The sequence below is a fragment of the Arachis hypogaea genome, chromosome 20, assembly GCF_003086295.3.
Source record: "Arachis hypogaea cultivar Tifrunner chromosome 20, arahy.Tifrunner.gnm2.J5K5, whole genome shotgun sequence".
Classification (NCBI taxonomy): Eukaryota; Viridiplantae; Streptophyta; class Magnoliopsida; order Fabales; family Fabaceae; genus Arachis; species Arachis hypogaea.
Genome location: NC_092055.1, coordinates 48,561,384 through 48,633,472, shown reverse-complemented (window position 1 = coordinate 48,633,472; position 72,089 = coordinate 48,561,384). Strand labels below are relative to the sequence as shown.

At 39.6% G+C, this 72,089-nt stretch overlaps 2 protein-coding genes and 2 non-coding genes across 4 annotated transcripts; 2 read left to right on the top strand and 2 right to left on the bottom strand.

Moving 5' to 3' along the window:
- Positions 1-26,849: 26,849 nt before the first annotated feature.
- On the bottom strand, positions 26,850-26,956 carry LOC112787237 (small nucleolar RNA R71). Its single transcript, XR_003194660.1, has one exon. It is a non-coding gene; the product is annotated as a small nucleolar RNA R71 (small nucleolar RNA).
- Positions 26,957-43,952: 16,996 nt separating this feature from the next.
- LOC140183064 (uncharacterized) lies at positions 43,953-58,537 on the top strand. Its single transcript, XM_072231064.1, has 3 exons — positions 43,953-44,391; positions 44,540-44,734; positions 57,180-58,537. The coding sequence occupies exons 1-3, from the start codon at positions 43,953-43,955 to the stop codon at positions 58,535-58,537; spliced, it is 1,992 nt and encodes a 663-aa protein (XP_072087165.1).
- A 2,166-nt stretch (positions 58,538-60,703) lies between these two features.
- Positions 60,704-61,195, top strand: LOC140183063 (uncharacterized). Its single transcript, XM_072231063.1, has one exon. It carries the CDS (start codon positions 60,704-60,706, stop codon positions 61,193-61,195), a length of 492 nt encoding a protein of 163 aa, XP_072087164.1.
- Positions 61,196-65,828: 4,633 nt separating this feature from the next.
- LOC112788489 (small nucleolar RNA R71) lies at positions 65,829-65,932 on the bottom strand. Its single transcript, XR_003195850.1, has one exon. It is a non-coding gene; the product is annotated as a small nucleolar RNA R71 (small nucleolar RNA).
- Positions 65,933-72,089: the final 6,157 nt, after the last annotated feature.

The window sequence follows — 72,089 nt, the reverse complement described above, 5'->3', positions numbered from 1 at the left end:
GAATAAATAAATAGAAGGAGATGAAAGGTGAGAGGATTTTTGAAAATTAAAAATTAAAATTTAAAGTTAAATTTTGAAAATAGTTTTTGAAAAAGGTTAGTAATTTTCGAAAATTAGGAATGAAATAAAATTAAAATAAAAAATTAAAATAATTAGTTAATTTAAAAAGAAATTTTGAAAAAGAGGGAAGGGATTTTCGAAAATTAAAGGTAAAAATTTAGTTGGGCAGTTTTACTAAAGATAAGAAATAAACAATTAATTAGTTAGTTGAAAGAGATTTGAAATTCAATTTTGAAAAAAATAAGAAGATAAGAAGTTAGAAAAGATATTTGAAAAAGATAGGATCAAAAGATATTTTTGAAAAGATATGATTGAAATTAGTTTTGAAAAAGATTTGATTTTTAAAATCACAATTAATGACTTGATTCACAAGAAATCACAAGATATGATTCTAGAACTTAAAGTTTGAATCTTTCTTAACAAGTAAGTAACAAACTTGAAATTTTTGAATCAAAACATTAATTGTTGATGATATTTTCGAAAATTATGAGATAAAATTAAGAAAAAGATTTTTGAAAAATATTTTTAAAATTTTCGAAAATAAATAAGAAAAATGAAAAAGATTTGATTTTTGAAAAAGATTTTGAAAAAGATAAGATTTTTAAATTGAAAATTTGATTTGACTCATAAGAAACAATTGAATTTTAAAAATTTTTGAAAAAGTCAATCCAAATTTTCGAAATTTATGAGAGAAAAAAGGAAAGATATTTTTTTGATTTTTGAATTTTTAATGATGAAAGAGAAAAACAAAAAAAATGACTCACAACATGAAAATTATGAATCAAAACACATGATGCACGCAAGAACACTATGAATGTCAAGATGAACACCAAGAACACTTTGAAGATCATGATGAACATCAAGAACATATTTTTGAAAAATTTTTGATGCAAAGAAAACATGCAAGACACCAAACTTAGAAATCTTTAATGCTTAGACACTATGAATGCAAAGATGCATATGAAAAACAACAAAAGACACAAAATAAGAAAAAATCAAGATCAAACAAGAAGACTTACCAAGAACAACTTGAAGATCATGAAAAACACTATGAATGCATGAATTTTCGAAAAATGCATAGATTTTTAGAAAAAATGCAATTGATACCCAACTTAAAAATTGACTCAAGACTCAAACAAGAAACACAAAATATTTTTTTTTGATTTTTTATGATTTTATTAATTTTTTTTTTAGATTTTTGTATATTTTTTTCGAAAAACATATAGGAAAAAGGAAATAAGAAATTAAAAAATTTTTAATAAGAATTCCAGGAATCTTTCAATGTTAGCCTAAAGCTCCAATCCAAGGGTTAGATATGGCTTACTAGCCAGTCAAACTTTAGAAGATAGAAATCAGGCATATAACAGCTGATGCTTCATCCAACTTCAAGTGGAAGCCCCATTCCAAATGAATTAGATGTGGTTTTACAGCCAGCCAGGCTTCAATATGCTTCATGAAACTCTAGAATTCTTTCTTAAAAAATTCTGAAGAAAAATATATTTTTAAAAATAAATTTTTTTTCGAATATTAATTGGAAAAAAAGAAAAAGAAGAAAATATTTTTTTTTGAAAAAATTTTTTTGAAAACTTTTTGAAAATAAAATAAGAAGAAAATTACCTAATCTGAGCAACAAGATGAACCGTCAGTTGTCCAAACTCAAACAATCCCCGGCAACGGCGCCAAAAACTTGGTGCACAAAATTGTGATCCCTGGTAATGGCTCAAAAAACTTGGTGCTCTAATCTTAATTCATAATTTGTCACAACTTTGATACAACTAACTAGCAAGTGCACTGGGTCGTCCAAGTAATAAAACCTTACGTGAGTAAGGGTCGATCCCACGGAGATTGTTGGTATGAAGCAAGCTATGGTCATCTTGTAAATCTCAGTCAGGCGGATATCAAATGGTTATGGAGTTTTCGAATAATAATAATAAATAAACAAAAAATAAAGATAGAAATACTTATGTAATTCATTGGTGAGAATTTCAGATAAGCGTATAGAGATGCTTTCATTCCTCTGAACCTCTGCTTTCCTGCTGTCTTCATCCAACCAGTCCTACTCCTTTCCATGGCAAGCTTTCAGTAAGGCATCACCGTTGTCAATGACTACATCCCATCCTCTCTGTGAAAAGGGTCCAAATGCTCTGTCACGGCACGGCTAATCATCTGGAGGTTCTCGATCATACTGGAATAGGATTCACCCTCCTTTTGCGTCTGTCACTACGCCCAGCACTCGCGAGTTTGAAGTTCGTCACAGCCATCCCTTCCCAGATCCTACTCGGAATACTACAGACAAGGTTTAGACTTTTTGGATCTCAGGAATGGCCATCCATGGGTTCTAACTTATACCACGAAGATACTAATAACTCAGACTCGGTCCCCTGTATTAGATATCCAAGAGATATCCATTCAATCTAAGGTAGAACGGAAGTGGTGATGACTGTCACGATCATGGGGGAATGATGATGACTGTCACGATCATTACATTCATAGTGAAGTGCGAATGAATATCTTAGAAGCGGAATAAGTTGAATTGAATAGAAAAATAGTAGTACTTTGCATTAATCTTTAAGGAACAGCAGAGCTCCACACCTTAATCTATGGTGTGTAAAAACTCTACCGTTGAAAAATACATAAGTCAAAGGTTCAGGCATGGCCGAATGGCTAGCCCCCATGATCTAAGAACTAAACGTCCCAAGATGTCTAATACAATAGTAAAAAGTCCTATTTATACTAAACTAGTTACTAGGGTTTATAGAAGTAAGTAATTGATGCATAAATCTACTTTCGGGGCCCACTTGGTGTGTGCTTGGGCTGAGCTTGAAATTTACACGTGCAGAGGCTTCTTTTGGAGTTGAACGCCAAGTTGTAACGTGTTTTTGGCGTTCAACTCTGGTTCGTGACGTGTTTCTAGCGTTTAACTCCAGACTGCAGCGTAGAACTAGCGTTCAACGCCCTTTTGCGTCGTCTAAACTCAAACAAAGTATGGACTACTGGAAAGCCCTGGATGTCTACTTTCCAACATCGTTGAGAGCACGCCATTTGGAGTTCTGTAGCTCCAGAAAATCCACTTTGAGTGCAGGGAGGTCAGAATCCAACAGCATCAGCAGTCCTTCTTCAACCTCTGAATCTGATTTTTGCTTAAGTCCCTCAATTTCAGCCAGAAAATACTTGAAATCACAGAATAACATACAAACTCATAGTAAAGTCCAGAGATGTGAATTTAACATAAAAACTAATAAAAACATCCCTATAAGTAACTAGATCCTACTAAAAACACACTAAAAATAATGCCAAAAAGCGTATAAATTATCCGCTCATCACAACACCAAACTTAAATTGTTGCTTGTCCCCAAGCAACTGAAAATCAAATAGGATAAAAAGAAGAGAATATACTATAAATTCCAAACTATTAATGAAACATAGCTCCAATCAGATGAGCGGGACTTGTAGCTTTTTGCCTCTTGAATAGTTTTGGCATCTCACTTTATCCATTGAAGTTCAGAATGATTGGCATCTATAGGAACTCAGAGTTCAGATAGTGTTATTGATTCTCCTAGTTCAGTATGTTGATTCTTGAACACAGCTACTTTATGAGTCTTAGCCGTGGCCCTAAGCACTTTGTTTTCCAGTATTACCACCGGATACATAAATGCCACAGACACATAACAGGGTGAACCTTTTTAGATTGTGACTCAGCTTTGCTAAAGTCTCCAATTAGAGGTGTCCAGGGTTCTTAAGCACACTATTTTTTGCTTTGGACCTTGACTTTAACCGCTCAGTCTCAAGTTTTCAATTGACACCTTCAAGCCACAAGCACATGGTTAGGGACAGCTTGGTTTAGCCGCTTAGGCCAGGATTTTATTCCTTTAGGCCCTCCTATCCACTGATGCTCAATGCCTTGGGATCCTTTTTATTACCCTTGCCTTTTGGTTTTAAGGGCTATTGGCTTTTTGCTATTGCCTTTTGGTTTTAAGAGCTTTTGGCTTTTTTTGCTTGCTTTTTCTTTTTCTTTCTATTTTTTTCGCCATTTGTCTTCTTTCTTTTCTGCAAGATTTTTGTATTCACTGCTTTTTCTTGCTTCAAGAATCAGTTTTATGATTTTTCCGATTATCAAATAACATTTCTCCTTATCATCATTCTTTCAAGAGTCAACATATTTAACATTCATAAACAACAACTTCAAAAGACATATGCACTGTTCAAGCATACATTCAGAAAACAAAAAGTATTGCCACCACATCAAAATAATTAAACTAAGTTCAAGGATAAATTCGAAACTCATGTACTTCTTGTTCTTTTGAATTAAAAACATTTTACATTTAAGAGGGGTGATGGATTCATAGGACATTCATAACTTTAAGGCAAAGTTACTAAATACTAATGATCATGTAATAAGACACTAACATAGATAAGCACTTAACAAAAAGAAAACGAAAAACAGAAAATTTGAGAACAAGGAATGAGTCCACCTTAGTGATGGTGGCGTTTCCTTCTTCAGGAACCAATGATGTCCTTGAGCTCTTCTATGTCTCTTCCTTGTCTCTGTTGCTCCTCCCTCATTGCTCTTTGATCTTCTCTAATTTCATGAAGGATGATGGAGTGCTCTTGATGTTCCACCCTTAGTTGCTCCCAATAATTGTGTGGAGGAAAATGTATCCCCTGAGGTATCTTAGGGATCTCTTGATTTGCAGTCAAATGTTCTACTACTGAGCTATAGACCCTTGAGATGAATCTCACCATCTCCTATGACTCAGAGGTGGAAGCTTTTGTCTTCCCTTTCCTCTTTCTAGAGGTTTCTCTGGCCATAGGTGCCATCAATGGTTATGAAAAAACAAAAGCTATGCTTTTACCACACCAAACTTAGAATGTTGCTCGCCCTCGAGCAAAAGAAGAAAGAATAGAAGAAGAAGAAGAAGAAGAAGAAGATATGGAGGAGATGGGGGGATGTGTGTATTCGGCTATATGGGTTGGAGTGAGTGGGAAAGTGATTTTGAATTTTGAAGGTAGGTGGGGTTTATGGGGAATAGTGGATGGATGTGAGTGGTGAAGGGGTAATAGGGAAGGGTGTTTATTGGGAAGAGAGGATGAATGTTGAGAAGAGGGAAGAATATGAGTGGAGGTAGGTGGGGATCCTGTGGGATCCACAGATACGGAGATGATCCTGTGGGGTCCACAGATCCTGAGGTGTCAAGGATTTCCATCCCTGCACCATTGAGGCATGTAAAATGCCTTTGCATGCAATTCTGGCGTTTAAACGCCGAATTGATGCTTCTTGAGTCTCTGCATGTTCCTTGACTTTAATCTGTGTTTCTGGGCCAAAAACTGGGTCAAAACGTGGCCCGAAATTACCCCCATCATTTTCTGAGATTTCTGCAGATCGCGCATGTCACGCGTACGCGTTGGTCACACGAACGCGTCATTGGACGTTTTGGCGTGTCACGCGTTCGCGTCAAGCACGCGCTCGCGTCGCTTTGCAGAATTCCAATCTACGCGTACGCGTTAGGCACGCGCACGCGTCACTGCAATTTCGCCATTTCGCGCGGTCGCGTGAGCCATGCATCCGCGTCATTTCTCGCTGGTCATCTCCTTAGTTTCTTGTGTTCCTTCCATTTTTGCGAGCTTCTTCTCCATTCTCTCAGCCATTCCTGCCTTGTAACCCATGAAATCACTTAACACACATATCACGGCATCGAATGGTAATAAGAGAGGATTAATATTAGCAAATCTAAGGCTAAAGAAGCATGTTTTCAATCATAGCACAAAATCAGGAAGGAAAATGTAAAACCATACATTTTGTATGAACAAGTGTATGAAAGATGGATAAAATCCACTCAATTGAGCACAAGATAAACCATAAAATAATAGTTTATCAAAGATATTTTGGGGTTTTTGGGATAAGAGACATGAAATGTAAATAGCAATGAAAATAAACTAACAACTAAAAAGGTCTTGCAAAGGTTGGCGGTCAAGGATCTCTATCTTTATCACTAACCACAACATGAAAATTGGCAAGGATCAACCCCATTAAGTCATCCTCTAACTAATAAAGGAAAGTCAAATGAGCTATGTCAATCCAAGTCCATAAGTCCTAGTTCTACACTAAATCAATTAGTGAGATCTAGCGTTAATGTCTCCCAGTCGTCAATCACTTGGACATTAGTAACTCAAGAGTGCCTAAGTTGCCTTCCCAAGCCAAGAGCATAAAATTCTACTTTAAAGACCAACAAAGAATTTTTCCAAACACTTGGAAGGCATAAAAGGAAAGCATAGTAAAAAGTGCAAGAATAATAAAACTACCAACTACCAATTGCAAGAAAAGTAAATCAACAACTCAAATCATCAATAAAAGAACATCAAATATAAATTTCATAAAAGAAAATATCCAATTCCAACAAGAGTTCATGAACATAAAAGAGGTATAAAAGTAAAATTAACACTACAAATCTTGAGAATGAAAGAGTAGAAGCAAAAAAATCATAAAGAAAATAAGATGAAAAGATGAGATTAAACCTAACCTAATTCTAGAGAGAAGAGGGAGCTTCTCTCTCTAGAAACTAACCTACATGATGCTATACTACTAAACAATTGCTCCCCCCTTGTCCAAGCTTGAATTCTGCATGAAATAGCATTAGAAATGAGTTGGGTTGGGCCCAAAGTGCTTCAAAAATCGCTGGGGGCGATTTCACTTTAGTGGGCCACAAGCAGCATCGGCGCGCATGCGTACATGGCGCGTGTGCGCCCCTAAACATGAAGCAATATATAGAAAATTTTATGTCATTTTGTAACCGCAAATGTTAGCTTTCCAACGCAACTAGAAGCGCCTCATTTGGACCTCTGTAGCTCAAGTTATGGTCGATTGAGTGCAAAGAGGTCAGGCTTGACAGCTTTACTGTTCCTTCATTTCTTCATGAGTTCTCCCACTTTGCATGCTTTTCTCCTCATTTTTTCCATCCAATACTTGCCTTATGAACCTGAAATTACTCAATAAACATATCAAGGCATCGAATGGAATTAAAATGAATTAAATTTAGCTATTTTAAGGCCTAAAAAGCATATTTTCATATTTAAGCACAAATCAAGGGAGAATTGCAAAACCATGCTATTTCATTGAATAAATATGAAAAAAGGTGATAAAATCCCCCAAATTAAGCACAAGATAAACCACGAACTCGGAGTTTATCAAATCTGATTTAAGAAAACTTGTCGTGTCGGTATAGAATTTCTCAATTGAAATCTCGTTGCAAGTATAGTTCTACACCAACAAACAATCCTCCCAATCAAAAATTTAGGTTGTCACAAGTAACAAACCCCAAATGAAAATTAACCGAAGTATTTGAACTCTGGGTCGTCTCACAAGGAATTGCAATGAAGTGCTCAATTATTGGCTATGAAGATATTTTGGAGTTTTTGGGATAAGAGACATGAAATGTAAATAGCAATGAAAAAAAACTAACAACTAAAAGGGTATTGGCAAAGGTTGACGGTCAAGGATCTCTATCCTTATCACTAACCACAACATGAGAATTGGCAAGGATCAACCCCAATAAGTCATCCTTTAACTAATAAAGGAAAGTCAAATGAGCTATGTCAATCCAAGTCCATAAGTCCTAGTTCTACACTAAATCAATTAGTGAGATCTAACGTTAATGGCTCCCAGTCGTCAATCACTTGGACATCAGTAACTCAAGAGTGCCTAAGTTGCCTTCCCAAGCCAAGAGCATAAAATTCTACTTTAAAGACCAACCAAGCATTTTGTCAAACACTTGGAAGGCATAAAAGGAAAGCATAGTAAAAAGTGCAAGAATAATAAAACTACCAACTACCAATTGCAAGAAAAGTAAATCAACAACTCAAATTATCAATAAAAGAACATCAAATATAAATTTCATAAAAGAAAATATCTAATTCCAACAAGAGTTCATGAACATAAAAGAGGTATAAAAGTAAAATTAACACTACAAATCTTGAGAATGAAAGAGTAGAAGCAAAAAAATCATAAAGAAAATAAGATGAAAAGATGAGATTAAACCTAACCTAATTCTAGAGAGAAGAGGGAGCTTCTCTCTCTAGAAACTAACCTACATGATGCTATACTACTAAACAATTGCTCCCCCCTTGTCCAAGCTTGAATTCTGCATGAAATAGCATTAGAAATGAGTTGGGTTGGGCCCAAAGTGCTTCAAAAATCGCTGGGGGCGATTTCACTTTAGTGGGCCACAAGCAGCATCGGCGCGCATGCGTACATGGCGCGTGTGCGCCCATAAACATGAAGCAATATATAGAAAATTTTATGTCATTTTGTAACCGCAGATGTTAGCTTTCCAACGCAACTAGAAGCGCCTCATTTGGACCTCTGTAGCTCAAGTTATGGTCGATTGAGTGCAAAGAGGTCAGGCTTGACAGCTTTACTGTTCCTTCATTTCTTCATGAGTTCTCCCACTTTGCATGCTTTTCTCCTCATTTTTTCCATCCAATAATTGCCTTATAAACCTGAAATCACTCGTCAAGGCATCGAATAGAATTAAAGTTAATTAAATTTACCTATTTTAAGGCCTAAAAAGCATGTTTTCACATTTAAGCACAAATCAAGGGAGAATTGCAAAACCATGCTATTTCATTGAATAAATGTGGGAAAAGGTGATAAAATCTCCCAAATTAAGCACAAGATAAACCACAAAATCGGAGTTTATCATATTTCACTAATTAAAACATATGCATCCATAGTTCAATTAAAAAAAATTTGTGCATAACGAAGTATGAATAAAAAGAGTAAATAAAGGATGCACATGCCATTTTTGGAAAGAAAATGCATGAGTGAAGTGAGATAGAAGAAAAAGAAATGGGTAGAAAGGTTGCATTATCATGTGTACATTGGTGATGTAGGTTTGGGTGGACACTCAAGCTAATCAAAGAACTAATTCTTTAAGTCCATTTAACCATATTTCATCCTACCTAACCTTAGCCCCATTACATCCCTCTAAAGACTCATGATATTTGTTATTCATGCATTAAATACTAGTTGATTGTTAGATGAATCGCAAATCTTTGAAAAGCATGATAAAAGGAGAATTGAGTGGTTAAACCCTAAACACTAAGAGAATTGAGTGGATACACATCTGGTGAGGGGTTCGATCGCTCAATTCTATGTTTTTACACCTTATATTGCATCTTCTTGCAAGTTGTTTGATTGGATAGTTTTGACAACTTCAATTCAATTCTTTAGACATTGATCTTAATGCATGAACTCTTTGCATTGGCCCTAAAATTCTCTTGTGATGGATTGGAATTTCATGGTTTGTTTCTACCAACTCTCATCATAGTATATTTTGGTGATTAGTCTTAGGATGGTTGCATGCATTTAAGTAGTATATAGCATAAGTCATTTTCCCTTTCATATATCTCCTTTGTGTGTTAAGCATGAGGAAATTATAGTGTTTAAGTATGGGAGAATTGATGAATCCATATTTGATGATGATTTCTGGTTAGAATTGGATGGATTTTCATCATATAAACTTGCACTTATTCCATTGATTAGCATGCTTTTGAACTTTCCTTCCAAATTGTGCTTGATTATGAAAATGTGCTCTTTTGTGCCTATTTAATCTATTTTATTCTATTTGCCTTCCATTCGATGCCTTGATGTTGGTTGTGAGTGATTTCAGGTATATAAGGTAGAAATGGATTGGAGAAAATGGAAGAAGAGCATGCAAAGTGAAGGAAACATGAAGAATCAAAGGAGATGATCTCAGAGATGTGTGCGTGCGCACAGCTACCTGTGCATATGCACAGCCGCCCAATCAGAGCGCATGGAGTGTTTCGAGCGCGTCGCGCATCCAACCAAGCATCGCTTAGTGTGCGTGCGCACAGCCTCTTGTGCGTACGCACAGGCCTGGATTTATCGCGAGGCATGCGGACGCACGTATCTATGCGTCCGCACAGGTGTCCGCACATGACTTCATTAAAATAGCATGTGCCTCGTGATTTAGGGGCTTTGGAGGCCCATTTCTGAAGTTCTCTAGCTCATATTAAAGGAGGAAATGAAGACATAACATAGCATATCATGAGGATAGTTTTAGGAGTAGTAGTAGGAAGCTTTAGTTAGTTTTTCTCTAAGTTTTTCATCATCTCTATTAGGGTTTATATTAGGGTTTTACATTCAAGTGCCATTTCCATTTTTTATCTTGGATTTTGCTAGCTTACATTGTAAGTATTCTATTGTTATTACTCTTTATAGTTACATTGTCATTACTCTTTCTTCTAATTCAAGTTATAGTTCAATTTTTCTTCTCTCTTGCAATTTCAATTTCTTGTTGATGAATTTAATGTTTGATGTTTGTTTCATGCTTCCTTATATTATTCTTGTTGATTGAGATCAATAGTTGCTTTTAGTTTTAAGCCATTTCTCATTTTTTCCATGTTTGAGGTTTATGCGCACCAAGTGTTTGACAAAATGTCAAACATGGTTTTAGACTAAATTTTTGGTTCTTGGCTTGGGTAAAGTGAGAAATTGGGTTTCTAGAGTTGGAATGTCCGATATTTAGTTTCAATTCTTGGGTTGTTAATTGTTTTTGTTCCCACTAACGCTAATTTGTTGCTAAAGTAATTAGCAAGCAAGTTAGGATTTGTGGGTTAAGGACACTTATGCCCATTTAACTTACCTTCCGATGTGAGGGTTGATCAAGTGAGACTAATCATCATAATTGTCATAGTTATGGTTCCAACAAGGAAAGGACCCTTAGCTCACTCCAAGCCAAGACTCTTTTTGATGCTTTTAATCTTTCATACATTTCCATGTTAATCTCTTTTATTCTTTACTTGTTTATATTACATAGTCGGTTCTTTAATTTCTTAATTAGTTCAATCGTTACAATTTTGCATGTTCTTTTATTGCTTTATATGTTCATTTCTTCATTCACAAACCCTTGATCACTTCAACCGGATTCGCACACTCATTGTTCTAAAGTACTCATTGGGAGACGACTCGGGAGTCAAATACTCTCGGTTTTGATTTAGTTTTGAATTGTGACACATCTTGTGAACCTCTAATTTGATCGGTGGTCAACTTGTTGGGTTAGGACTATACTTACAATGCTAATTCCAATTTTGAGGAAAATTCCTAACCTATGCTTTTGGTCATTGTCAAGCGCTCTTTTATCGTCACTTGCTTGACGTCCTCTTCTCTTGTTTATCTCAGTTCATGAATGCTCTCCTCCTTGTTCCAAGGCCCTCCCAAATAATGCTTCACTCTATGACCATTCACTGTGAAAGTGTTCTTGGTGGCTTCATTCAAGAGTTCAATATTTCCATATGGAGAAACCTTGGTAACCAGGTAGGGGCCAGTCCATTTGGACTTGAGTTTTCCAGGGAAAAATTTGAGACTGGAGTTATATAATAATACATGCTACCTTGGCTCAAACTCTCTCCTTGAAATTTTCTTGTCATGCCATCTTTTTGCTCTCTCCTTGTGTATCTTAGCATTCTCATAAGCTTCCAATCTGAATTCATCCAGCTCATTGAGTTGCAAGAGTCTTTTCTCCCCTGCTACTTGAGAGTCAAGATTAAGAAGCTTAGTGGCCCAGAAAGCTCTATGCTCTAGTTCCACAGGGAGGTGACATGACTTGCCATATATTAGCTGAAATGGAGATCTCCCAACTGGGGTTTTGAAAGCAGTTCTTTATGCCCACAGGGCATCATCTATCTTTCTTGCCCAGTCTTTCCTTGTGACTCCAACAGTCTTCTCTAAGATTCTCTTTAGCTCCCTCTTGGCCAATTCGCCCTGACCATTGGTTTGAGAATAATATGGTGTGGCTATTTTGTGATTTACCCCATATTTGTGGAGTAACTTCTCCATTTGTTTGTTGCAAAAGTGGCTGCCACCATCACTAACAAGACCCTTAGGTACCCCATATCTGGTAAAGATGTATTTCTTGAGGAATTGGAGAACAATTGGTGCATCACATGTAGTTGTTGCTATGGCCTCCACCCATTTGGGGACAAATTCCACAACTACTAGTATGTATCGGAAGGAATATGATGGGGAAAAAGGTCCCATGAAGTCTATGCTCCAAAGATGAAACAATTCCACTTCCAAAATAAAGTTTTGAGGCATCTCGTTCTTTTTTGTTAGGCCTCCTGTCCTCTGGCATTCATTGCATTGCTGAACAAACTCTCTGGCATCCTTGAATATGGATGGCCAATAAAAGCCACTTTGAAGCACCTTAGCAAGCTGTTCTTTCTGGCCCAAAATGTCCATCATAGGCTAAGCTATGACAATGCCATAATATGTCTCTCATCTCACTTTCAGGAACACACCTTCTTATTACTCCATCATGACATCTCTTGAACAAAAAGGGTTCATCCCATAAGAATTTCTTGGCTTCACTGTGAAACTTCTTTATTTGTTACTTGGTGAACTCTTGGGGAATTCTTCTTCCAACCTTGTAATTTGCAATATCCGCAAACCAAGGTGTTGACTGGACTTGAAAGAAATGTTCATCTGGGAACTTTTCATTCACTGGTTGTGGTGCATTATTGTTGATCTCTTGTGGTAGCCTTGACAAGTGGTCTGCAACTTGGTTCTCACTTCCTTTCCTATCCCTTACTTCAATGTCAAATTCTTGTAGCAACAGCACCCACCTGATGAGTCTTGGCTTTGCATCCTATTTAGACATGAGATACTTGAGAGCAGCATGATCAGTATATACTACAACTTTTGAACCAATCAAGTATTGTCTAAATTTATCAAATGCATATACAACTGCCAAGAGTTCTTTTTCTGTGGTGGTATAATTTTTCTACGCCTCATTTACTAATTTGCTTGCATAATAGATAACATGATGCAGCTTGTCTTTCTTTTGTCCCAATATAGCACCAATTGTAACATCACTTGCATCACATATGAGTTCAAAAGGAAGTCCCCATTCTGGGGGTGTGATGATTGGTGCTGTAATGAGTTTCTTTTTCAAGGTTTCAAAGGCATGCTTGAAATTTTCATCAAAGTAAAATGGATTGTCAACCACTAGCAAGTTGCTTAGTGGTTTAGCTATTTTTGAAAAATCTTTGATAAATCTTCTATAAAATCCAGCATGCCCAAGAAAGTATCTCACTGCTTTCACATTAACAGGCATAGGCAGTTTTTCTATGATTTCTATCTTAGCTCTATCAACTTCTATTCCCTTGCTTGAAACTTTGTGCCCAAGAACAATTTCTTCTGGCACCATGAAATGACAGAGAATATGGAAACCATACACCTTTGAAAGGTTGCTGGGGCATTGCATAGTCCAAAGGGCATCCTCCTGTAGGCAAAGACTCCAAATGGACATGTGAAGGAAGTTTTCTCTTGGTCCTTAGGGTCTATCACTATTTGATTGTATCCAGAGTACCCATCTAAGAGGTAGTAGTAAGCATGGCCAGCCAATCTTTCTAGCATCTGATCAATAAAGAGGAGAGGAAAGTGGTCTTTCCTTGTCACCCCATTCAATCTTCTGTAATCAATGCACATCCTCCACCCCGTCACTGTCCTTGTAGGGATGAGTTTATTTTTCTCATTGAAGATGATTGTCATGCCCCCTTTTTTTGGTACCACTTGAACTGGACACACCCAAAGGCTGTCAGAAATTGGGTATATGATTCCAGCATTCCATAGCTTCATTACCTCCTTTTGAACTACTTCCTTCATGGTTGGGTTAAGCCTTCTTTGAGGTTGCACCACTGGTCTTGAGTCTTCTTCCAGTAGGATCTTATGCATGCAAATAGCAGGGCTTATTCCCTTGATGTCATCAATTGTCCATCCTAAGGCTGTCTTATGAGTTTTCAACACCTCAATCAGTTTACCTTCATCATGTATGTTTAAGGATGAAATTGATGATTATTGAGAGGTTATCCTCTCCACCAAGGAAAGCATAATTGAGATGGGGAAGAAGGGGTTTCAATTATTGCTTTGGCACCTTCTCTGTCTTGCCTTCAAGAGAGATTTCAGCCACTTGTTCCCTTGTGACACCTTGATTTGCTTCTATTTCTTCTTCTTGTTCTTTTTGACCGTTGGTTTCATACACTTCTTCCACCAAGTCTTCTGTCATTTTCACCCTCATGTGCTTTTCTTTCTCAGAGGGGTATTGCATTGCCTTAAAAACATTGATGATCATTTGCTCATTATGCACCTTGAGGATCATTTCACCTTTATCCACATCAATGATGGCCCTTGCTGTGGCTAGAAAAGGTCGCCCCAAGATAATCGAGTCGTGTCCCTCTTCTTCTATGTCCAAAATGACAAAATCAGTAGGGAAGATGAATTCCCCAACCTTCACTAATAAATTCTCTACAACTCTATTGGGTATCTTGAATGATCTATCGGCCATTTGAAGTGACATTTTGGTAGGCTTAACTTTCTCTATTGCAAGTTTTTTCATCATTGAAAGAGGCATCAAGTTGATGCTAGCCCCCAAGTCATAGAGGGGTCTTTCCAATGTTATGTTGCCTATGGTGCATGATAGGATGAAGCTCCCTGGGTCTTTGAGTTTTGGTGGAATGCCTCTTTGAATTACTGCACTACATTCTTGTGTCAAGATCACGGTCTCCTTTTCATTCTAGCTTCTCTTTTTGCTGATAAGTTCTTTGAGAAATTTTTCATACAAGGGCATTTGCTCCAATGCTTCAGCAATGGGGAGGTTAATTTCCAGCTTCTTGAAAATCTCTAGGAACTTGGAAAATTATTGATCTTTGAGCTCTTTCTTTATCCTTTGAGGGTATGGCAGAGGAGGGATGTAAGGCTTCACTCCTCCTTTCTTCTCCTCTGGTTGTGGCTTCATGATTTTCTTGCCTTTCTTAGAGGTTTGTGCCTCTTTATCATTCTTGTGGTCCCTTTCGTCCTTCTCTTTTGGCTCTGTTGCTTCCTCATTGATGTCCTTTGTGTCTTCTCCAACTACCTTGCCACTTCTCAACTGCACAGCCTTACATTCCTCCCTTGGGTTGGGGATTGTATCACTTGAAAAAACATTGGCTGGCCGTTCAGCTTGTTTGGCCAATTGCCCCACTTGTCTTTCAATATTTTTCATTATGGCCTCATGTCGTTCTTGTCCTTTGGCTAAACTTTTTGTAGTCTGAGCAAGTGATTGTGTGGTTTGGGAAAGGGCTTTCAAGATTTAAGATCCTAGTTTCCTAATGGAAAATGGGTGGTATGTTGGGGTATGATTGTTGTTGCTGGAAGTTATTTGGGATATTGAGGTGGGTATTTTGTGAATGGAATGGTGGTGTAGAGAAGTTATTCTGGTGGGCTTGTGAATTGTTGTGGGGCGGTTGATAAGTGTTTTGCGATTTCTTGTATTGGTTAGTGTTATTGGATGAGTGATTATGGTTGTTTGTGCTGCGGGAGTTGTAAGAGTTGTGATTCTTTTTCCATTGGTTTTGATTATTGATGCATGGAAACTTGTCTCTCAACAAATTTCCCTTCGGCAAGTATACTGAATTATCGTCAAGTAATAACTCACAAAAGAATGAGGTCGAATCCCACAGAGATTAACAGATTAAGCAATCAATGGTTCATTAATTATCCTAGTCAGATGAATCATTAAGGAGTGATGAGCAACAGGAAAAGTAGATTGCATGAATGTAAAGGAAAAACTATAAAGTGCAGAAAAATAAAATGGCAAGAAAAGTAAACGTAAGAACTAAAAATAAAATGAACATTGGGATCAAGAGATATTGTAATCCTCTGGATCAAGTTCATTCTCATCTCTTCCTCAATCAATGCATTCATTGATCTCCTTGGCAATCTTAAGTGATTGGACCCCAATTCCTTGGCAATCAATCTCTCTAAGCTTGAACAATTTCCTAATTCCTTGATTTAATTGCTCATAGGAAGAGATGAAGTTTGGTCACTGATTATACCACACACATTCATAGATCAAAGTATTGGTAAGATTAAATGTCACAATATCCATCCAACCCCCAACCTAATCCAATGTGAGAGAGCATTTCTAGCATAATTTCCTCATTCCTCTTCCAAAGTTCAGAGGAAATCCAAGTATGAGAAATTTCTCTTCCGAGACAATTACCCAATTGGATGAAGATCGAAAGCTCTCTAGTAAAATCAAGGGAAAAGAAATAAGAAGAAGAATAAGAACTACAATTGATCCATTGAATCACAATAGAGCTCTCTAACCCAATGAAAGAGTTAGTTGATCAATGCTCTACCAAAATAGAAAAGAAAAAAAGTGCAGAAAAGTAAAGATGAAGATTAAAACTAAAATTGAAACTTCAAAATTCATAAATGAAAAGTACAAAGAAAAGAAAGAGAAGGAAAAGTGTGTGAGGGGAGGGAGTTCGAAGACCCCTCTTTAATCCCCCATTCCCGAATGTCAGTCCCCCTTGAATGTAAAAACTAAGGCCCTTATATAGGCTCTCCTAAAGTACAAAATGAAATTAAAAGCAAATTACAATTAAATGAAAATTCCTATTCTAGATGTTTCTTGTGGCCTTGATTGGTTGACACTTGTGGGCTTGCTTCCTTGAGGTTGGGTGGTCCTTGAAAGAGAAGTGAATCAAGTTGAGGTCCAGGTGCTTAGCATTAGTGCTGAAGTTAGTGTGGCTAACGTCACACTTGCTACCCAGTTGGTATTTTTTTGGGGCTTAAAAGATTCCTCTTGTTTGTGCTCCAATTTTATGCCCACTATAGAGTATTATATATCGTTGGAAAGCTCTGAATGTCAGGTTTCTAACGCAACTAGAATTACATCAATTGGAGCTTTGTGGCTCAAGTTATTCTTGTTTGAAGAAGGCATGGTCAGGCTGCCAGGTGAGACTTTTGTCCACGTTAATGTCCACGTTAGTGTAACTAACGTGGCCATTAACGTGGGTCTTCCTTTGCTTCGCAAACGTTAGTGGCACTCACTTTTTCTACTAACGTTGGTGCTTCCCTTTCCTTCCACGTTAGTTCCCACGTTAATGTAACTAACGTGGGAGCTAACGTGGGTCTTCTTTTGCTTCGCTAGTGTTATTGGCACTCACTTTTGCCAATAACGCTGCTCCTTCTTCAAAGTTAATGCCATTAACTTTCTCACTAACGTTGGGGCTTCGCTTTTCTTCCACGTTAGCTCCCACGTTAATGTAACTAACATGGAAACTAACGTGGGTCTTCTTGCCCTTCACTAACGTTAGTGGCGTTAACATTCTTACTAACTTTCCAAGCTTTCCTTCCTTCCACTTTAATGGCCACATTAGTGGCATTAACGTAGCCACTAACGTGGCTCTTCTCTGCTTCTTGTTACCTGAAATCAATCAAACAAAGTACATCAAAGTCTTGCTCTTAATCATGAGATCATGCATCATCTATTTTATCATTCAATTCATGCATAATTCTCATGAAATCATTCAAAATTCACAATGTTTGTTTGAATCATGTTATGAATGCATTTTCAACCAAATACTTGCTTATTTCCTAAGAAAATGCATGAAACCAACCTAAAGCATACAAAAAATGGCTAGTAAAACTAGCCAATATGCCCTGGCATCACAACACCAAACTTAAATCTTGCTTGTCCCCAAGCAAGAAAAGAACTATGCATAAAGAATTCTCTTAATTGGAATGTATTGAAGAATTGCTTATGATGCCTTAGTAGGTGAAGTGAATAAGTGACAGTAGGGTTAACTCTAATTTGTATGTTTATGCAAGGATTCCAGTGCTCATTAGTCCTTACATTTTGGAAGTCTTAGATCTTAGGACTTTCATTCAAATGATATTATGAATCCTCTTTATAGATTGTCACCTTTGAAGCAGCACTTATTTTCTAGCATTTTTCTTTTCTTTTTGTATCTTGGCCTCGACTCTAGGTATCATGTCTCAAAGCGGCTTTTTAAGATAAGCTTTCAATCAATACTCCCAAACCAGTTGGTCTAAGGTATTAGGTGTTGACGCACCCCTTAGGATATACTTGCTCATGCCTCTCTCTTTGACACAAACCCACCACAAGCATGTAACTAGGACAATAACTCTTTGAGTTCTTGTTTCTTTCTTTTTCTTCCTAGTAATTGATGCTCAGAGCCTTGGGCTTGTTCTTTGTTTTTCTTATTCTTTTGTTTTCTTTTGTCGCTGCTTCTTGGATCAATAGATGTTTGAGAAATTCCATAATACTTCTCTAAATTTCATTTCCTGTCTATGAGCTCCATGCAAGTTTTCACAAACATGCAACCTCAATACACCATCATACAATCAGAACCTCCACTCCTCTTAATCTTTTGCTTGCCCCAAGATTTATAAAATTCTTCAACATTTTCCTTTCAAAAGAATGATTTCTTTGTTGCATTCTTAGAGATATTGGGTGCAAGTAAAATTCAAGATGATAATCATGATATCATAGCAACATGTTACAAATCGAATATCAAATTATGCTTATTCACAAGGAGTAATCACACATGCATACAAAGAAGTAATCACATATGCATACAAATTATGCTTATTCACAAGGAGTAATCACACATGCATACATAAACAAAGTAACTTGAACCAAAGGAAATTGGAAGTAAAAGTGCTTTAATTAAAAGGAAATTGGCAGTACTTACAATTAAAGAAGCAAAATCAAAGATCAAGACTTACTATAAAATGCTATAATGGAAATGGATATAAAACTCTAAGAGAGAATTCTACTATCTACACTATTCCTACTCCTAATACTATGAAAAACTCAAAACAAAACCTAATAATCACTCTCCTCTTGATATATGTTGAATTCTCCTTTATATAGCACTCCAAAACAGCATTCCAGCCTTCCCAAATGGGCTAAGAGGCCTCAGAAATCGTGAAGCACGTGTTTCATTAATGCAATCACATGCAGGGACCTATGCGGACGCACAGATGTGTGCATACGCACATTTGGCTGAAAGTTGACCTGTGCATATGCACAGGTACTCGTGCACACGCACACTTCTCTGTGTGTGCTTTTCATTGTTTTCTTCATTTTTTCTCCCTTGTACATGCTTCCTTCCACTTTTTAGCAATCCATTTTTGCCTAAATGACCTGAAATCACTCAACAAACATATCACGGCATCGAATGGCATAAAGGTGGAATTTAAATCACTAATCTAAGCATTAAAACACATGTTTTCACATTTAGGATCAAATTAGGGACAAAACACAAAAGTATCCTATTTTGGTGCTTAAGTGTAAGTTTATGTCATAGAATCCATCCAAATTGAGTCAAAATATATCATAAAATATAGACTCATCGTTTCCCCCACACTTAAATAATAGCATGTCCTCATGCTAAACCAACAAGGAAAATGATCAAAGGGGTAATCAACTTATTAAATGCAACTATCTATATGCATGCAAGTATGTATATACTATATATCTATCTATCTATAATGTCCTAATAGTTTGGTGAAAACAAACAATCTAATTCCAAGCAAGTATATACATATAGGGCTAAGCAGATAATTAATTCAATGCAAACACCATCTATTGAATTCATTTGAGTTTTAAAATGAAGCAACTTGCAAGAATGCATGATAAGAGAAGTGGAAACATATAATTGAGTAATTGAACCCTCACTAGGTGTGTATACACTCTAATAACTCAGTGTCTAGGGTCAATTCACTCAAATCTCCTTCCAATCATGCTTTCAAGGATTTGCTTTTCATCTAACAATCAACAAACAAGTGATGCATGAATGTAATTATCATGAGGACTTCATATGGTTGAAATGGGGTTAGCGTAAAGGTGGGATAGATATGGCCAAGTGGACTAATGCAATTGAATCCTTGATTAGTTCAAGTTCCCACATCAACCTATACCAACCAAATCAAAACAAAATGCAATCCTAACCTTCCATCATTTTCTATTCACTAACACTCATGTATGCTTCTCACAAAAACATCACATATGCATTTCTTTATTCGTTTTTTTTTTAAAATTAGAATTGCATATGGTTTAGTAGTTCATACATGAATACTCCCATTTTCCAAAATTTTCAATAAATACCCAAATTAAATATTTTCTTTTACTACCAATGTTTCCCAAAAGATTCTCCCACACTTGAATGTAACACACTCCTTCAACCTAAGCTAATCAAGGATACAATCCAAGGCAATTCATGTTTTTCCGCTTAGGGTTGTGATGTGCTAATATCAAGAATAATGGGGTAAATAAAGCTCAAAGGGGGTTAACAATGGTAGATGCGAAGGGTAGGCTATATGGGATCAGTGAGTTTAATTCAAAGATGGCCTCAATCATGCTCAATACAATTCAAAATATCAATCATTGGAAATAATGATCAAGCAAAACCAAGATTACAATCATAGAAGAGATATAGCATACAATGAACAAAAATAGCTGTTAAAATGTGTAACCACTCAATATAGCTCAAAAGCTCACAAGGTATTTGTTCTTTACTCTTCTATGTTCCATAAAATCATTCAAGAAAATTTGAGAACAATTTTCCAAATCAATCCTTTAGAAAGCCCAAAATTCTTGGAAATCCTCATTGTTTTTAACCAAAATTATTTCCTATATGTATGTAGTGATGGATGCAAATTTTTCAAAATTTCCTAGTTCTTTTCCTAATTTTCAACAAGCAAAAAGTAACATGAACAATTAGGATCAAAATGAACTAGGCATAGGCTATTCAAATCATCCAATCACAATCCATATCTATACTATGTACCATGCAATATAAAAAGCAATATGCATATATACCAAAATGAAAATGCAATACTAGACATAACTAGAAACAACTAATATATATATATATATATCGAAGTACTAATATGTAGCAAAAAGTGAAGTAAAGTGCCGAAAATATCTACAAAAGCATAATAAAACTAAAGTAAACTAAATGATAAGTGTTCAGGAGAGAATGTTTACACCCAAACAAAATAGTAGATTCTCTCCCACACTTAGATGATGCACGGTCCTCCGTGCTAAAAATCGGACCGGGTGATCAACTCTGGAAAGCTCCACCGTTTGGCGGTGGTGGGTGGTGATGACGGTGATACACAATAATGGAACTGGAAGGCCGTGGGGTGGGCTCAGCTCTATGCTCCTCAAATGCCTGGCAAGCTGGCTCTGCTGCTGTCTCAGCTCTCAGCTCAGCTACAGCTGCCGGTTCCTCAACTATCTGACTAATGACTCTGCTGCTATCTGAACTGTAGACTCCTCAACTGTGGTCTCTGCCGCTGTCTGCTCAGGGGGCTCGTCAGCTGTTGGCTCTTTAGGTTCTAGCTCCTTAGTCTCGGGCTCATGCTCTGGTGTATCCGGAGGAGGTGGCCCAGAATCTCGACCCTCGAATTTTGCCACAATCCACTGGAAGCGGCGAGCGTTGCGGCGCTCAAAATGGTGGAGAGTCTCCAAGATCTCCTGACCCAGCTCATAGGGTGTCTGAAGTCGGGGTGTACTCACAGGAGGTTCTGGAGGTACTGAGGGCTCTGCTGATGACGGCGGCTCAGTGATCTTCCTCTTCTTTTGTGGTGGTCTGTCATAGTCTCCGTATGGCAGGAATGGCTATTTATTGATGAGGACAGATGTCCGGTCTGTTGGACGTCTCTCTACTCCAAATAGAGCGGCTAATCTGGTGATCAACGACGGAAAGGGATGTTGTAATTCTGTTGTTGCATCACCTTCCACATCGAATCTCTAATAAGGGGAAGAACATAGATCCTCCTCCCCTCCAGAATAGCCCATAGCAAAACTGCCACACGGACGCGGATATGAGTGGCATGCGTGCTCGGTAGAATGTAGTCGGTGATGATCTGTTGCCAGATCTTCGCCTCATGGTTTAGATCAGTGCGCGCAATGCTCTGTGGGACTGCATTTTCTCTCCTGCTGTAGTCCCATTTGGCCTCAGGAGTGCCAATCTTTTTCAGAACCCCGTCCAATGAAAGCTTTCCCGATGTCAATTCCTTCACTATCTGAAGGTAAGTGTCACGAGGCAGAGGAACATGCGAAATGTCTAAGAGGGCCTCTAAAGCAGTATCAAAGGTGTCCAGTGTGACACCTCTCAGAAAAATAGTTGGGGCATCCCTCTTTAGGAGATTTGCGTAGAATTCCTTGACCTGGTGTTCATTGACTTTCATTAGATTGAATTCTACGAATTTCCAATGGTAAAAATTTAATCTATTCAAAATTTGGTCTGCGTATTTCTCTGGTAAGTTCAGCTTTCTCTCGTAGTGAAAGGCTTTTGATTCCACTTTCCTGTACTGTTCTTGGGCTTCTGCATTAATGAACGTGTCTGGGTGAGTTCTTGGAGGCGCGGGAAGAGAGTGAGCCAAAAGGATTGGCTTTCTCCTTTACTTTACGAGGCATCCTGAAAAAGACAAAAACAGAAGACAATTCAGGAGAAACAATTAAGAATCACAAAACAAAGAGGAAAGAGTCAAACAATTCAAGTAAGATCCAATAAGTAAACAAACATTCCATTAAGGGGAAATATATATAAAGCAGTGAAATGCTCACAAGGAAATGTATTTACCCAAAATCGAGTAACTTAAGTAACAAATGAAACAATGAACAATAATTAAAGCATACATATGACTTAGGTGTATAATGGAAGTGATTTGACTTGGGAAAAATTGATTATTGCCATTTTGCATTTGAAATTAATAGACTTTGCAAAAATCGGCATGAAAGGCAATAATAATTTGACAATTAAAGCACTTGCCTATTCACGAAAAAGTGATAAAATGATCATAGAACCATATCTTTGTCCCAAAAGCAACAATTGACCAAAATCAAATTGCATTGCTAAAAAAAATATGTAAAGGACAAGTTATCGTACATGGTCATAGATGTTAAAGACATGTGAATAAGCACTAGTAAATTCACTTAACAAACATTGTATGTACTGCTGCTAAAGGCACCAAACAGATTTCAAAATTGCAAGTTTAATGCTAGTTTGGTGTTAAAGCTGAAAGAAATGGCAGTCAGTACATAATGCAGCCAATTAGCATGCTATGCATTTGCAAATGCATCAAACAAAATGATTTTCAGCTTGGTATTATACACAGCTGTAATGTTCGAACTTTTGTTGATATAGAATTTCTCAATTGAATTTTCGTTGTAAGTATAGTTCTAGACCAACAAAGAGTCCTCACATACAAAAATTTAGGTTGTCACATGTACAAACCCCAAATAAGAATTAACCAGAGTATTTGGACTCCGGGTCGTCTCACGAGGAATTGCAATAAAGTGAATGATTATTGGCTATGAAGGAACAAGGGGGTATGATTGATAAAGGGGCAAGGAAGTAAATGGACAAGAATTTAAATGACAAGAAGAGTAAATCAAGCAAGTAACTAAAGAAAGCAAGTAATAAAGAGAGACATTCATGGCAAAAATTGAGATCATAGGCTTTCTTTCCTAGTCATACATTGATTAATTCATCTTATTTAGTCAACTCCAACAAAAGGAATAAGGTATCATGTCATCCTCACATAGGGTGAATGTCAAACAAGACTAATTAATCATGTCACAAATATAAACAAGAATTTATCTTATTACATCATCTCCAACATTGGAAGAAGATATAGGTTATCTTCCATGAGAGAAAGTCTAACAAGACTAGCTAATCTCAATACAAAAGTCCTAATCATCTCACTAAGTGAATTAGCAAGAGATTAGAGTTAATGGAAACAATACTAACTAACAACTGATGCCAGGGCATCTTGGCCAGTTTCACTGACCTTTTCTTTACTGTTTTTAGGTTAGTTTCATGCATTCCCTTAGGAAATAAGCTAGTTTTGGGTAGATATTCACTTACACCTTGATTCAAGCATACATTGTGCATTTGACATTATTTCATGAGGATTTTGCATGAGTTTAGTGACAAATTATATGCTGCATTGCCCATGACTTGGACTAGAACTTTGATGCGCTCTATTGCTTGATTTCAGGACCAAAGAAAGCAAGGAATGGGAGGTAACTTGCAAAGTTAATGAGAAAAGTGATTGCCAATAATGCTCTCGAAGCCATCATTGACCACGTTAAGAGTCACGTTAACTAAGTTAACGAGAACTCTAACGTGGAGAGAGGAAGTTGAGCCAACGTTAGTGACACTTAACATTGTCACTAACGTTGGCAAATGCTCATAAGTGGCCACGTTAGAGTCCACGTTAACTTAGTTAACGTGGCCTCTAACGTTAGAAGGGGGAGAAACGCCAACGTTAGTGACATTCAACGTTGTCACTAACGTTGGCCTAAGGAGAAACATACCACGTTAACTCCCACGTTAACTTGGTTAACGTGGGAGCTAACGTAAGAAGCAAGAGTGATCGACAACGTTAGTGACACCCAACATTGTCACTAACGTTGAAAGCAACCACACAACCCCTAAGGAGCCACGTTAACTTAGTTAACGTGGAAGCTAACGTTGATGAGTGAAAGAAACGCCAACGTTAGTGACATTCAACATTGTCACTAATGTTGGGGATGGCTAAGCATGGCCACGTTAGAAGCCACGTTAACCTAGTTAACGTGGACTCTAACGTGAGACATAGGGGCACCTTGGAACGTTAGTGACAATGTTGAGTGTCACTAACGTTCTCGAAGGATGGCAAGCCCATGTTAAAGAGCCACGTTAACTAAGTTAACGTGAGCTCTAACGTGGGAACAAAGGGGGCTTTTCAAAGTTATTGGGAATGTTAAGTCCCAATAACGTGTGCGAAGGACTTAGAGGCAACGTTAGTGGCAACGTTTGTGCCACTAACGTTGAAGTTTAACGTGGCTTTTACTTAGGAACGTTAGTGAGAAAGTTGATTGTCACTAACGTTCTCGAACTCATATTTTCACTAAACGTTAACACCCCTAACGTCCTGAGCTAAAGTCTCTGCCCACTTCACACTTTCTCTCTGCAAGTAAAGCCAAGCCCAAATGAAGAAGAGAACTGCTTCAAACTCAAGATCCAAAGGCCCAAGATTTGAAGAGCCAACTAGAAGCTGAGAAAAGTAGTATATATAGGAGTAGCTTTGAATTGTTTAGGGAGTTCTGGAAAGTTGGAAAAAGAGAACTACTCTCTGTATTTTACCTTCTCTTCATTTTCTAGTTTTATGATGTTTTCTCCATCTTTGTTTTCATTTTCTAGAGCTATGAACAACTAAACCCCTTTCATTGGGTTAGGGAGCTCTGTTGTAATTTGATGGATCAATACTAGTTTTCATTATTTTTCTTCTATCTTTTCTCTTGATTTTACTTGAAAGCTTTCGATCTTCATCCAATTGGGTAGTTATCTTGGAAAAGAAGCTATTCAAACTTGGATCTCTTCTGAACCTTGAAAGAGGAATGAAGAGATCAAGCTAGAAATGCTTTCTCATGCTGGACCAAATTGGGTTTGGATGGGTATGTGACTATAACCCTCTCAATACTTGATTTGGAAAATGCATGTGGTATAATCAGTGACCATACTTCATCTCTTCTCATGAGCAATTAACCAAGGAATTGGCTATTGATCAAGATTTGAGAGATTGAATTTGTAATTCAATCAATTATGATTGCCAAGGAGATCAATGAGTGCATTGATTGAGGAAGAGATGAAAATGAACTTGATTCGGAGGGTTGCAATATCTCTTAAGCCCAATGAACTCCCCATCTCTGATCTTACCCATTCCCTTTAATTTTTGCCATTTACTTTTATGAGCAAATCCCCCATTCCCATTTACAATTCTGCAATTTACTTTCAGTCATTTACTTCCAGTCCTTTAATTCTAGCATTTACTTTTCTGTTATTTACATTCCCACCATTTTATTTTCTGTAACTCTCAACCCAAATTCTGGATTCGCTCAACTAGAACATTCTTCTAATTAAAGTTGCTTGATCAATCAATCCCTGTGAGATTCGGCCTCACTCTATTGTGAGTTTTTACTTGACGACAAATTCGGTACACTTGCCGAAGGAAATTTGTTGAGAGACAGTTTCCACCCGCATCAAGTTTATGGCACCGTTGCTGGGGATTGATTGTGCATCAACAATGATTAAATTGGAAGATCACTAGATTGAGCATTTTTATTTTGTGAATTTCATTTTCTGTTTGAGTGATTTACTTTCTGTTTTAGTTAAACTTCTTCCCTTCCCCCTCTACTCTTTTGTTTTTCTTTGTTATTTTCAATTCTGTTTGCTAACCCACTAACTGTTTGATATATTGCATCACCCACAACTAACAGTAATTCTGACAAAATACTTTCTACACCTATCTTTTCTTGCTTGCACTTGATGGTTGTATGACAAGGAGAAGAAGCGGGGCTTCAACTTCCTTCGATTCTGAACCTGAGAGGACCTTCCTTAGATTAAGGAGGGAGGCAAGAGGAAAGAAAGTGGTTGGTGCTGAGGAAGAAGAGGAATTCTTTGAACCAAACATGGAAGACAACATGGAAAACCATCATGAAAAAGAGGATCACAACCATGGGGGAAGAGGTAGAGCAAATCATGCTGGGGAGGATAGAAGAGTTTTGGGCTCTTACATCAATCCAAACCTAGGCAATTGTGGAAGTAGCATCCAAAAGCCAACAATCCATGCCAACAACTTTGAACTTAAACCACAGCTCATCACCCTTGTTCAGAATAACTGTTCGTTTGGAGGAGGTGTTCAAGAAGACCCCAATCAACATTTAATCACCTTCCTGAGAATATGTGACACAGTGAAGTCTAATGGTGTTCATCCTGACGCCTATAGACTGCTCTTATTTCCATTCTCACTCAGGGACAAGGCAGCCAAGTGGCTGGAATCTTTCCTAAGGGAAAGCTTGACAACTTGGGAAGACGTGGTGAACAAATTCTTAGCAAGATTTTACCCTCCTCAACGAATCAATAGGCTGAGAGCTGAGGTCCAAACTTTTAGGCAACAAGATGGTGAGACTCTATATGAAGCATGGGAGAGGTTTAAAGACCTAACAAGGAAGTGCCCACCAGATATGTTCAACGAATGGGTGTAGCTGCACATTTTCTATGAAGGGCTCTCTTATGAGTCAAAGAAGGCCGTAGACCATTCATCCGGAGGATCTTTGAACAAGAAGAAGACTATTGAGGAAGCCATAGATGTTATTGAAACAGTAGCAGAAAATGACTACTTCTATGCTTCCGAAAGAGGGAACACAAGAGGAGTAATGGAGCTAAACAATGTAGATGCTCTGTTGGCCCAAAACAAGCTCATTACCCAACAGCTGGCTGACCTCACCAAGAAGATGGAGAGGAACCAAGTAGTAGCAATCTCCACTTCATCAACAACCCAAGAAGGAGTGAATGAAGAAGCAGAGGGTAGTCAAGAGCAAGCCAACTACATTGGGAATTCACCAAGGAAAAACTATGATCCATACTCCAAGACCTATAACCCTGGATGGAGAAACCACCCAAACTTTGGGTGGGGAAGTCAGCAAGATCAAAACCAAGACCAGAGATGTTACAACTCCAACAAAAATGCAGCTCACCAACAATTCACACAGAGGACATCTCAACACCCCCACAACAACACTTCTCCACACGCCTATCAAAACCAAGACAGCACATCTGCTCCGAATCACCCATCAATTGATGACAAGCTCTCTAAGATTGAAACCTTACTTGAAGGAATATGCCAAGAGATTCAAGAAAATAAGGTGTTCAAAGAGGAGGTGCGAGCCAATATTAAGAACCAGGGAGAGACCATTAGGAAGCTGGAATTCTAGGTGTGATGTTTAGCTGAGAAAATTCCCAAACCTACCGATAGCTTCCTAAGTGACACGGAGAAAAACCCCAAAGGAGAAGCAAAGAAAGTAAGATGGGAAGATTGCAAAACGGTCACTACAAGTGATCAAGAGACTGAAGACAAGCAAGGCAAACTTTTCGAACAACCTGAAGACAAGTCAACAAAGGAGGAGGATAGAAATCACCAAGCACCAGAAATCTCACAACAAGAGCTGCTGAAGCTCTATGCACCCTTCCCTCAACTGCTCAATGGTGCTGTGGGAAAGAGAATATACTCAAGGTTCCTAGACTTGTTTGCATCTCTGCATGTAAACATACCATTCATCAAGGCAATTCAACAAATGCCTGCATTCATCAAGTATATGAAGGAACTTCTTCCCAGGAAAAGCTCACTCAAAGGAGGCCAGACTATAGTAATGAACAAGGAATGTAGTGCCCTTATTCAACCTGAGTTGCCTACAAAAAGAAGAGACCCAGGGAGTTTTCACATCCCTTGTGCCATAGGTAAAACTATGTTCGATAGAGCACTATGTGATTTGGGGGCCAGCATCAACGTACTGCCCTTATCCCTGGTGAAGAGGCTGCAGATCAATGAGATAATGCCCACAGATGTAATCATCAGACTGGCTGACAAAACTCAAAAGCAAGCAATAGGAGTGGTGGAAAATGTGTTGCTAAAGGTTGGGAAATACTTTCTCCCAACAGACTTTGTCATCCTAGACATGGAAGAGAGTCACACTCACCCAATCATATTGGGAAGACCATTCCTAGCTACGGCTAGAGCACTTATCGATGTAGAGAAAGGGGAGCTAATATTGAGAATCCATGATGAATGACTCAGCTTCAATGTTTTCAAACTCTCACAAGAAACAGATCAAGAGGACGAGGAACTAAGCACAGATGATAATGAGACACTGAAAGAGGAGACAAGCACTGAAGCACAGCCAGTTCATTCTGAGATCCCATTAATTGATAAACAAGGAAAACAGCAATTGCCACAGCTCAAGAAAAAGTTGGAGGTACCTAAACCTCTAGAGGCAGGTAAAGACAGAATCACAACTCCTTTAGAAAAAGAGGTCACCGAGGGCAAGGCAACCTCAAAAGAAACAAAGAAGAAGGTACCAAGGAGGTGGAGAAATAAGAAGATCCCTATGGAAGACTTCTCTCCAGGGGATAGAGTTGTCTCAGCTTACTTCCCAGATATTCCCCCTAATCTCCCCACTATACCATCCCAGTTACCTAAGGTCTTCACTATCAACAGAGTTCTTTCCCTGGAACATGTGGAGATCATTGATCCAACCAATGGATATAAGTCCACAGCAAGAGGGGAGGACTTTAAGCACTATCAACCACCCTGATGAAGGAAAAACGTCAAGCTAGTGACGCTAAAGAAGCGCTTCATGGGAGGCAACCCATGTTTTATATGTTTTTACAAAATAGTAAAAAAATCAATGTTTATGAATTTCAACCCAAACTTGACAAACTTGGTGAAGTCCTTATTGTGCAGTATATAGTGAGGAACAAGTTTGGTGTTCATAGCAAACCAAGATGCATGCTAGTCTTGGGAGCTTTGAACAAAACTTTTCATCACAATGCTTCAAACTAAGTTTGGTGTCACCCCATGGTGCCACCAAAATACATAAAGGGACACACACTTAGTTAGTTAATTATAGCCGTAAAGGCTAAATTGTCTTTTTGATATTATGTCTCACTTTCCTTATGTTATCTTTATAGGAAAAGAAAAGAAGCATTAAAAGGGATGGATTGGACAACTAAACAAAGAAGGATCGGACACCACAAAAGGAAGGGCTACACACTTGTTCTAAAAAGGGAATACATTGGAAAATGTTGCCATGCAACATTGGAAAAATGGGACCCCTAAAAGACCGAGCAATCTCATTCATAAAGTGATGATCCTTGTCTTTTATCCATGCATCACCCCAACCGTCCATCAAGTAACCACTCCATCAATCCACACCCTCCATTCTCTCACAACTTCTCTATATAAATGACCCTTGTTCCGTACCCACCTTCATTGTCATTACCCACTCTTCACCACTCTCCATTTCGGTACAAGACACTCCCTACCCCATTAAAAACCTTTTTCCCACCTCACTCTCTTTAGTGCAATAAAACCCTGAACAACCAAAAATCTCCACAACTTTGCCACCTTCACATATTAACTATCATTCATGGCATCTTCGGGTTCTAAAAGAAGGAAGGGAAAGGAACCCATGGAAGAACACCCATATGATGAAAAGAGATTTAGAAGCTTGCATCATGCATTGCAATACGGGTGGATGGTTGATAAGGAAATCATTTATGAGCTGGGATTTCAAGTTAAAAAGACTGAGTGCCCCGAAATCATAGAGAAAGTAGAAAGGAGAAGATGGGAGCTCCTCACTGACCCGGTCACTAAAGTGAATGCAAATCTCATAAGAGAATTTTATGCAAATGCGGTCCGATATGATAAGAAAGATGAGTCCTATACAAGCTTTGTGAGCGGAAAGATGGTGGAGTTTGGTACCATGAGTGTCATGAGGGCATTGAAGCTACGGTCTATACAGTTTGAAGAAAAAAGTTATCACTCAAGATTGGACAACCCCAATTATGACCAGATTCTGCAAGATATTTGTGTACCAGGAGCTGACTGGGAAAGGGGTGCGGGAAATAAACTAAAGTTCATTAAGAGAACAGATCTCACTCCTGAAGCCAAGGGGTGGTTTGAGCTAGTGAGAAGGTCTATTCTCCCAGCTGCAAACAACTCAGAGGTGAATGTCAAGAGAGCCACGATGGTGCATTGTATACTGAAGGGAGGAGAAATCAATGTTCATGAACTCATAGCTGAAGGTATTAGAAAGATGGCAGAGAAAAGCGACTCAAGAGGAACGTTAGGTTACCCCAGCACTATTTACCAAATATGCAAGAAAGCTGGGGTGGTTTTTGAAGATGAGAACCCCATGTGGATAAAGGAAGGCATCCCAATTACTGTACGAAGGATGAATGCTGCAGCATCCCCCCTACCTCAACGGAAGCAAAGGAAGAGAACAGCCCCTCAAGCAGTGGAAGGACAAGTCTTAGAGGGGCAAGCACCACAGACCTAGGACATGCACCAATTGCAGGAAGCCATTGATGGCTTGTCTAGACAATATTTAGAAAGCCAAGGAGCACAAAAAGAGCTTCAATTACAGATGATGGGGCAGCAAGAGGAAGCACTCTTAAGATGGATGACTCAGCAAGGTGAGTGGCAAAGGCAAATGATGGAACAGCAACTAAGTCAAGGACAACAATGGGGAGAAACATTCAACAGGATGGAACAAAGGCAAAATGAGCAACAAGAATCCATTCAGAGGCTGATCAACATCCAAGCACATCAAGGGGCACACATACATGAGATGCATCGAAGACAAATAGAACAGGCAGAACTATTGGACGAGCAAAGGGCATTCGCAGAAGGAGTTTACATGAGCGAGACAGGACATCACATAAACACTCAAGCCAGGCTCGGCTACTTAGTGGGACAGCTGCCAATATTGCATCCAGGAATAGCCAGGTATGAAGAAATGAAGGATGAATTAGCACGAGAAGAAAGACAAAGGGTGGAAGAGAGTTATGAGTCAGTGAGGAAGGCACTTGAGGATTGGAAGCAAGCAAGATTGGCATGGATGCGAGGAAATGCAAGAGGAAACAAGGAGGACAAGCAAGGAAAAGAGCATGGACATCCACAACAGTAAAAGGTGGTGGAGTTCCTTCTTTATTCCACCCTTCTCTATGTTTTAAATAAGGAAGATCTTGTATAAAATAGAACTTGCTTCCATGTTATGTTTAAACCTTTTTCAAGTTTGTCTTTTAAGTCTTTGGTATTGAAGAAGGTCTCTGTGTGCTAGTCTTTATGTCATTGCATCCTTACTTTACTTACTTGTATGCTTGTCCCCTTTAAATCAAATGAAAAGAGAATGAGTATTTTCAAAAGACCAGAGTGGGGTTCATACTATGGAGTACATTCATGAGTTTGTGGTATGATCATAAGTTAGCTAAGTTGGTTCAACCATCAGGTGGGATGACAACTATCTGGCCTGAATACTTTGCTTTGAATATACTCATGAGACTAAGTATATGACAAGATCCTAATAAGAGAAAGAGAAAAGAATAATGAAAGTGGAAAAACAAAAGAAAAAGAGTAAGCAATAAGGCTAGGCACCAATGGTTTTGATCTTAAGATATGTGTCTGTGGTGTTCCTGTGTGAGGGATCTACTTGGATGAATAAGCTCTTAGGGGTGCTTTATCACTTGGTAACTTGGGTTAACTAACCCGGGATTATCAGCTGAAAGTCCATTATCAAGAGTAACCCTCACTACAGAGCACTTAGTAACCCAAAGAGGTTCTGGACACCAAGGTCTCAAGAAGGAAAATAAATGAACTATATGCATGTGGTGTGTATGTATGGGGGAGAGACTTGAGGGAGTAAGTCCTTAGGGGTGCTTCAACACCTAGCACCTTGAACCAACTGGTTCGGGAGTGTTGGCTGAAAGCTTATCTTAAAAAGTTGCCCCCTTACAGAGCACTTAGCCTAAGAACACCAATAAGCTCTGAAATGACAATTAAAGGGATCAATGAAAAAAAGTATCATGGGATGTAAGCAAGGTGAGTGTTTTAGGACATGATAACGGTCTGAAAGCCAGTAAAGGAATGAACCTAAGTTGCTATGCATGAAACCACCATAAAATCAGTGATATGACTTCCACAAGAATGACTCATTTCTCTTGGCATTCCATTCATCATTCTCTTGTTCCAGTACTTGCTTAGGGACAAGCAAGCTTTAAGTTTGGTGTTGTGATGCCAGGGCATCTTGGCCAGTTTCACTGACCTTTTCTTTACTGTTTTTAGGTTAGTTTCATGCATTCCCTTAGGAAATAAGCTAGTTTTGGGTAGATATTCACTTACACCTTGATTCAAGCATACATTGCGCATTTTACATTATTTCATGAGGATTTTGCATGAGTTTAGTGACAAATTATATGCTGCATTGCCCATGACTTGGACTAGAACTTTGATGCGCTCTATTGCTTGATTTCAGGACCAAAAGAAGCAGGAAATGGGAGCTAACTTGCAAAGTTAATGAGAAAAGTGATTGCCAATAATGCTCTCAAAGCCATCATTGACCACGTTAAGAGTCACGTTAACTAAGTTAACGAGAACTCTAACGTGGAGAGAGGAAGTTGAGCCAACGTTAGTGACACTTAACATTGTCACTAACGTTGGCAAATGCTCATAAGTGGCCACGTTAGAGTCCACGTTAACTTAGTTAACGTGGCCTCTAACGTTAGAAGGGGGGAGAAACGCCAACGTTAGTGACATTCAACATTGTCACTAACGTTGGCCTAAGGAGAAACATACCACGTTAACTCCCACGTTAACTTGGTTAACGTGGGAGCTAACGTAAGAAGCAAGAGTGATCGACAGCGTTAGTGACACCCAAGATTGTCACTAACGTTGGAAGCAACCACACAACCCCCCAAGGAGCCACATTAACTTCCACGTTAACTTAGTTAACGTGGAAGCTAACGTTGATGAGTGAAAAAAATGCCAACGTTAGTGACATTCAACATTGTCACTAACGTTGGGGATGGCTAAGCATGGCCACGTTAGAAGCCACGTTAACCTAGTTAACGTGGACTCTAACGTGAGACATAGGGGCACCTTGGAACGTTAGTGACAATGTTGAGTGTCACTAACGTTCTCGAAGGATGGCAAGCCCATGTTAAAGAGCCACGTTAACTAAGTTAACGTGAGCTCTAACGTGGGAACAAAGGGGGCTTTTCAAAGTTATTGGGAATGTTAAGTCCCAATAACGTGTGCGAAGGACTTAGAGGCAACGTTAGTGGCAACGTTTGTGCCACTAACGTTGAAGTTTAACGTGGCTTTTACTTAGGAACGTTAGTGAGAAAGTTGATTGTCACTAACGTTCTCGAACTCATATTTTCACTAAACGTTAACACCCCTAACGTCCTGAGCTAAAGTCTCTGCCCACTTCACACTTTCTCTCTGCAAGTAAAGCCAAGCCCAAATGAAGAAGAGAACTGCTTCAAACTCAAGATCCAAAGGCCCAAGATTTGGCGCTGTTCGTCAGATTGGGGAGGCGCGGCCTAGGGCTGTCGACGGAAGGAGAGGTGCAGGGAAGAAACAGGGGAAAATGGAGAAGCAATGTAGGAGAAGAAAGGGAAGAAAGAGAGAGAGAGAGAGGTGTGGTGGTGGAGGTGGTCGGTCGCAGGTTTGAGAGACTGGAGGTGATTGTGTTCAGAGAAGAAGAGAAGAAGAAAGGGGTGGGGTTTGGGGGAAACTGACGTGCGAGTCCTCTTTTTCGAATTAACGTTCGAAAAGTGACCTGTGCAGATGAACAAGGTTGTGTGCGGATGCACAAAAAGGAATAAGGAAAGGTATTCGCGCACAGAGCAGCGTGCGGGCGCTACGAGCAGAAGCCTTCTCGCGTCTTGTGCGGACGCACAAGGGAGCATGCGCGCGCACAGAGGGAAAATAAGGGTTGTGTTCACATGCACAAGTGACGCGTGCGCTGCGACCAGGGGGGTTGTCCAAGGCTGTGCGTGCGCTCAGTGCTATGCACACGCACAAGGGTTCTCTTTTTTTTTTTTGGAACAGGGAAGGTGTGCGGACGCACATAGGGAAAAAGGGGGCAGTGTACACACGCCCAAGCTGTGCGCGTGATGGGAATAGAGGGAGCATTTAGGGGTGTGCGTGCGCACGTTGCTATGCGTACGCACAGGAACTGAAAAACAGGGAAACTATGCAGACAGATGAGGTTGTGCGTACGCATAGGACTCTATTCCTGCAACAAAAATTATGACCCAAGGCATCAAACATGACATCAAAAGTAGGTTTTCAAGTCCCAAAACATTATAAAACTCCTAAAACACATTATTCCACTAAAATTACCTAACAAACATCAAAATAAATCTAACCAACCAAATAATATAGCCAATTATTCATGAAACAAAAGGTTAAAGAGAGAAAGCTAGAAGGATATTACCATGGTGGGGTGTCTCCCACCTAGCACTTTGGTTTATAGTCCTAAGTTGGACTTGGTGAAGAGATCCTTGTTAGGGCGGCTTATGCTTCCACTCCTCCTTGAATCTGCAACCAAGTTTGCTCTTGATTTGACATCTGGAGTCCCAAATAAACTGCATCAAACTCATGAGAGACTTCAAGCTAGCAACTAGGATCCAATTTTGTTGACTCTTGAAATTGATGCCCGGATCCCATACTCTAGTCTTTTGTTCATCCTCTTCTTGATCTTCACCCTTGCACTCGGACGAACAATGTCTTAAATCGCCATTAGAACACTTGTGCACTCTCCGGAATCCACTAAATTGACTCCTGCACCATAATTGAACTCTAAATATTGGATTGGCTCCTTTGATGAACTTTCCATTTCCTTGCCAATTAATGTTCTTCCGTCTACCATCCACTACTCCAAGAAGGGTTTGAAGTTGACAATCCGTTTCTAAGACGGCATATTGATGTGGGGCTAGAAAGCTTGTTGGAGAAATATTTACCCACTCAATTCGTTCTTGCACAACTACTTTCACTTCTTGGTAGCTAAAATCTTCCTCAACCTCTTTTGAATCTTCCTCATCATCACTTAAGTAAAAAATTGAAGGTTGCGTGAAGTCCATATCAACATCTCCTTCCAAATCTAACAATGGAGGTTCATGAAGGTCATTGAAGGAATTACCCAAGTTGGACAAAAAATCTTGAATGATGAAATCCTCTTGATCAATTCCCACAAACTCTTCATTTATCTCCTTTTGTGCTTCATGTTGTGACTTGACATCGTTTTCTTGATTTTGCAATTCTTCTTTCACTCCACACTTTTCACTTGGTTCCACACATTCATCCACTAGAATTTCTTGCTTGTGGCATGAACATAATGAAGCTAAATGATCCAAAGCTCTTGCTAAGGTAGACATGACTTGCTCTTGCTTCTTCTGGAACTCTTGTTGTTTTTGAATGAGCATGAAAAATACTTCTTGTGTGGCTTGATCCATATATGAAGATAAAAATTGAGGTGATGAAGGTTGACAATCAAACTCATGAGGGTAAGGGTTTTGGTTTTATATGTAGTGAGGTGATGGTGTGTAGGAGTAATGACTATAAAGGTAAATGTTTAGGTTCCATTGGGGTGCATTGTGGTGATGGTGTGAAAAATCCATAGAGAAAATATAAACAAAATCCTATTAACAAAAGAAAACAAAAAACCAAAAAGTGATATTTACACTATTAACATGTTTACATCAACTAAAAGATATAACAGCAATTGCATGCTTCCCCGGCAACGGCGCCAAAAACTTGATACGAGCAAAACCGTCGGTCAAGAATCTCTTCTCGGTGAAAGAGAAATAACCTCGTTGCAAGTATAGTTCTCAACCAACAAGTAATGCTCGATCAAAGTTTACAATTTCTAATATAAACCGATACTGAGAGTAATTCAACCTCGGGTCATTCTCCCTAGGAATGCAATTGAGATTGCTACGCTTTCGGTTGTTAGGAAAAAGGGGTTTTGAAGTAAGAGAACAAAAGATTAAAAGAACTAAGAATTCAAAGAACTAAGCAATGGTCAAAATTGGTAATTAATGCAAGTAAAAGGGAACAAGATCAAAACTAGTGAAAATTCTAAAATACATAAAAGAGCCTTTACTTGAGAATGAGGATCCAAGGAATCCGATCATTGCCATAACCACAACTATGGTAATTATCATGAGTTAGTCTCGCTTAGTTAACCCCAAACATCGAGGAGTAAGTCAAGCAAGCATAATTGGCCTTAATCCATAGGTCCTAACCAACTTACCAAACTAGTTGGTAAAAGGCTAGCTTTAATGGAAACAATAGTCAACTAACTCCCCAAGAATTACCACTAAATGTTGGACATTATGACTCTAGTATCCTAGGAACTCAAATCTCAAGCCAAGGTGTGAAAATCTACTCAAAATCTAAAGTTGACATTTTCACAAACACCTTGTGTGTATAAAAGTAAAGCGTGGAAAATTGCAATGAAAATTATAATAATATAACCAACTATCAACAAAACCAAACATAAACAAGCAATCAAACATAAAGGAAGCATAAGACATAAAATTCATTGATCAAAACTTCAAGAAAAAGAAATTAAAAATATGAACAAAGTAACTTGAACCAAAGGAAATTGGAAGTAAAAGTGCTTTAATTAAAAGGAAATTGAGAGTACTTACAATTAAAGAAGCAAAATCAAAGATCAGGGCTTGCTATAAAATACTATAATGGAAATGGAAATGAAACCCTAAGAGAGAATTCTACTATCTACACTACTCCTACTCCTAATACTATGAAAAACTCAAAACTAAACCTAATAATCACTCTCCTCTTGATATATATTGAATTCTCCTTCATAAAGCACTCCAAAACAGCATTCCAGCCTTTCCAAATGGGCCAAGAGGCCTCAGAAATTGTGAAGCATTTGTTTCATGAATACAATCACGTGCAGGGACCTGTGCGGATGCACAGATGTGTGCGTACGCACGCTTGGCTGCGCACAGATACTCGTGCGTACGAACACATGGAAATTCATTCTTGTGCACATGCACGCGGGGTTGTGCGCACGCACACTTCTATATGTGTGCTTTTCCTTGTTTTCTTCATGTTTTCTCCCTTGTACATGCTTCCTTCAACTTTTTAGCAATCCATTCTTGCCTAAATGACCTGAAATCATCCAACAAATATATCACGGCATCGAATGGCATAAAAGTGGAATTTAAATCACTAATCTAAGCATTAAAACGCATGTTCTTACATTTAGGATCAAATTAGGGACAAAACACAAAAGTATGCTATTTTGGTGCTTAAGTGTGAGTTTATGTGAAAGAATCTATCCAAATTGAGTCAAAATATATCATAAAATATGGACTCATCAGTTAGCAGAAACAAAATGTCAAATAGTTAGTAGGCTTAACAAAAACAAAAGAAAATGCTTAATCTAGATTATCGCCTACTTAATCATTGTTAATCTAAATCAATCCCCGGCAACGGCGCCAAAAACTTGATGAGGGAAAATCTATTCCACACAAACTAACCGGCAAGTATACCGGGTCGCATCAAGTAGTAAAACTCACCAGAGTGAGGTCGATCCCATAGGGATTGATGGATCAAGCAATTTTAGTCGGGTGATGAATTTAGTTAAGCTGACAGTGGGTGATTTGAGTGAAACTTGAATAACAAAAAGTAAATTGCAAGAAATCTGAAGAGCTAAAATGTAAATTGACAGAAACTTGAAGAGTAAGAAATTAAAAGAGTTGAATCTTAAATTGGAAGAATTGTAAATGACTGAATCTTAAAGTGTAGGAAATTAAAAGTGCAGAATCTAAATTGTATTGGAACTTAAACTGCTGAATCAATAAGGGAAATAGGTGCAGGGAACTAAAACAGCAATGAACAAATTAAATTGAAATGAAATAAGAGAGATCGTAATTGAAGAAAAATCAATGGAAGTGATTCATCAAGGATTGGAGATATCATAATCCTCATGAATCAATTGGGTCTCAACTCATTTCTCAATCATATGAATAGATCTATGGTGGATTGAAATTGATTAGATCCAAATTCCTTGGCAATCCAATCTCTCTAATCACAATCAATCTTGCCAATTCCTTGATCTAATTGTCATGAGAAGATGTTAAGTTCATTTCTCTCATCCATAAGCCACACTAACTCTCAAGATCTCAATTCCTCCCAAATAGTGTTGATCAAGAGAGTAGTGAAGGATAGAGCTCCAAATCTAATGCAAGTGATTCCCCTTCCGAGGCTCACACAAGCATTCAATTGAATTAAACCCCTTCCGGAGTGAATAATTCACAAACAAAATAGAAGATATCAAATAGCTACCCAAATGAATTGAGAAGAAGAAGAATTTCATTGATTCATTATGATTACAATAGAGCTTCTCCCCCTAATGAAAGTGGAGTTTAGTTCATTATTGCTCCAGTAAGCAGAAAAGAGAAAAATTGCATAAACTAAACAGAAAGGACGAAAAGTGCAGAATGTAAAATGCTCAAAGTGTCAAAGTACAAAAAGATCTAAAAGAAAATTCGAAGAAGATCTAAAGAAGTCTCTACTTTCAAAGTGTCAAAAAGCCCTCTAATGATTCAATCTACCCACTATTTATATCAGTGCAATCCTTCATCAGGTGTACCTGAAAGTCTTTTGAAGTGGGCCTTCCAATTAATCCAAAAATTTGCTTCTAGGAGAACGTAGCGCTCTTTGGAAGAACGGAGCACTCGTATACCCACGCGTGTGCGTCGTATGCGCATGCGCGTCGTTGTTGCTTTAGTACTTTCCACACGTACGCGTGCTATACGCCTATACATCCCTTGCAGCGTTCACTTTGAGAACGTAGCGTTCATGCCAAGAACGCTCCCCATGCGTACGCGTCCCTCACGCGTACGCGTGGATGGCAAATTACATATTCCACGCTGCCGCTCCATCCACGGGTATGCGTGCTTCTTCACAGATGCCATACCCATGCGTACGCGTCTCTCACGCGTATGCGTCGATGGCCAAAATTGACTTCCAGATTTTGAAAGCTTTTGCAGGTGCTCTTTCAAAAAGAATATAGCGCTCTTTTGCAACGACCGTAAATCCCTTCCACGCATACACGTCACCCACGCGTACGCGTGGCTCTTCGAAAATGCATTTTCCACGCGCGCGTGTCATATATGCATACGCGTCGCTGAGGAACGTAGCGTTCTTTTGAAGAGAGCGTAGCACTAAACAAGCTACAGAGTAACGTAGCATTTTCATGTGAACGGAGCGCTCAGGTATCTACGCGTTCGCGTCATATACGCGTGCGCGTAGTCTTCATTTTGGGCCTCTCGACGCGTACGCATCCTCTACGCTTGCGCGTCCCTGCCATAATCACAAAATAACATCTCATCAAAGCTCTGCTTCTATAATTCAAGGATTTAACACTTTTCTTATGTCATTTACATAGAATCAACAATAAAATCACCCAGCCTATGACATATTCATGTGTAATGAGAACTTCATTCAAATGCTTATTTATTTGAATAAAATGTATGAAATTAAGCTAAAACTACTTAAACTAACTAGCTAATCTAGACAAAAATGCAAATGCATCAAGGAGCATACTTTGGAACTTGAGTCAAAGATGCGAACTGACTACCCGCACTTATTCTCAAGTAATTGAATTTGAATTTTGTGGGCAAAATTCCCAATTAGGTGGGTAGAATGTAAAACTCGGTTAATTAATGACTAATTAACCCATAAATTAGAATTTATTCTAGAAAGATAAAAAAATGATTTTTATGGCTTAATATGCTAGAAAAAATTAAAACGAGAATTTTGGTACCAATTTTAAAGAAATCGGCCCAAGATTGGACCGAACGGGCCAAACTGGGCTAAGCGGACCCATATTGGGCCCTTGGCCCAACCAAACTAAACCTAAAACCCTAAAAATAGCACTCTCTCTCCTCTCTAAATCCTCAAACATGCTCAAATGGTGTGCGGAAGGGGAAAAACACTCCTCCAAAGTTCTAACTCTCACTTGATTTTCAAACCACCATAACTTTTGATCTGGAGCTCCGATTGCCCCACCGTTTGCAGCCACGCATTCACCGCGTTGAGCTCTACAAAACCCACAACTTTTTTCTTGAGGTAATCTAGGTTTTCCTCTCGGAAATTCTAGCATTAATTTCGAAAAAATTGGGTGAAAAATATTGAGATTTGTGAGCTTTTGATGTTATAGTATCCAACTAGCTTGAACGAGAGGCTTAATCTTGTCTCCTTGACCCTTGGGTGTGGTAATCTTCTCAACTCTAGTGGAATTTATTCGTTTATGATGTTTGGGTATTGAGTGGATTTGTTTGAATGCGATATTGTGGTTTAGGAAGTGTATATATGTTTGGAAAGGTTGGAAAAGGGCTTTGGTGTGCTAAAAATATGTTCTTGGAGGTGTTGAGGCCTTGAGAGCTTGTGAAAAAAGTGTTTTGGAAGTGCTCCGGGTTGAGCGGGGAAATCGGCTAAGGTTTGGTCTTGATTTCCTGTATCTAAAATGTAATGTGGTGTAAAAATTTAGGCTAGAGGCCCTAAGATAGGATTTGGATTATTGATGTTGTTGATTGGTTGAGATGAGTTGTGTGGTTATGTATGTGATTAGTGGATTTTGATATTTTGATGGTATGATGCATGAGAGATATATATGTTTTGATATATGCTTAATGGTTGGTTGAGATTAAATTGTGGGTGAGGCCATATTGATGTTAAGGATGATATTGATTGTATGTATTGATGGTTGATGGAATTGGTTTTGTTGGAAATTGGGATGAGGAAAGATATATGACATGATATTGTATTTGAAATTGAGTTATTTGATTGGAATTGGTTAAAATGGGGGATTGGTGGATTGTGAATTTGACAAACATGTCAACATATGAGTTGAGGAGGCTTGAGGTTGATTTTTGGTATGTTTTGGTTGGTTTTGAAAAGGGTTGAAATTGGTTTGTTTTGAAAATGGAACTTTGTGTCCTTGTATGAAAATGTGGTTTTTGGTCTACTTTGACGGAGTATAACTTGGTCTCTAGATCCCCGTTTTTTGTCAAAGTTTTTTAGAAATGAAATTTGATCCGAGTTGTTTATGTCGTTTGAAGAATGGACGAAAAATGATTTGAAATGAAGAAGTTATGCCCGTCGGAAGATTGGGGTTTAAAATTGTAAATTCTACAACTTTTTAACCTAGTAAAATTTTTGGCAGATCGAACTCTCACACGTACGCGTGGCCGACGCGCACGCGTCACCTTCAAATTTTCCCTCCTCACACGTGTGCTGGCCGACGTGTACGCGTTGATGTACTGACGCGAGTGCCTGATAAACCCCATTTTTAGGGTTTATTATGCATAGAATCTAAGGATTTTATCAATGATCTTCCACACTTATTCATATAAAACTGCATGATTTCGTGTCTCCTCCCCATTTCACCTCATAGATAAAAATATGCTTCTTTTGCATCAAAAGTTGAGATATTGTAATCCTCCTCTATTACCATTAGATGCCTTGATCCGTTTGTTAAGTGATTTCAGAAGTTATAGGGCAAAAATGGCTAAGAGGAATGAAGGAAGCATGCATGAATGGAAGGAGCATGAAACAAATCAAAGAATTGAAGTTGGACACGCACGCGCACGCGGACTGTGCGCGTACGCGTGGATACGCTCACCCAGAGCCAGCACAGTGGAGCCGAGTGAGGAGTCGGCGCGCTTATATGACTGGGCCATATCCCTTATGATGCTCGCGCGCACCGTACGCCTGCGCGCAGATCGCAAAAGAGCCCAAGGGCGCTTACGCGTACAGTGCGCGTATGCGTCGATGTGCGCACATGATTTTTTAAATGAAACACGTGCCCAGCGATTTCAAGGGGTTCCCAGGCCCTGTTTTGGAGCAGATTTTGGAGGGAAAAGCTTAAGAAGACCAAGGATAAAGGGTGTTAGGACAATTAGTAATAATGCTAGATATTTTAGGAAGTTAGTTACATTTTGTTTTTTTGAGAGAGAAACTCCAACTTTTCTCTAGGTTTTCATCCTCCATTGTAAGTTTTCTTGGAATTCTTGGTGAGATCTATTGCTAATTGACTTTTTGTTTTGCTACAAGTGTAGATCTACTCTTCTTCTACTCTTAAGTGATGTTCTTTTGGTTCAATTTCTTAGATCTAGATTTGGTTCATTTTGTTACTTTGAATGTGGATTAATGAATTGAGGTTTCATTCAATTGTTTGATTGTTGATGATTGTTTGGATTAGATAGTTTAAATTCAATTATCTTCTTTCAAATACATCATGTTTTCTAGAATTGCCTACCAATTGTTTGTGATAATGACAACCTTGGCTATGGAGTAGATTTCTCTCACTTGGCTTAGGGGTTGAGTTATTGGAGACACTTGAATAATGGATATCAATTGTAGATTATGAATTGAGAATTGCTAATTGACTTGGAGTGCACTAAAGCTAGACTTTCCTAGGGTGAGACTAGGACTTGTGACTCAAGTTAGTTACTTTCACTTGACATTGCTCCATTGTTAGGGGGTTAACTAAGTGAAGCAACAATCAATTCTTATCATAATTGAAGGAAACTATAATAATGGAACTTCCAATGCTTACCTTTAGCCAAGGCTTTTATTTCAATTAATTGTGATTACTTTGCTAGTTTGAATTCTTGCACCAATTCTCAAAACCATAAAAGCTTTCCTAATCAATGATGCACATTCTAAAGCAATTCCTAGGGAGAACGATCCGGGATCAATACTCTCGGTCATAGATTTTAGAATTGTTTGATGCGGTATTCGCGTGTTGGTTAGACTATACTCACGATCAGATTCATTACTAGTTTCTAACCGGCATAAGAATATTTTCGTTCATCAAAATAGCGCCGTTGCCGGGGAGTTGCTTATGTGTGCCATTCTATTGGTTAGTGTGAATATGTTGATATGTGAATACTTGCATTTCTCTCTTAATTGATTGTTTGCTCGTTCGATTGTTAGTTAGGATTAGTCTTTGTTTAGATACCAATTGATGTCATGAGTTTCTTATCTCCTTCATTGTATGATGCGTTCACTATCAAATCCGAGGTTAGCACCCTTTGATTCGGAAATTGAAAGAACTTTGCTTCATATTAGGCAAGCTCGGAGGCGGCTAGTCTTTAAGAAAGGTGAAAAGGTTTTTACCAATTCACCAACCATATCATCGTCATCCAATGAAGGCACCGATTACTCTTCCGTTGATACTACTAATAGTTTTTCTTTTGATATAGGTTTTGACAACATGGCCGCTCCAAGGAGAGTTACTCTCAAGGAAGCGGGTGCATCGGATTTTGTTCTCCAACCTCTACATGTGCTTCATCCCAACTTGAATGCAAGCTTTGAACTCAAGACCACTCTCATCAATATCTTACCAAAGTTCCATGGACTTCCTGCACAAGATCCAATTAGACACCTCAAGGACTTCCATGGTGTATGCTCGACTACTAGGCGGAAAGGATCCGATGAAGTGGCTATATGGTTGTTTGCCTTTCCCTTCTCTCTTGAGGGAAAAGCCAAGGAGTGGTTCTATACCTTACCTAGTGATGTTGTGTCCGATTAGGATTTGCTTAGGAGAGAATTCCTTGACAAGTTTATGCCCGTGGAAATGACGGACAAGCTAAGGAATAAGATCTCATGTATTGTACAAGGCGAGATGGAAACTTTGTATGAATATTGGGAACAGTTTTGCAAACTTCTTGATTTATGTCCCAACCATATGATTGACACTCAAGTCTTGCTTGGCTATGTGTGCCAAGGCATGAGGGAGCAAGATAAGAATTTGTTGGATGCTTTAAGCAACGGTTCTTTGTCAAAGTATAGGACGGCAGAGGAGGCATGGCAACTCATTACCGACTTGGCCGAGTCCACTCAACATGCTAGACGGAGAGTCAACCGTCCAAAGGCCGTGAATGAAGTTTCTTCTAGTGGTGAGACCGCTACCGTTACTAAGACCTTGTGTGAAATGACAAGCCTTCTAAAGCAACTCCAAGTGAATCAACAACAACCTCCATCTCAACAACAACCTTCTCCTCAAAACCAACAATGTCAACAATTGGTCCCCCAAAGAGTGTGTGGCATTTGCTCATGCTACTCCCACTACACGGACGAATGTCCAAGTCTCCAAAAAGATAACACTCTAGCGGCTACCCACAACTTTTATGATCGCCCCTACTATGAACGTTCTAATCAAAGATACCATAACCAAGGGAGCAATTATAACCAAGGGTACCCCCAACAAGGAGGCAACTATAGCCAAGGGAGTAACAACTCCAATCAAGGATGGAGGGATAGCTCCAACCAAAGTTGGCGGCACAATTATCAACAAGGAGGAAGGGACAATGGAGGCAACCAAAGGTGGAACAACAACACTTCACAAAACCGCTATTGGTGCACGAAAATTACTTCACACTATGTAATTCCGCACAACTAACCAGCAAGTGCACTGGGTCGTCCAAGTAATACCTTACGTGAGTAAGGGTCGAATCCCACGAAGATTGATGGTTTGAAGCAATCTCTGGTTACCTTGTAACTCTTAGTCAGGAAAACAATTCACTTATCAAATTGAATTACGAGGAATAAAAGAGCATGAAATAAATACTTGTTATGCAGTAAATGAGAATATGTTGGAGTTTTGGAGATGCTTTGTCTTTTGAATCTCTGCTTTCTCCCTATTTTATTCTTCACGCACGCACGTCCCTCCTATGGCAAGCTGTGTGTTGGTGGATTACCGTTGTCAATGGCTACCATCCTTTCTCTCAGTGAAAATGGTCCAGGTGCGCTGTCACCGCACGGCTAATCATCTGTAGGTTCTCGATCATACCGGAATAGGATTTACTATCCTTTTGCGTCTGTCACTACGCCCAGCACTCACGAGTTTGAAACTCGTCAGAGTCATCCAATCCCAAAATCCTACTCGGAATACCACAGACAAGGTTTAAACTTTTTGGATTCTCAAGGATGCTGCCAATGGATTCTAGCTTATACCACGGAGATTCTGATTAAGGAATCTAAGAGATACTCATTCAATCTAATGTAGAACGGAGGTGGTTGTCAGACACACGTTCATGGATTGAGGAAGGTGATGAGTGTCATGGATCATCACCTTCTCTATAATTAAGCGCGAATGAATATCTTAGATAGAAGCACGCATGTTTGAATGGAAAACAGAAATAGTTGCATTAATTCATCAAAACACAGCAGAGCTCCTCACCCCCAACAATGGAGTTTAGAGACTCATGCCGTCAGAGATTACAAAGTTTAGATCTAAAATGTCATGAGATACAAAATAAATCTCTAAAATTTGTTTAAATACTAAACTAGTAACCTAGGTTTACAGAAAATGAGTAAACTATGATAGATAGTGCAGAAATCCACTTCTGGGCCCACTTGGTATGTGTTGGGGCTGAGACTAAAGCTTCTCACGTGCCTGGGCTGTTTTGGGCGTTCAACGACAGGTTGTAACCTATTTCTGGCGTTGAACTCCAACTTATAACCTGTTTCTGGCGCTGGATTACAGCTGCAACATAGAACTGGCGTTGAACGTCAGTTTATGTCATCTATCCTTGAGCAAAGTATGGACTATTATATATTTCTGGAAAGCTCTAGATGTCTACTTTCCAACGCAATTGGAAGCGCGTCAATTAGACTCCTGTAGCTCCAGAAATTCTATTCCGAGTGCAGAGAGGTCAGGATCCAACAGCATCAGCAGTCCTTTTTCAGCCTGAATCAGATTTTTGCTCAGCTCCCTCAATTTCATCCAGAAAATACCTGAAATTACAGAAAAATACACAAACTCATAGTAAAGTCCAGAAATATGAATTTTGCCTAGAAACTAATGAAAATAAACTAAAAACTAACTAAAAAACATATTAAAAACTATATGAAATTAACCCCAAAAAGCGTATAAAATATCCGCTCATCACAACACCAAACTTAAACTGTTGCTTGTCCCCAAGCAACTAGACAAATAAAATAGAATACAAATAAGTCAAGAAGCAATAAGATCTCAGAGTTTTTGAGTGAAGCTCAGATTCTAATTAAATGAGCGGGACTAGTAGCTTTTTGCTTCCGAACAGTTTTGGCATCTCACTTTATCCATTGAAGTTCAGAATGATTGGCATCTATAGGAACTTAGAATTCAGATACTGTTATTGATTCTCCTAGTTCAGTATGTTGATTCTTGAACACAGCTACTTTTATGAGTCTTGGCCGTGGCCCTAAGCACTTTATTTTCCAGTATTACCACCGGATACATAAATGCCACAGACACATAATTGGGTGAACCTTTTCAGATTGTGACTCAGCTTTGCTAAAGTTCCCAATTAGAGGTGTCCAGGGTTCTTAAGCACACTCTTCTTTTTGCTTTGGACCTTGACTTTAACCGCTCAGTCTCAAGTTTTCACTTGACACCTTCACGCCACAAGCACATGGTTAGGGACAGCTTGGTTTAGCCGCTTAGACCAGGATTTGATTCCCTTAGGCCCTCCTATCCACTGATGCTCAAAGCCTTGGATCCTTTTTATTACCCCAGCCTTTTGGTTTTAAGGGCTATTGGCTTTTTCTGCTTGTTTTTTTTTTTTTTTTTGCAAGTTTTGTAATCACTGCTTTTTCTTGCTTCAAGAATCATTTTTATGATTTTTCAGATTACCAATAACATGTCTCATGTTCATCATTCTTTCAAGAGCCAACATATTTAATATTCAAGAACATCAAATTCCAAAGACATATGCATTGTTCAAGCATTCATTCAGAAGGCAAAAAGCATTGCCACCACATGTAATTAATCAGAATTTCTTGTATTAAAAACACGAAAAATATTGCCTCCTTATCCTAAAGAAAATCTTCTATTTTATTCATGTCTAATGATGATGAGAAAAATAAATTATAGCTTAATTGGAGATAAAATAACTACTAATTACTACTATAACTACTAAGGTAGAACTCAAATAAGAACAATTATCACAGAGTTAAGGCTAAGATTAGGGTTCAACAACCTTGAGTTTGGGATGTGGATGTTCCTCTAGTCTGTGGAGTGCTTGGTCCTTCAAGAGATAACTTCTGACGCTTCAGTTCCTTTAAGTCACGCCCTTGCTCTTCTTGTTCCCTGAGCAGTTTGCAGAGCATACTGTTTTGATTTTGCTGTTCTTCCTTTATTTGGTCCATAGATTCTTGCAACTTGGTAACAGATGCTTCAAGCTGTTCCCAATATTCAAATTGAGGGACTTCTGGGAGGAATTCTTGCGCCCTCCTCTTGGTGGGGTCATCCTGCACTTGTTGTTTTTTCATTGTGATTTTAGTGATTGGTTGCTCCACTGAGATATACTCTGTTACTCGCATCTTTACTCCAGCATCTTTGCAGAGCATAGAGATTAAGCTTGGATAAGCTAACCTGGCATCCTTGGAGTTCTTGTTAGCAAGTATGTAAAATTCAGATGGGATCAGTTGATGAACTTCTACTTCTTTTCCCAACATAATGCAATGGATCATCACTGCTCTTTTAACAGTGACTTCTGAACGGTTGCTTGTGGGCAATATAGAACGCCCAATAAAGTCCAGCCAACCTCTGGCGACTGGTTTGAGATCTTCTCTCTTGAGTTGATTTGGGACACCCTTGCTGCTGGTGGTCCACCTGGCTCCAGGGATGCATATATCCTCTAGAATCTTATCCAGGCCCATGTTTGTTCTCAACATTCTCCTATTGAAGGAGTCTGGATTATCTTTCAGCTGAGGTAGCTTAAAGATCTCCCTGATTTTGTCAGGATGGATGTGAACAATCTTTCCTCTAACCAAAGTTTGATAGTCATAGAGGGCAGTTCCAGATATTCTCTGCCTGTCTGTTTGCCATAGATTAGCGTAGAATTCCTGAACCATATTCCTTCCCACTTTCGTTTCAGGATTAGCTAGGACTTCCCAGTTCCTGTTTCGAATCAGCTCTTGGATCTCCGGATATTCATCTTCTTTCAAATCGAACTTGACTTCCGGGATCACTGATCTTAGACCCATTATTTTGTAGTAATGGTCTGAATGTTCTTTGGTTAAGAACCTCCCTTGATTCCAAAGTGGTTTTCGAATACTCTCTTTCTTGCCTCTTGGAGTGGGTTGTTTTCCTTTAGGTGCCATGATCTTTAGTGGGTATGGTTTAGTGATCATGGATAAACACACCTAACTTAGAGGTTTGCTTGTCCTCAAGCAAAAGAAAAGAAAGGAGATGGGTAGAAGGAGAGCTTGTGTCGAATGGTGGATGAGAGGGGGGCCGAATGTGGTTTTAAAAAGGGAGGGGGTGGGATTTTCGAAAATATTGAAAAGATAAGATAGAGGATATGATTTAAAAAAATATGATATGAAAAGATGTGATTTAAAATTGAAAAGATATGAAAGATATTTGAAAAAGATAGATTTGGATTTTGAAAAAGATATTGATGAGTTGAAAAGAATTTAGAGGGAAAAGAGATAGATTTGTTTTGGAAAATTTGAAAAAAAAAAAGAGTGTTGGATTGGATTGAAAAAGAATTTGTGGTTATGGATTAAGATACATTTGATATTTTTAAAGTAGGATTTTTAGAAATTAGGGATTTTAGAAATCAGGGTTTGTAACATGTTTATGCAAGAAATCATGAATTGAAACATGAGAATTAAAATTAAAATGAAAAATATGAAGTAAAAATGAATGTACCTCCTCCCCACCATTCTGGCGTTAAACGCCCAAACGCTGCATGTTTTGAGCGTTTAACGCCCAATTGCTGCTTCTCCTGGGCGTTCAACGCCCAGCTGCTGCTTCTTTCTGGCGTTAAACGCCAGGAACTCCTTTGTCACTGGGCGTATTTCTGAACGCCCAGGACGCTGTAAATCTGGCATTAAACGCCCAGAAGGAGCTTCTTTCTGGCGTTTAACGCCCAGATAGCTATCCTTACTGGCGTTCAACGCCCAATGGATGCTTCTTTTGAGCGTTGAACGCCCAATTGTTCCTCTTACTGGCATTTTCTTGCCAGTGAACTCTTTTTCTCTGTTTTGTGTGCGGAATCCTTCTGTAACCCTGTAAACTTATGCAATTGACTCTTTACCTTAGTATCAATGAACTTTATATAAACAAATAAAATCAAGAATAGGGCAAAATGCTAGAGAAAGTGATGCCAATGGTTGGGTTGCCTCCCAGCAAGCGCTTCTTTAATGTCTTTAGCTGGACCTTGCTGAGCTTTTTAATCTAGCCTCAGCCTTGAGCATTCTTGCTCAACATTATCTTCAAAATAGTGCTTGATTCTCTGTCCATTAACAATGAACTTCTTATCAGAGTCAATGTCTTGAAGCTCCACATAACCATATGGTGATACACTTGTAATCACATATGGTCCCCTCCACCGGGACTTTAGTTTCCCGGGGAATAGCCTGAGCCTAGAGTTAAACAACCAAACCTTTTGTCTTGGTTCAAAGATTCTAGAAGATAGCTTTCTGTCATGCCATCTTTTTTATTTCTCTTTATAAAGCTTGGCATTTTCGAAAGCAGTGAATCTGAATTCCTCTAGCTCATTCAGCTGGAGCAATCTTTTTTCTCCAGCTAGTTTGGCATCAAAGTTTAGGAATCTGGTTGCCCAGTAGGCCTTATGTTCCAGTTCCACGGGCAGGCGACAAGCCTTACCATACACAAGTTGGTACGGAGAGGTCCCTATAGGAGTCTTGAATGCTGTTCTGTAAGCCCATAGAGCATCATCCAAGCTTCGTGCCCAATCCTTTCTACGGGTACTTACAGTCTGTTCCAGGATTCTTTTTAGTTGTCTGTTAGAAACTTCAGCTTGCCCATTTGTCTGTGGATGATATGGAGTCGCCACCTTATGGCGAATCCCATACCGGACCATGGCAGAGTAAAGCTGTTTGTTGCAGAAGTGAGTGCCCCCATCACTGATTAGTACCCTAGGGACACCAAACCTACTGAATATATGTTTTTGGAGGAACTTCAGTACTGTTTTAGTATCATTGGCGGGTGTGGCAATGGCCTCTACCCATTTTGATACATAGTCAACTGCCACCAGAATATAAGTGTTTGAGTATGATGGTGGGAAAGGCCCCATGAAATCAATTCCCCATATATCAAACAACTCAATCTCCAAGATTTCTTGTTGAGGCATGGCGTAACTGTGAGGCAAATTACCAGCTCTCTGGCAACTGTCACAGTTACGTACAAACTCTCGGGAGTCTCTGTAGACTGTAGGCCAGTAGAAACCACATTGGAGGACCTTGGTGGCTGTTCGCTCACCTCCGAAATAACCTCCATATTGTGACCCATGGCAATGCCATAAGATGCTCTGTGCTTCTTCTCTAGGCACACACCTACGGATTATTCCGTCTGCACATCTCTTAAAGAGATAGGGTTCATCCCACAAGTAGTACTTTACATCAGTAATTAATTTTTTCTTTTGTTTCCTGCTGTACTCCTTGGGTATGAACCTTGTAGCTTTTTAGTTTGCAATGTCTGCAAACTATGGTGTTTCCTGAACGGCGAACAAATGCTCATCCGGAAAGGTTTCAGAGATCTCAATAGAGGGAGAGGGCGCCCCTTCTACTGGCTCTATTCGGGATAGATGATCAGCCACTTGGTTTTCTGTCCCTTTTCTGTCTCTTATTTCTATATCAAACTCTTGCAGAAGCAATACCCATCTTATAAGCCTGGGTTTTGAATCCTGCTTTGTAAGTAGATATTTAAGAGCAGCATGGTCAGTGTACACAATCACTTTTGATCCTACTAAGTATGATCTAAACTTGTCAATGGCATAGACCACTGCAAGCAATTCTTTTTCTGTGGTTGTGTAATTTTTTTGGGCATCATTTAAAACACGGCTAGCGTAATAAATGATATGCAGAAGTTTGTCATGCCTCTGCCACAGTACTGCACTAATGGCATGATCACTGGCATCACACATTAATTCAAATGATAATGTCCAGTCTGGTGCAGAGATAACTGGTGCTGTGACCAGCTTAGCTTTTAGAGTTTCAAACACTTGCAGGCACTTTGTGTCAAACAAAAATGGCATGTCAGCAGCTAGCAGGTTTCTTAGAGGTTTTGCAATTTTTGAAAAATCCTTTATAAACCTCCTATAGAATCCTGCATGCCCCAGGAAGCTTCTGATTGCCTTAACACTGGCAGGTGGCGGTAATTTTTCAATTACCTCTATTTTAGCTTGATCCACCTCTATTCCCTTGTTTGAAATTTTATGCCCAAGGACAATCCCTTCAGTCACCATAAAGTGACATTTTTTCCAGTTTAAAATCAGGTTGGTCTCTTGGCATCTTTTCAAAACCAGTGTCAGGTGATCAAGACAGGAGCTGAATGAGTCTCCATATACTGAGAAGTCATCCATGAAGACTTCCAGAAATTTTTCTACCATATCAGAGAAAATAGAGAGCATGCATCTCTGAAAGGTTGCATGCGCATTACACAGCCCAAAAGGCATCCTTCTGTAAGAAAATACTCTAGATGGACATGTGAATGCTGTTTTCTCTTGATCCTGGGGATCTACTGTAATTTGGTTGTAGCCTGAATAGCCATCCAAAAAGTAGTAATAATTATGACCCGCTAGTCTTTCTAGCATTTAGTCGATGAATGGTAAAGGAAAATGATCCTTTCTGGTGGCTGTATTGAGCCTTCTGTAATCAATACACATGTGCCACCCTGTAACTGTTCTTGTAGGAACCAGTTTATTTTTTTCATTATGAACCACTATCATGCCTCCCTTTTTAGGGACAACTTGAACAGGACTCACCCAGGGGCTATCAGAAATAGGATAAATAATCCCAGCCTCCAGTAATTTAGTGACCTCTTTCTGCACCACTTCCTTCATGGCTTGATTTAGCCGCCTCTGTGGTTGAACCACTGGCTTAGCATCATCCTCCAATAAGATTTTGTGCATGCATCTAGCTGGGCTTATGCCCCTAAGGTCACTTATGGACCACCCAAGAGCTGTCTTGTGTGTCCTTAGCACTTCGATTAGTGCTTCCTCTTCCTGTGGATTTAAAGCAGAGCTTATGATCACTGGAAAAGTATCACCTTCTCCTAGAAATGCATATTTCAGGGATGGTGGTAATGGTTTGAGCTCGGGTTTAGGAGGTTTTTCCTCTCCCTGAGGAAATTTCAGAGGCTCTTTCAATTCCTCTGAATCCTCTAGATCAGGCGGAACATCTTTAAAAATGTTTTCCAGCTCTGATTCGAGACTCTCAGCTATGTTGATCTCCTCCACCAGAGAGTCAATAAGATCAACTTTCTTGCAGTCTTTTGGTGTGTCTGATGCTGCATGGCATTGACAGCATTCAACTTAAACTCATTCTCATTGACTCTCAGGGTTATTTCCCCCTATTGGACGTCAATGAGAGTTCGTCCAGTTGCTAGGAAAGGTCTTCCTAGGATGAGAGTAGCACTCTTGTGCTCCTCCATTTTCAGCACAACAAAGTCAGTAGGAAAGGCGAATGGCCCAACCCTGACAATCATGTCCTCAATCACGCCTGATGGATATTTAATGGAGCCATAAGCAAGTTGGAGACATATCCGGGTTGGTTTAACTTCTTCAGTTAAACCAAGCTTTCTGATGGTGGATGCAGGTATTAGGTTGAAGCTTGCCCCAAGATCACATAAGGCTATCTTGGTGCAGTTACCCTCTAATATGCATGGTATCAGAAAGCTTCCAGGATCTTTAAGCTTTTCAGGAAAGCTTTTCAGAATGACTGCACTGCATTCTTCAGTAAGGAGAACTCTTTCGGTTTCTCTCCAATCCTTCTTATGACTTAAGATCTCTTTCATGAATTTGGCATAAGAAGGTATTTGCTCAAGTGCCTCTGCAAACAAAATCTTTATTTCAAGAGTCCTGAGATAATCTGCAAAGCGAGCAAATTGCTTATCCTGCTCCTCTTGGCAGAGTTTTTGAGGATAAGGTATCTTGGCTTTATATTCCTCAACCTTGGTTGCTGCAGGTTTATTTCCTACAGAAGTGGTTGAAGAAGCCTTTTTGGAGGGGTTGTCATTAGCACTTGTGTGTGTCTGATCCCTCACTGGCATTTGAGTGCCAGGGTTGGAAGCTGGAGTGACGTTAGACGCCAACTCCTCATCTGCTCTTGGCGTCTGAACGCCAGAACTGTGCTTCCTTTGGGCGTTCAACGCCAGTTCCTTGCATGTTTCTGGCGTTGAACGCCAGTCCTGAGCATGGTTTAGGCGTTCAGCGCCAGTCTTCCACCCAATCTCTGGCGTTTTAGCGCCAGAATTATTTCTGTCTGGGCTCTTACTGTCCTCAGATGGATTTTGGGTAGTTTGCTCATTTCTTGGCTTCCTGCTACCTTGAGGTGGGGTATTTAATGTCTTCCCACTTTTTAGTTGAACTGCTTGGCATTCTTCTGTTATTTGTTTTGACAGCTGCTGATTTGTTTGCTTTAATTATACTTCCATATTTATATTAGCCATCATTGTCTCTTGTAGTCTATCCTTGAATTCGGCTAACTGCTTTGTTAGAAAATCCAATTGCTAATTGAATTCAGCAGTTACTGTTTTAGCCTCTTCTTTCATGGAAGGGTCACTGCTTAGGTACAGATGCTGATTTCTGGCAACTGTATCAATGAGCTCTTGAGCTTCTTCAATTGTCTTCCTCATGTGGATAGATCCACCAGCTGAGTCATCTATAGAAAGCTGAGCCCTTTCTGTAAGCCCATAATAGAAGATGTCTAGCTGAACCCACTCTAAAAATATTTCAGAGGGGCATTTTCTTAGCATCTCTCTGTATCTCTCCCAGGCATCATAAAGAGATTCATTATCTCCTTGTTTAAAGCCTTGGATGTCCAGCCTTAGCTGTATCATCCGTTTTGGACGAAAGTATTGATTCAGGAATTTTTCTGTCAGCTGTTTCCATGTCTTTATGCTAGCCTTAGGTTGGTTATTTAACCACCTCTTTGCTTGGTCTTTTATAGCAAATGGGAACAGTAATAATCTGTAGACATCCTGATCTACTTCCTTATCATATACTGTGTCAGCAATTTATAAAAACTATGCCAGAAACTCTGTAGGTTCTTCCTATGGAAGACCGGAATACTGGCAACTTTGCTGCACCATGATAATGAGCTGAGGATTCAACTCAAAGCTATTGACTCCAATGGAGGGTATACTGATACTACTCCCATATGAAGCAGTAGTGGGGTTAGCATATGACCCCAGAGTCCTTCTGGACTGTTCATTTCCACTTAGATCCATGATGGAGAAAGGGAGATGATAAAAAAAAATACTTTTATTTATTTATTTATTTATTTCGAAAATAAAATAAATTAAAATAAAATAAATAAAAATGGTTGAAGATTTTCAAAAAATGAAAAGAGTGGTTTAGGAAGTTTTGAAAAAGATATGATTTTTGAAAAAGGTTTTAAATTTTGAAATAAAAATCTGGATTTTAAGAGAAATTTTCAAAAATTTGCTTTAAAATGGAGAGAAAAGATATTTTTTTGAATTTGATAAGGAGAGAGAAAAATAATAAAATAGCACAAGATTTAAAAATTTTAGATCTAATGCTCCTTGTTTTCGAAAATTTTGGAGGGAAAACACCAAGGAACACCAAACTTAAAAATTTTAAGATCAAGACACAAGGAAAAGTCAAGAACACCTTGAAGACTCACAAGAACAACAAGAACATGAAGATAGAACACCAAACTTAAAACTTTTAGAAAACAAAACTAAAATTTTCGAAAACCAAAGAGAAATCAACAAGAAAACACCAAACTTAAAGTTTGGCACAAGATTTAATAGAAATATTATTTTTGAAAAAGAAGATTTTGAAAAGAATATACCCAATAACCAAAAACATAGACCAACGCTCTAGCCAACTGGGCAGTAAATGTAACACTTGTTTTGAAGAAGTATTTTTAATAACTAAGAAAATTTTTTTTGAAAAATTAAAAAAAAAAATAAGGATTCTAAAAACAAAATTTCAACCAAAAACAATAATAGAAGACTCTAAACCAAAAAGAAAAAATTTTTCCTAATCTAAGCAACAAAATAAACCGTCAGTTGTCCAAACTCGAACAATCCCCGGCAACGGCGCCAAAAACTTGGTGCACGAAAATTACTTCACACTATGTAATTCCGCACAACTAACTAGCAAGTGCACTGGGTCGTCCAAGTAATACCTTACGTGAGTAAGGGTCGAATCCCACGGAGATTGTTGGTTTGAAGCAATCTCTGGTTACCTTGTAACTCTTAGTTAGGAAAACAATTCACTTATCAAATTGAATTACGAGGAATAAAAGAGCATGAAATAAATACTTGTGATGCAGTAAATGAGAATATGTTGGAGTTTTGGAGATGCTTTGTCTTTTGAATCTCTGCTTTCTCCCTATTTTATTCTTCACACACGCACGTCCCTCCTATGGCAAGCTGTGTGTTGGTGGATTACCGTTGTCAATGGCTACCATCATTCCTCTCAGTGAAAATGGTCCAGGTGCGCTGTCACCGCACGGCTAATCATCTGTAGGTTCTCGATCATACCGGAATAGGATTTACTATCCTTTTGCGTCTGTCACTACGCCCAGCACTCGCGAGTTTGAAGCTCGCCACAGTCATCCAATCCCAGAATCCTACTCGGAATACCACAGACAAGGTTTAGACTTTCTGGATTCTCAAGGATGCTGCCAATGGATTCTAGCATATACCACGGAGATTCTGATTAAGGAATCTAAGAGATACTCATTCAATCTGATGTAGAATGGAGATGGTTGTCAGACACACGTTCATGAATTAAGGAAGGTGATGAGTGTCATGGATCATCACCTTCTCTATAATTAAGCGCGAATGAATATCTTAGATAGGAACACGCATGTTTGAATGGAAAACAGAAATAGTTGCATTAATTCATCAAAACACAGCAGAGCTCCTCACCCCCAACAATGGAGTTTAGAGACTCATGCCGTCAGAGATTACAAAGTTTAGATCTAAAATGTCATGAGATACAAAATAAATCTCTAAAATTTGTTTAAATACTAAACTAGTAACCTAGGTTTACAGAAAATGAGTAAACTATGATAGATAGTGCAGAAATCCACTTCTGGGGCCCACTTGGTGTGTGCTGGGGCTGAGACTAAAGCTTCTCATGTGCCTGGGCTGTTTTGGGCATTCAACGCCAGGTTGTAACCTGTTTCTGGCGTTGAACTCCAACTTATAACCTGTTTCTGGCGCTGGATGCCAGACTACAACATGGAACTGGCGTTGAACACCAGTTTACGTCATCTATCCTTGAGCAAGGTATGGACTATTATATATTTCTGGAAAGCCCTGGATGTCTACTTTTCAACGCAATTGGAAGCGCGTCAATTGCACTTTTGTAGCTCCAGAAATTCCATTCCGAGTACAGAGAGGTCAGGATCCAACAGCATCAGCAGTCCTTTTTCAGCCTGAATAAGATTTTTGCTCAGCTCCCTCAATTTCAGCCAGAAAATACCTGAAATTACAAAAAAATACACAAACTCATAGTAAAGTCCAGAAATATGAATTTTGCATAGAAACTAATGAAAATAAACTAAAAACTAACTAAAACATACTAAAAACTATATGAAATTAACCCCAAAAAGCGTATAAAATATCCGCTCATCAGCTATTCACAAAACCCTCCAAACTAACAACCAAATCAAGGAAGGAACTATCAAACCTACATACCACCTCATAGACAACCACTTCCACCCAACCAACCCCAAGCACCACAAATTACCTACCCGTCCACATCCCCAAATCAAGATGACACACTCCTGTCCATACTCCAAGGACAAAAAGAACTCCAAAACACATTCAACTCAAGTCTTAATGGTCTCACTTCCACTCTCCAAGTCCTTATTGCTCGCATGGAGCCACCTTCTATTCCCACTTCTCAAGCCTCAACCTCTAGTGCTATACCCTCTCAACCTCTACCCAACCCCAAGGGTGGCATCAACGCCGTAACCTTGAGGTCTGGAACGCAATTGAAGGAAAGGAATTCAAAGGCACCTAGTCCAATGAAAGTTGCTCAAGAAAAATATGGAGTTGAGATAGAAGAAATTGAAGAAGAGGAGGAGTCAGATGTAATAGTTGAAGATGAAGACCCTCTACCAAGGAGTGAAGTCCCTAGAAAGGAGCAAATCTTGGAGGAAGTGGCTCAACCAATTCCATTTCCTACATTGGCAAGAAAGGCTAAGAAGCGTGTGGAACTTGACCCAACGATGGTGAAGATGTTCAAGAAAGTGGAGGTAACTATCCCTCTCTTTGATGCTATACATCAAGTGCCTAAATATGCGAAATTTCTTAAGGACTTGTGTATGAACAAAGATAGGACTCATGAGTTGGAAACCATTCCATTGGGTAGTTCCATTTCGGCGTTGATGGGATCTATTCTGGAAAAGTGTGTTGATCCGGGCCCTTGCTTAGTTTCTTGTGTCATTGATGGAGTCCAATTCATTGATTGTATGTGCGACCTTGGTGCATGCGTTAGCATTATGCCTCTTTCCGTTTATCATCTATTGAAGCTCCCACTGTTGAAGCGGTCGGCGGCTAGGTTTGTCTTGGCAGACAAGAGCATAATAACCATGTCGGGTATTGCGGAAGATGTGTTGGTCGACATAAAGTGTTTGATATTTCCAATTGATTTCCATATCATTGAGATGCCACTAAGTGAATCCGAGAGGGCATCATCTATCCTATTTGGGAGGCCGTTTTTGAGGACCTCTAAATTCAAGTTGGATGCCCATTCGGGAACCTATTCATTTGAAATAGATAGGGGAGTTGTAAGTTTTAGCCTAGAAGAGGCAATGAGGCACCCACCAGAGAACCATTCCATATTCCGGTGTGATCTAATTGACAACATTATGGCCGAAGTGCATTATGCAAAGCTAGAAGAGAAACATATGATTGAAGAAAGCAGTGATAATCCAAGTGAAGAAATTCAAGTGACAAGCCAAGAGCAAAAGCTAGAATTGAAGCCATTGCCACCCCACCTAAAGTACTTATACCTTGATGAAGCCCATAAGTTTTCGGTGATTATAGCAAAGGAACTAAATCCTCAACAAGAAGAGAAGTTGCTATGTGTTTTGAGGAAGAACAAAAGGGCAATAGGGTGGAGTTTGGTGGATCTAGTGGGGATAAGTCCCCAAGTGTGTGAGCACCGGATCTTCTTGGAAGAAGAAGCTAGACCCGTGATACAACCTCAAAGGTGATTAAATCCTACTATTTTGGAGGTTGTCAAGAAAGAGATGACACGGTTACTCGAGGCGGACATCATCTACCCTATTTCGGATAGTGAATGGGTAAGTCCCGTTCAAGTTGTGCCTAAGAAGTCCGGGGTAACCACAATCAAGAATGAAAGCGGGGATATTTTCCACTTTCGTTTGGCGAGTATGCATAGACTACCGAAGGTTGAATTCGACCACTAGAAAATATCATTTTCCACTTTCGTTTATCGATCAAATGCTCGATTGATTATCCGGTAAGTCTCATTATTGCTTCCTAGATGGCTATTCGGGATATTTCCAAATACACATTGCTCTAGAGGACCAAGAAAAAACAACATTTACTTGCCCTTTTGGAACTTATGCCTACAAGCGTATGCCATTCGGCTTATGCAATGCACCGACAACTTTTCAAAGGTGCATGATGAGCATCTTTGCGAATTTTCTAGAGCAATGCATGGAGGTATTCATGGATGATTTCACGGTATATGGTGATTCTTTTGATCATTGCTTGGATAATCTTGAAAAAGTTTTGGAAAGATGTACTAAAACCAACCTTGTCTTAAATTTTGAGAAGTGTCATTTCATGGTCAAGCAAGGCATTGTTTTAGGACATATTGTTTCCAAAGATGGTATTTCCATAGATCCGACCAAGATTAATGTCATATCTAGTTTGCCTTACCCCTCTTCCGAGAAGGAGGTCTGCTCTTTCCTTGGACATGCAGGATTTTATCGGAGATTCATAAAGGATTTTAGCAAGATAGCATTGCCTCTCTCAAAGTTGTTACAAAAAGATGTTGAGTTTGATTTAAGCAAGGAATGCATGGAGGCTTTCGACAAGCTCAAGGTAGCATTGACCCAGGCTCCCATTGTGCGAGGGCCGGATTGGAGTCGGCCATTTGAAATAATGTGTGACGCTTCAAATTTTGCCGTGGGAGCCGCGTTAGCACAACGCGAGGGTAAGAATCTATATGTGATAGCCTATGCATCAAAAACACTAGATGGAGCCCAATCCAACTACACTACTACCAAAAAAGAACTTTTGGCCATTGTTTTTGCCTTGGACAAGTTTTGAGCATATCTTCTCGGTTCAAAGGTGGTAGTGTATTCGAATCATGCGGCGTTAAAGTATTTGTTGGCTAAGAAGGAATCTAAACCGAGATTGATTAGATGGGTTTTATTGTTGCAAGAGTTTGACTTAGAAATCAAGGATAGGAGTGGTACGCAAAACCTAGTGGCGGACCATTTAAGTCACCTTGAACACACAAAAGGCGATACTACTCCTATCAATGATTCGTTTCCCTTTGAAGGCTTGCATGCAATCTCGGAAACCATTCCTTGGTATGCACCAATCGCCAATTACTTAGTATCTCGCTCCTTCCCTCCTAATCTATCCAAACACCAAAGGGATAAGCTATAAAGTAAATCCAAATACTATGTGTGGGATGACCCATACCTTTGGAGATGTGGGGCGGATCAAGTAATTCGGAGGTGCATTCCACAAATCGAATTCCACTCAATCTTAGAAGCTTGCCACTCCTCCGAAGGAGGAGGCCACTTTGGACCTCAAAGAATGGCAAGAAAAATCCTAGATTGTGGCTTTTGGTGGCCAACTCTTTTCAAGGAGTTTTCTCATTTTTGTAAATCTTGTTCTCAATGCATTAAATTTGGTAACATCTCCAAGAAGGATGAAATTCCCCAACGAACCATGCTATTTTGTGAGATTTTTGATGTGTGGAGAATTGACTTCACAGGGCCATTCCCTAATTCTAATGGTTTCCTCTACATTCTACTTGTCGTTGATTTTGTGTCCAAATGGGTGGAAGCGATACCCACCCGGACAAATGATGCTAACGTGGTCCTTTCTTTTGTGAGAAATAATATCATTTGTAGATTTGGGTCGCCACGAGCAATCGTGAGCGACCAAGGTTCACACTTTTGCAACAAAAGAATGGACGGACTCATGAAGAAGTATAGCATCATGCATAAAGTAGCCACGCCTACCACCCACAAACAAATGGCCAAGCTGAGGTTTCCAATCGGGAGATTAAACGCATCTTGGAAAGGATTGTGAAGCTCAATAGGAAAGATTGGAGTGCCAAGCTCACTGATGCATTATGGGCCTACCGAACGGCATACAAAACTCCAATTGGCATGAGTCCCTTCCGGTTGGTGTATGGCAAAGCTTGCCATTTACCGGTGGAAATAGAGCACAAGGCGTATTGGGCCATCAAGGAATGTAATCCAAGTTTGGGTGGAGCCGGAATCGAGAGAAAGCTACAATTAGCGGAGTTGGAATGTTTGAGGCTTGAAGCTTATGAGAACTCTAGACTTTACAAGGAGAAAATGAAAGTCGTGCATGGTAGGAACATAAGAGGCAAAGAATTTAAAGCTGGTGATCTAGTCCTTCTTTACAATTCTAGATTGAGATTGTTGCCCGGTAAACTTAGGTCAAAATGGGAAGGCCCATATCAAGTAGTGAAAGCGGAACCCTATGGGGTTTACCATTTACGCCATCCCTCAAGTTCGGATATCTTCAAGGTCAATGGGCACCGTCTCCAGTTGTATCATGGTGAGAAAATGAAGAGCAACAAAGAGATTGAGGTATTCTTTTTGGAAGATGCACTTCTTGGCAAAGAGCAATGAGCTAGTGGAAGTCCAACTTAAGGACATTAAACAAAAGTGCTAGGTGGGAGACACCCCACCATGGTGAGATCTATCCTTTTTACCCCTTTGTATATAGTTTTTAAACTCTTAATTAGTTTGCGACTGCTTGGCTATAGTCCTATTTGATTAGAGTTAATTGTACATACCTAGGATATTTTCCTCATGAAGCCTTGCGTTGATTTTTCCATGAATGATTTGATTGTGTGGTAGAAGAACACCCCTATTTAGGTTTTGCATTGATTTTGGGTGTTTTTGGCCTCTTTGGCTGGATTGGCCATTTAATTCATGACAATTAGGCATCTTTCATGTTCATTCAAAAAAAAAAAGGGGGGGGGGGGCACGCGTGCGCGCACTGTGCGCGTACGCGTCCATAGGTCTTCGCAGCTTCTGGGCCATCCTCCAGAGAGTTGTGCAAATTCTGGGCCAATTCTGGGCCCTAGGCATAACCAACATCACGCGTGCGCGCACCACACTTGCACGCGTCCATGGTCATTCGCGTAAAAGCATGCATCCGCGCACTAGCCGCGTACGCGTCACCCCTGCGTTTGCGTCCCTGGGCCATTCCTCCCGAGAGTTATGCCCTGGTTGGGCCTATTTCATGCTACTGGCCCAGCTCCCCTCATGCGTAGGCACACCAGGCGCACACGCGTACTTCGCCCATCACGCCAATCGACGCGTCAGCGCACCGTGCGCGTCCGCGTCGATCACCAAATTCTATTTTCTGGTACTTTTTCCCGAGAGTTGGGCCAAAGTTGTGCCCAACTTATGCTGAGGGCACAACTTCTATGCACGCGCATGCGCACCTGGCGTTCGCGCGCACACCCACATTTCCCATTTCATGCACACGTGCACCGTGCGCGTCCGCGCCCTTTCTGAATTTCGCCCATGCACGCGCACGCGTGCATGGCGCGCGCGCGTCGGTTCCGCGAACCAATTGAATTAGAGTGCGCCTTCCTCCTTCACTTTTCTTTCTTTCTTCTTACCACCACCATTCTTCTTCACTTCTAACCTCTTCTACCATCTCCACCACCTCTTCTCCGCCACCACCGGTGGCGACCACCACCTCCGGCGATCCCACACCTCTCTTCTCCTTCTTCCCTCTCTCACTATTCACCCCCTTTTCTCTCACCTACATACCCCATTTTTCTTCCTCCTCCTCTCAAGGTACTTCTCTTTCTATTTTTGTTTGGTTTCCTTTGTTTCCTCTTCCTTTTCCATAGTTACATTCCCTTACTCTTCTTCTTAGTAATTTCATTCATGTTTTCTTTGTTTGTTGCATTTTCTTTCCCTCTTTCTTTTTATTTTCTCATGGGTGTTCCAAGTGGAGTTTACTCTTGCTTTGATGAACTTGTTTGATTTACTTGCTTTCTTTGCAATTTGTGGTACGATATGATGATTGATGATGCTTTATGGGATGTCACCTTGTCACTCTTTGATGCCAGGGCATCTTGGCCAGTTTCACTGACCTTTTCTTTACTGTTTTTAGGGTAGTTTCATGCATTTCTTTAGGAAATAAGCTAGTTTTGGGTAGATATTCACCTACACCTTGATTCAAGCATACATTGTGCATTTTACATTATTTCATGAGGATTTTACATGAATTTAGTGACAAATTGTATGCTGCATTACCCATGACTTGGACTAGAACTTTGATGCACTCTGTTGCTTGATTTCAGGACCAAAGGAAGCAAGGAAAGGGAGGTAACTTGCAAGGTTAAATGAGAAAAGTGATTGCCAATGACACTCTCAAAGCCATCATTGCCCACGTTAAGAGTCACGTTAACTGAGTTAACGTGAACTCTAACGTGGAAAAGGGAAGTAGAGCCAACGTTAGTGACACTTAACATTGTCACTAACATTGGCAAACACTCATGAGTGGCCACGTTAGAGCCCACGTTAACCTAGTTAACGTGGCCTCTAACGTTAAAGGGGGAAGAGAAGCCAACGTTAGTAACATTTAATGTTGTCACTAACGTTGGCCTAAGGATGCAACACACCACGTTAACTCCCACGTTAACTTGGTTAACGTGGGAGCTAACGTAAGAAGTGAGAGTTGTCGACAACGTTAGTGACACTCAATATTGTCACTAACGTTGAAAGCAACCACACAACCCCCCAAGGAGCCACGTTAACTTCCACGTTAACTTAGTTAATGTGGAAGCTAATGATGAGGAATGAATGATGAGCCAACATTAGTGACACTCAACATTGTGACTAACGTTGGGATGGCTAAGAATGGCCACGTTAGAAGCCACGTTAACCTAGTTAACATGGACTCTAACGTGAGATCTAGGGGCACATTGGAACGTTAGTGACAATATTGAGTGTCACTAACATTCTCGAAGGTTGGCAAGGCCACGTCAGAAGCCACGTTAACCTAGTTAACGTGGGCTTTAACGTGAAGCAAAAAGGGGCACACTGGAACGTTAGTGACAATGTTGAGTGTCACTAACGTTCTCGAAGGTTGGCAAGGCCACGTTAGAAGCCACGTTAACCTAGTTAACGTGGGGTCTAACGTGAGGCAAATGGGTACATTGGAACGTTAGTGAAAATGTTAAGTGTCATTAACGTTCTCGAACTTATACTTTCACTAAATGTTAACACCCCTAACGTCCTGAGCTGAAGTCTCTGCCCACTTAGCACTTTCTCTCTGCAAGTAAAGCCAAGCCCAAATGAAGAAAAGTACTGCTTCAAACTCAAGATCCAAAGGCCCAAGACTTGAAGAGAAAACTAGAAGCTGAGAATAGTAGTATATATAGGAGTAGCTTTGAAATGTAAAAGGGGGCTAGAGGCTGAAAATGGGGAACTACTCTCTGTATTTTATCTTCTCTGCATTTTCTAGTTTTATGATGTATTCTCCATCTTTGTTTTCATTTTCAAGAGCTATGAATAACTAAACCCCTTTCATTGGGTTAGGGAGCTCTGTTGTAATTTGATGGATCAATACTAATTTTCATTGTTCTTCTTCTATCTTTTCTCTTGATTTTACTTGAAAGCTTTCGATCTTCATCCAATTGAGTAGTTATCTTGGAAGAGAAGATATTCAAACTTGGATCTCTTTTGAACCTTGAAAGAGGAATGAAGAGATCAATCTAGAAATGCTTTCTCATGCTAGATCAAATTGGGTTTGGATGGGTATGTGACTATAACCCTCTCAATACTTGATTTGGAAAATGCATGTGGTATAATCAGTGACCATACTTCATCTCTTCTCATGAGCAATTGATCAAGGAATTGGCTATTGATCAAGATTTGAGAGATTGAATTGCAAGAAATTATAATTCAATCACTTAAGATTGCCAAGGAGATCAATGAGTGCATTGATTGAGGAAGAGATGAAAATGAACTTGATCCGGAGAATTGCAACATCTCCTAAGCCCAATGAACTCCCCATCTCTGATCTTACCCATTCTCTTTAATTACTGCCATTTACTTTTATGAGCAAATCCCCCATTCCCATTTACAATTCTGTAATTTATTTTCAGTCATTTACTTCCAATCCTTTAATCCTAGCATTTACTTTTCTGTTATTTACATTCCCGCCATTTTATTTTCTGTAATTCTCAACCCAAATTCTGGATTTGCTCAACTAGAACATTCTTCTAATTAAAGTTGCATGATCAATCAATCCCAGTGGGATTTGATCTCACTCTATTGTGAGTTTTTACTTGACGAAAAATTCGGTACACTTGTCGAAGGGAGATTTGTTGTGAGACAAGTTTTTCCCACATCAAGTTTATGGCGCCGTTGCCGGGGATTGATTGTGCATCAACAATGATTAAATTGGAAGATCACTTGATTGAGCATTTTTATTTGTGAATTTCATTTTTTGTTTGAGTGATTTACTTTTTGTTTCAGTTAAACTTCTTCCCTTCCCCGTCTACTCTTTTGTTCTTCTTTGTTATTTTCAATTCTGTTTGCTAACCCACTAACTGTTTGATATATTGCATCACCCACAACTAACAGTAATTCTGACACAAATACTTTCTGCACCTATCTTTTCTTGCTTGCACTTGATGGTTGTATAACAGGGAGAAGAAGCGGGGCTTCAACTTCCTTCGATTCTGAACCTGAGAGGACCTTCCTTAGATTAAGGAGGGAGGCAAGAGAAAAGAAAGTGGTTGGTACTGAGGAAGAAGAGGAATTCTTTGAAACAATCATGGAAGACAACATGGAAAACCATCATGAAGAAGAAGATCACAACCATGGGGGAGGAGGTAGAGCAAATCATGCTGGGGAGGATAGAAGAGTTTTAGGCTCTTACATCAATCCAAACCCAGGCAATTGTGGAAGTAGCATCCAAAAGCCGACAATCCATGCCAACAACTTTGAACTTAAACCACAGCTCATCACCCTTGTTTAGAACAACTGTTCGTTTGGAGAAAGTGTTCAAGAAGACCCCAATCAACATTTAACCACCTTCCTGAGAATATGTGACACAGTGAAGTCTAATGGTGTTCATCCTGATGCCTATAGAATGCTCTTATTTCCATTCTCACTCAGGGACAAGGCAGCCAAATGGCTGGAATCTTTCCCAAGGGAAAGCTTGACAACTTGGGAAGACGTGGTGAACAAATTCTTAGCAAGATTTTACCCTCCTCAACGAATCAATAGGCTGAGAGCTGAGGTCCAAACTTTCAGGCAACAAGATGGTGAGACTCTATATGAAGCATGGGAGAGGTTCAAGGACTTAACAAGGGGGTGTCCACCTGACATGTTCAACGAATGGGTGCAGCTGCACATTTTCTATGAAGGGCTCTCTTATGAGTCAAAGAAGGCCGTAGACCATTCATCTGGAGGATCTTTGAACAAGAAGAAGACCATTGAGGAAGCCATAGATGTTATTGAAACAGTAGCAGAGAACGACTACTTCTATGCTTCCGAAAGAGGGAACACAAGAGGAGTAATGGAGCTAAACAATGTAGATGCTCTGTTGGCCCAAAACAAGCTCATTACCCAGCAGCTGGCTGACCTCACCAAGAAGATGGAGATGAACCAAGTAGCAGCAATCTCCACTTCATCAACAATCCAAGAAGGAGTGAATGAAGAAGCAGAGGGGAGTCAGGAGCAAGGCAACTACATTGGGAATTCACCAAGGAAAAACTATGATCCATACTCCAAGACCTACAATCCTGGATGGAGAAACCACCAAACTTTGGGTGGGGAAGTGAGCAAGATCAAAACCAAGACTAGAGACGTTACAACTCCAACAACAATACAGCTCACCAGCAATTCACACAGAGGACGTCTCAACACCCCCACAACAACACTTCTTCATATGCTCATCAAAACCAAAATAGCACATCTGCTCCGAATCACCCATCAATTGATGACAAGCTCTCTAAGATTGAAACCTTAATTGAAGGAATATGCAGAGACATTCGAGACAGTAAAGCATTCAGAGAAGAAGTGCAGTCTAACATGCAGAATCAAAATGCTGCCATCACGAAACTGGAGACACAAATTAGCTATCTGTTTAAGCAGCTCCCTAACTACAACTTTTGCTATGATGCCCATTCAAGCAAAAGGGAGGAGTGTCAAGCTATCACACTTAGGAGTGGGAAGGAACTGAAGGAACATCCCCAAAAACCACAAGAAGAAGGCTCAAATGAAAAGGGAGAAGAACAAGATGGAGTTCAACCTCCCACGCCAAGTCTGCAGAAAGAAAAATGGATACCCCAACTGAACATCTCAAGAGCTCCATATCCCTAGCTATTGAAGAAAAAGGAAGATGACAACCAATTTTTGAGATTTTTGGAAATCTTCAAGAAGCTACAAATCAACATACCCTTTGCTGAAGCCATATAACAAATGCCACTCTATGCCAAGTTTTTGAAGGAGCTAATGACTAAGAAGAGAAGCTGGAAGAACAATGAGACGGTGATACTAACTGAAGAGTGCAGTGCTATCATTCAGCATAAACTACCTCAGAAACTGAATGATCCTAGGAGTTTTCAGATTCCTTGTATTATAGGAGAAATCACAGTAGAGAAGGCTCTTTGTGACATAGGGGCCAGCATCAATTTGATGTCAGTAGCTATGATGAGAAAGATGAAAATTGAGGAGGCTAAACCAACAAAAATGGCCCTACAACTGGCAGACCGATCGTTCAAATTCCCTCACGGGATAGTAGAGGATTTGCTAGTAAAACTGGGAGATTTTATATTTCCAGCAGATTTTGTGGTGCTGGACATGCAGGAGGACGCCAAGACCTCCATCATCCTGGGAAGGCCATTCTTGGCCACTGCTGGAGCTATCATTGATGTTCAGAAGGGTGACCTCACACTGAGATTACACAATGAAAAGATGACATTCAATGTGTTCAAGGGCATGAGTTATCCACCAGAACAATTGGGGGAATGCATGAGGTTAGATGCACTTGAGGATGAAGTGCAGGAGAATTTTGAAGAAGAAGAACTTGAAGAGGACGAGAGATTGGTGGAGGAAGAATCTGAATCAAGTGAAAAGGTAGCCACAGCAGAAATACATATACCAGATGCATCAAAGGGAGAGAACAAAAAGTCAGAAGCACCCAAACTTGAACTTAAAGTACTGCCATCCACTCTCAAATATGCATATCTAGGAGAAAATGAAAACTACCCAGTGATCATAAATTCATCCCTCAGTCAAGATCAAGAGGACGAGCTACTCAAGGTGCTGCGAGAGCATAAGGATGCCATTGGATGGACCCTTGCTGACTTGAAGGGAATCAGTTCAGCCATATGCATGCATAAAATACTGTTAGAAGATGATGCCAAGCCATCCATTCAATCCCAAAGAAGGCTGAACCCAATCATGAAGGAAGTGGTACAGAAAGAGGTTATGAAGCTTTGGCAAGGAGGGGTCATATACCCAATTTCGGACAGCCTTTGGGTTAGCCCCATACATGTTGTGCCCAAGAAGGGAGGAATCACTGTGGTTACCAATGAGAAAAACGAGCTCATACCCATAAGGACTATCACAGGATGGTGGATGTGCATAGACTACAGAAAACTCAATGAGGCTACACGAAAAGACCACTTTCCCTTTCCATTCATGGATCAGATGTTGGAAAGACTTGCAGGGCACGCATATTATTGTTTTCTCGACGGTTATTCAGGATATAACCAAATAGTAGTTGATCCGAGAGACCAAGAGAAAACCTCATTTACTTGTCCGTATGGAGTGTTTGCTTATAGGTGCATGCCATTTGGATTGTGTAATGCCCCTGCAACTTTCCAACGCTGCATGCTTTCTATCTTTTCAGATATGATAGAAAAATTCATTGAAGTTTTTATGGATGATTTCTCGGTATTCGGAGATTCTTTTCCTAGTTGCCTACATCACCTCGCCTTGGTATTGAAAAGATGCCAAGAGACCAATTTGGTCTTGAACTGGGAAAAATGCCACTTCATGGTGACAGGAGGAATAGTCCTTGGTCACAAGGTCTCTCACCAAGGCATTGAGGTTGATAGAGCTAAAGTAGAACTTATTGAAAAACTACCTCCACCCAGTGATGTCAAGGCAATTAGGAGTTTTTTAGGGCATGCTAGTTTTTACAGAAGGTTCATTAAAGATTTTTCAAAGATAGCCAAGCCCTTAAGCAATCTCCTTGTATCTGATACACCATTTATCTTTGATGAAACATGCATGCTAGCATTTGCACATTTGAAAATGAGGTTATCCTCTGCTCCTATCATTTCCCCACCTGATTGGAACCTACCATTTGAATTGATGTGTGATGAATCTGATTTTGCAGTTGGGGCATTGTTAGGACAAAGGAAAGATAACCTAGTTCGTGTGATATACTATGATAGCAAAGTCCTTAATGAAACTCAAAGAAATTATACCACTACTGAAAAGGAGTTGCTAGCAATAGTTTTTGCATTTGACAAATTTAGATCATACCTCATTGGTGCTAAAGTGATTGTTTTTACAGATCACACAGCACTTAAATATTTGTTTGCCAAGCAAGAATCAAAGCCAAGACTAATAAGGTGGATCTTACTGTTGCAGGAATTTGATATTGAAATCAGAGACAAGAAAGGAGTGGAGAACAAAGTGGCAGATCACCTATCCAGAATCCCTCATGATCAAGGTGGAGAAAATGATACAAATGTGAACGAGCTCTTCCCTGATGAGCAGTTGATGACAGTTCACAAAGCACCATGGTTCGCAGATATTACAAATTTCAAGGCAACTGGGGCATTACCCCCAGGGATCAATAAACATCAAAAGAGGAAGCTCATGAATGATGCAAAATACTTTGTCTGGGACGAGCCATATCTCTTCAAGAAATGTTCAGATGGAATCTTTAGAAGATGTGTTTCGGAAGAGGAAGGGAGAGAAGTCATGTGGAACTGCCATGGTTCATGTTATGGCGGGCACTTTGGAGGGGACAGAACTGCAGCAAAGGTGTTACAAAGCGGATTCTTTTGGCCCACCCTTTTTAAGGATGCCAAGGAACTAGTAAAAAGCTGCAATGAATGCCAAAGATCTGAAAACCTGCCCAAAAGAAATGCCAGGCCACAAAATTTCATCTTGGAACTGGAACTGTTTGATGTGTGGGGAATAGATTTCATGGGACCATTCCCAACCTCATATGCAAACAAGTACATCCTGGTAGCAGTGGATTATGTTTCCAAGTGGGTAGAGGCTATTGCAACCCCAACTAATGATAACAAGGTAATCATGAACTTCCTCAGGAAGAATATCTTTAGCCGATTTGGAGTCCCAAGAGCCCTCATCAGTGATGGAGGGAGCCACTTTTGTAACAAACCACTAGAAGCTCTCCTCCTACGATATGGGGTAAAACACAAAGTAGCCACACCTTACCACCCTCAAACGAGTGGGCAAACTGAGATATCCAACAGAGAACTGAAGAGGATCCTAGAAAAAACTGTGGGTGCATCTAGAAAGGATTGGTCGAAGAAGCTGGATGATGCTCTTTGGGCATACAAAACAGCATTCAAAACTCCACTTGGAATGTCTCCATATCAACTGGTCTATGGGAAGGCTTGTCATTTACCACTGGAGCTGGAACATAAAGCTCTCTGGGCTATCAAGATACTAAATTTTGACAGCATTGCTGCTGGTGCAAAAAGGATCTTGCAGCTGCAAGAGATGGAGGAATTCAGGTCACAAGCCTATGAAAACACTATGATGTATAAAGAGAAGGCAAAGAGAAAACATGACATGCATCTTGTGCCAAGAAGTTTCAAAAAGGGGCAGCGAGTACTCCTTTACAATTCTAAATTAAGGCTGTTCCCAGGAAAACTCAAGTCAAGGTGGTCCGGACCTTTCATGGTTACGAAAGTATCACCATATGACCACATTGAAATCACGGATGAAGGTTCAGAGAGGACTTTTACAGTGAATGGACAAAGACTCAAGCATTATCTGGGCAACATGGGGGAAAGCCCCAGAGTAAAGTACCATCTCAAGTAATTAAGGACTCGTCGAGCTAGCGACGATAAAAGAGCGCTCTATTGGGAGGCAACCCAACCTCAGGTAGTTTCACTTTCATCTTTATTTCAATAAAAATCACAAGTCGTTTCCCTTGTATTGTAAGGAGCTAAGTTTGGTGTTCCACACCAGAACAATCCAAGAGTGATGGTGTGATTCTATGTTTGGTGTTCCACCAAAGGACATTGGTTAGAATTACACTCCACTCCAGAAGAACATTGCTAGCTCCATCCAATCAAGAGAAACAACTTAGATGTAGTTAGACTATAGGTGATCATTGCTTTGTTGACAATAAGATATGGGGTTCTCTGCATATGTGCAATGTTTGCACTGTGCAAGGAACTAAGTTTGGTGTTCACACACCAAATTGAGTTCAAAAAGCACCAACATACATGCAAGCTAACTATGTCTCAAGTGCTTTGGGAACAAGCAACTTCCAGTCACCTTGCAGGAATCTTATAAGGAAATGGTGCACCTCTACCCAAAGAAGTGAGGCATCCAAAAACTAGGATGATGACAAAGAGAGAGAGCAACCAGAAATCATCACCCGAAGGTTGTATTGTTACTTAATTCCATTGTATGCAGAATGGTTAAAAGTTGAAAGTCCGAATGCACTTTTGATTTGTGGCTACTTGTAGTTGAATTTGTTTCTGTCTTTTAAGTTCTGAGTAGGTCTGTGTGCTAGTCTTTATGTCACTGCATCCTTACTTAACTTACTTGTATGCTTGTTCCTTTTGAATTAAATGAAGAAGAGAATGTTTATGTTTTTAAAAGACCAGAGTGGAGTTCATATTGTGGAAGTGCATTCATGAATCTTTGGGGAAGTCATAAGTTAGCTAAGTTGGTTCAACCACGAGGTTAGGAGGACAACTATCTATCTTGAATACTTGACTTTGGATATACCCATAAGACTAAGTATATGACAAGATCCTAATAAGAGAAAAGGGAAAAGAACAATGGAAGTGAAAAACAAAAGAAAAAAAGAGTAAGCAATAAGGCTAGGCACCAATGGTTTTGACCTTGAGACAAGTGTCTGTGGTGCTCTTGTGTGAGGGATCTACTTGGATGAATAAGCTCTCAGGGATGCTTTATCACTTGGTAAATTGGGTTAACTAACCCGGGATTATCAGCTAAAAATCCACTATCAAGAGTAACCCTCACTACAGAGCATTTAGTAACCCAAAGAGGTGCTGGACACAAGGTCTCAAGAAAGAAAATAAATAAACTATATGCCTGTGGTGTGTATGTATGGGGAGAGACTTGAGGGAGTAAGTCCTTAGGGGTGCTTCAACACCTAGCACCTTGAACCAACTGGTTCGGGAGTGTTGGCTGAAAGTTTATCTTAAAGAGTTGCCCCTTACAGAGCACTTAGCCTAAATAACACAAATAACCCTTGAAATAACAATAAAAGGATCAATGAATAAAAGTC

What these genes read in the sequence shown, in the direction of transcription:
- LOC140183064 (XM_072231064.1), top strand. Translation starts at nt 43,953, where the DNA reads ATGACGGACAAGCTAAGGAATAAGATCTCATGTATTGTACAAGGCGAG. An exon ending in TTCTCCTCAAAACCAACAAT is followed by an intron (nt 44,392 to 44,539) that starts GTCAACAATTGG and finishes TTCTAATCAAAG; the next exon opens with ATACCATAACCAAGGGAGCA. An exon ending in ACTTCACAAAACCGCTATTG is followed by an intron (nt 44,735 to 57,179) that starts GTGCACGAAAAT and finishes CCACTCTCCAAG; the next exon opens with TCCTTATTGCTCGCATGGAG.
- LOC140183063 (XM_072231063.1), top strand. Translation starts at nt 60,704, where the DNA reads ATGAGTCCCTTCCGGTTGGTGTATGGCAAAGCTTGCCATTTACCGGTG.